This window comes from Bolinopsis microptera, chromosome 2 (assembly GCF_026151205.1).
Source record: "Bolinopsis microptera isolate Bmic1 chromosome 2, MBARI_Bmic_1.0, whole genome shotgun sequence".
In the NCBI taxonomy this organism is placed as follows: domain Eukaryota; kingdom Metazoa; phylum Ctenophora; class Tentaculata; order Lobata; family Bolinopsidae; genus Bolinopsis; species Bolinopsis microptera.
The window spans coordinates 11,083,189-11,153,723 of NC_087073.1; the positions used below are offsets into that span (position 1 = coordinate 11,083,189).

At 38.5% G+C, this 70,535-nt stretch overlaps 4 protein-coding genes across 8 annotated transcripts in view; 2 read left to right on the forward strand and 2 right to left on the reverse strand.

Moving 5' to 3' along the window:
- Window positions 1-1,844, reverse strand: part of LOC134811409 (uncharacterized) — a 5,398-nt gene extending 3,554 nt beyond the window's left edge. The window contains exons 1-4 of the mRNA XM_063818204.1: window positions 1,781-1,844; window positions 1,363-1,531; window positions 625-1,161; window positions 7-162 (exon numbers count right to left, since the gene is read on the reverse strand). Of these exons, the coding sequence (XP_063674274.1) occupies window positions 7-162; window positions 625-1,161; window positions 1,363-1,531; window positions 1,781-1,786 (868 nt within the window). The 5' untranslated portion in view covers window positions 1,787-1,844. The remainder of the gene's footprint in view (window positions 1-6; window positions 163-624; window positions 1,162-1,362; window positions 1,532-1,780) is intronic.
- A 27,629-nt stretch (window positions 1,845-29,473) lies between these two features.
- On the forward strand, window positions 29,474-40,819 carry LOC134811009 (uncharacterized). Its single transcript, XM_063817714.1, has 7 exons — window positions 29,474-29,801; window positions 30,131-30,209; window positions 35,882-36,049; window positions 36,884-37,025; window positions 37,979-38,077; window positions 38,678-38,904; window positions 39,559-40,819. Exons 1-7 carry the CDS (start codon window positions 29,480-29,482, stop codon window positions 39,662-39,664), a joined length of 1,143 nt encoding a protein of 380 aa, XP_063673784.1. The 5' UTR covers window positions 29,474-29,479; the 3' UTR covers window positions 39,665-40,819.
- A 2,102-nt stretch (window positions 40,820-42,921) lies between these two features.
- Window positions 42,922-48,596, forward strand: LOC134811008 (serpin B6-like). 3 transcript variants are annotated; one of them, XM_063817712.1, is made up of 3 exons: window positions 42,922-43,695; window positions 43,854-44,043; window positions 47,912-48,596. In XM_063817712.1, the coding sequence occupies exons 1-3, from the start codon at window positions 42,928-42,930 to the stop codon at window positions 48,148-48,150; spliced, it is 1,197 nt and encodes a 398-aa protein (XP_063673782.1). In that variant the 5' UTR covers window positions 42,922-42,927; the 3' UTR covers window positions 48,151-48,596. The 3 variants fall into 3 exon arrangements, with proteins under 3 accessions (XP_063673782.1, XP_063673783.1, XP_063673781.1); XM_063817713.1 differs by lacking the exon at window positions 47,912-48,596 and adding an exon at window positions 47,200-47,450; XM_063817711.1 differs by lacking the exon at window positions 47,912-48,596 and adding an exon at window positions 46,270-46,996.
- Window positions 48,597-51,130: 2,534 nt separating this feature from the next.
- Window positions 51,131-54,546, reverse strand: LOC134811447 (uncharacterized). 3 transcript variants are annotated; one of them, XM_063818277.1, is made up of 8 exons: window positions 54,478-54,546; window positions 54,278-54,349; window positions 54,054-54,136; window positions 53,752-53,856; window positions 52,407-53,070; window positions 52,151-52,222; window positions 51,928-52,010; window positions 51,131-51,807 (listed from the first exon to the last, which is right to left on the reverse strand). In XM_063818277.1, the coding sequence occupies exons 5-8, from the start codon at window positions 52,489-52,491 to the stop codon at window positions 51,745-51,747; spliced, it is 303 nt and encodes a 100-aa protein (XP_063674347.1). In that variant the 5' UTR covers window positions 52,492-53,070; window positions 53,752-53,856; window positions 54,054-54,136; window positions 54,278-54,349; window positions 54,478-54,546; the 3' UTR covers window positions 51,131-51,744. The 3 variants fall into 3 exon arrangements, with proteins under 3 accessions (XP_063674347.1, XP_063674348.1, XP_063674350.1); XM_063818278.1 differs by lacking the exons at window positions 54,054-54,136; window positions 54,278-54,349; window positions 54,478-54,546 and having other exon boundaries at window positions 53,752-53,898; XM_063818280.1 differs by lacking the exons at window positions 52,407-53,070; window positions 53,752-53,856; window positions 54,054-54,136; window positions 54,278-54,349 and having other exon boundaries at window positions 54,478-54,537.
- Window positions 54,547-70,535: the final 15,989 nt, after the last annotated feature.

A 70,535-nucleotide genomic window follows, 5' to 3' on the forward strand; every position in this document is an offset into this window, starting at 1 on the left:
ACTCACAGTTGGCTGTGTTTACGCATTCCGGGAATGAATAACCATTTATCATCACCGCAGCGCTACCGGGGTAGCTTTCCCGTTGCAGGATATAACCGAATCCAGCTTCTCCCATCACGACAATTTCGATGTCACTGGTTGTAATAGAGTCTCCGGGGATGGCTGGGAAGTTGTTTTGCTATCAGTTTCAATACTTTCAACATTACTATATAACAAATAATTTGAGATCATGAATACGATGTTGTTACATTGAAACTTAGAACATATCCTTATCCTGATGAGAGCCTTTTCTCTGTCGCAACAAACGGAAAAACTGCAAATTTTGCCCCAGAATCATATATCAATATATTATAGGTGTGAACTGTGAAAACGTTTGGGCTTATTACTCAGTTACTGATACGACTAGCTATAATCATTCATTCGAGAAAAACATCAAATCAATCGATGAGGATGTTCACTCAGGGGAAGTAAAGTGCTTGACAATTGTGCTTGACATCAGGGTCCCATTGCATTGATAAAGCGGATTTGGAGGAAAGGGGAAGGTACGGTTAATTGGGGTTTACTGTATTATGATAGGAAAATGTTTTGTTGGATGTACTTTGATCATTTTTCAGATTAGCTTACGGTATTGAAATGTGATTACGCCATCTGGATGATCCGGGCCCATAGACAACTCCAGGAACACTCCATCATAATTGTCCTCTAATTGCGTCTTCAAGAACATCCATGCGTTACTGGGAAATTTGTCAGTCGTCTTTAGTTTGCTATCTTCTGCCAGGAGACCATCTTTCCTGTCGCTCAGATAAACTTCCAACTGACCGTCCTCGTCGAAGGTGTACGTCACGTACCAATCGTTCATCGTGCCCTTAGCGTTGTCTCCGTCTACTGGATACGTATAAGACATTGTGGTGGTAGCTTCCGTCAGGACTTCCGGATCAAAAAAGATTATGTTCATCTGATACTCATGCGAATCCGTGAACATAGCTACCATGCGTACAGTTTTAACATCATATCCATTTTCAGTACTAAAAGTGGATACTTCGTGGCTAGTCTTGCCCTTCATACGTCCTTCTCCAATCTTGAGTGTCAGCGCCGCAACAGACAAGTCATATGCGATTTTGAATTTGTTGCCGAAAGCTGCAGATGAGTCATCCGTCATAACTGAAAAAAAAGCATAAATTGTATCTTCAAATGGAATATTCGGGGTATTAGACTGAACTGGAAACAAACAGATTTAAAATTATGCGCCGTGGCATTGATTGACGATATCAACTCATCAATTGGAGTCTAATATTTCGAATAGACCTTGTACGGGTATCCCCTGTTAACAAAAAAGAAAGATTTGTGATCAAATATACTTACCTGAGCTATCCGGAAGAGCAGCCACTTCCTTCATAATATCATACAAGCTGCTAGCATCCTTCGTAAAATGGTACTGAAATGATTCCTGTAAAAACGTAGTTGAAGTTTCAGGAAAGCAATACTGTTCCGCTAGAGTACCACCGAACACGAACAGAACCAAGATCAAGATCTGAAAGAGGACAACAAATTAAAAAATATTAACAAAGTGGTTTTCCGAATGTCAATAATATAAGTTAAAATCTTAAACTTTGTTCAAATTAATAAGAAATGGCCATAATTGCGCCGGATAGTTTGAGTTGGTAGGAGGACGTAGCTTTTCTGATTTTATTGAGAAATTACTAATCACGTGACGTGTTGAACTTGACAACCCCTGCTAAATGAAAATGGTGCTTTAGGAACACATCAGTCAATCACTCACCTTCATCTTTAATAAAAATAGATGTGCAGCACTATCGATAGTCGTTACACTTACTGTTTTGATTATTCCTACATTGCATTGAAAAATATTTAGAAAATTTCTTTTGAAATACATTAATTAATTATTATTGATCATTCACGTAACGAGAACGGCAAAACGTGCCTCATGATAATATTAATAATACAATGATTCACATGTATTATAGCAGTATATATGATAAATGAGGGAGGGAAAAATTTGCCCTGAAAACCTTTAACTAGGTACTGTAATAAAATAAAAATAGTATTATAAAATATTATGAAGTAATTGAAGCCCATGCTTAAGACAAAAGTCCGGAAATGATTTTCAGGGATCGATAGCTGGCAGTGGGATCGAATGAGAAACTGGCTTAGCCGACTGTATGATTCAATGAAAAAAGAAATGTAAGACTCATGTATAATTGGTGTGGGACAGCCCTTAAATAGACATTTTTCAATTTATGGAGGATTTCTGGAATGAGCGTGATCTTAATCAGGTAACCGGAAGTTAATTGTATCATGAAATTCAATTGTCCAGGAATTTGTTCACTGAGACTCACAAAGTTATACTCCAACAACAACAACAAATCTTTGCAAATCTGCAAGATAATTGTATTTGTAGTTGACAGACCCAAGACCTTGTGCGGGAACGCATACCACAAATAAGTCAATCGCTAATAAGAAGAATACGGTCGCACTCAATCACTCACTAAAGATAATGATCAGGGTAGCAGGAAAAATAAAGATTTCCAGGATAACTTTTAAAAGCTTTTGACTTAAACATTTTTCTGTTAGCACTTCGAGATGGCCAGGCCTACTCTCATGCTGTCTATATGTGATGATTAACTCTGAAAAAAACTAGGGACAACTGGGGAATGATCCCAGAACCTCGAGATTTCGCGTCTCTTGCTCTACCAATTGAGTTCTGGGATCATTCCCCAGTTGTCCCTAGTTTTTCAGAGTTAATCATCACATATAGACAGCATGAGAGTAGGCCTGGCCATCTCGAAGTGATAATAATAATTAAATGTTTCGCAGATTGGCAATTAATCGGTGTAGTTGGTGTTGTACACACTGCACTGATAACGATATCACGTTGTACGTGTAATGTAAATATAGTGTGGATAAATGCGAATATATATTCTAAATAACTGATAAATGATATTCCACACAAAGCATGAAATTGTGCTGTATATGAGTGGTGATTTCGCTCTGAGAATCAAGGGTCAGTAGCTCAATTGGTAGAGCAAGAGACGCGAAATCTCGAGGTTCTGGGATCATTCCCCAGTTGTCCCTAGTTTTTCAGAGTTAATCATCACATATAGACAGCATGAGAGTAGGCCTGGCCATCTCGAAGTGATAATAATAATTAAATGTTTCGCAGATTGGCAATTAATCGGTGTAGTTGGTGTTGTACACACTGCACTGATAACGATATCACGTTGTACGTGTAATGTAAATATAGTGTGGATAAATGCGAATATATATTCTAAATAACTGATTTTTCTGTTAGCGTCAAATGTCCGCTGATGTCCCAAAAAACACGTCCGTTTTCTCATAGAGTTCAAAAAGGAAACGGACATTGGCGGACATAAACCCACTCCCCCCTAATATAAGGCTAAAACCACAAATAATTTCATATGCAAATTTTAATGAGGGAGGAAAAAATTTGCCCTTAAAACCTTTCACTACTGTAATCAAATAAAAACATTATTGCGAAGCTTTTAAATTGGGCTTCATTCTGAAAAATAGGATTCAAGCGATTAAACAATATAAAGAAATTAGAAAGTCATAATGTCAATGAGACGCATACGATTATTGCGCTTTTAGAATTTTTTTCGACTTTGACTAGTGGCATTGCCATTGGCAGCGGCTGAAAGCACTACATTTAGTATCGATGAAAAGGAGAGTAGAGCGTTATGATATCATCCATATGTGGAAAATATTGCACAAACACTGCTCAAATGATCTGGGTATTCGTTTTCTACTCCATCAAGTCACTGAATCAAGGCCACTATTCCAAGTGTCGTGTCACCAAGACCAGTATACCTAATCGACGTCAACAGTCATTGTATGATGGTTCATTTGCCAAGTTTATGGAACTATATAAATTTCATCAGATCTTCACCTCATTGGAGACCCTGCCTCCACTGCTCTTCAAGGCAAAGCTGTCAGTATTTCTTAAATTGTATCCAAATAACAACATGTCAGTTAGCAACTATAACCTGGGGAGTGGCGACCTCCTTTTGCGTGAAATTTTAGCTTACCCAAGCTTTTAAAACTATCACTACTTGACTTCTCAGTGTCAGTTTCCTTTGCAGTCTTTATCATTCGAGAAGTAATCCTTTACACTACAGTTCAGACTTCAGTATAAACACGAAGTCCGAAATCACAACGAAAGAGAAAAATTTGGATTATTGGACTTGAAGCCTTCGGCTGCTTCAATTCCCCTGATTCTGAATGCGAGATGCAGGATGCGTCCGCTCGACTAAATTTTATTTTATCAGTTAGTGGAGAAAGAGAGCTTTTATAATATAGTAATACCTTCGCTTTTTTGGGCTCCGCATGATAATTCCCGACAGCTTGCTGGAGGGAATTTGCGGCCCGAAGAACCGAAGGTATTATTTGTTATAATACCTTCCGGGAATTATATCCACTAAAAGTCTCGGACACTGAGAGCTGATAATTTGCCGATATATCCCGCAAGGGAAGCCAAGGTATTATCAGCATAGACCTCAGACTGGCTGGCGGCAAGTTGTAAAAGAAATAACACTGGCGTTCTATATATTAGTCACTATATTGTATCATGCGCACGTATCGGATTACACCCCTTCCAATTCGGAACCGGAAAATATTATAATACATAATAGCTTGGCAATTTCGTGCCCGCGCGTTCCCTCCAGCAAGCTGTCGGGAATTATCGCGCTCAGCACTCATTAGCCAAGCTATTATCATATTATAATATTTTCCGGTTCCGATTGGAAGGGGTGTAATGTGATACGTGCGCATGATACAATATAGTGTGTAATATATAGAACGCCAGTGTTATTTGTTATAATACCTTCCGGGAATTATATCCACTAAAAGTCTCCGACACTGAGAGCTGATAATTTGCCGATATATCCCGCAAGGTATTATCAGCATAGACCTCAGACTGGCTGGCGGCAAGTTGTAAAACAAATAACACTGGCGTTCTATATATTAGACACTATATTGTATCATGCGCACGTATCGGATTACACCCCTTCCAATTAGGAACCGGAAAATATTATAATATAATAATAGCTTGGCTAATGAGTGCTGAGCGCGATAATTCCCGACAGCTTGCTGGAGGGAACGCGCGGGCACGAAATTGCCAAGCTATTATGTATTATAACACACATAACCCCGGCATGCGCAGGGATTATATTTCAATTTTTCCCGCGACGCGCGGGAAAAATTTATAATAATTTCGAGTGCGAAGCACGGGGGATTATTATGAAAATAACCCCGACGTGCTTTAGCACGAGGGGTTATTTTAATATAACTTAAGCGTGCCGGTGTTATGTGTTATAAACCCCTCCGGGTTAGTGCTAGGACCAACAAATTTGACATTTTACTCTTAATTCTAGCTATATGAGATCAGTATGGAAAATATGAAATGGAATTGGGGACTACCAAATAAATACAACTAAGGTACTATGACATTTGAAATTGGCGTTATATCTTGACGGATGTTACTCGTCTAAATTTCTTCGAAGTAGCGCGCGCCGCTTTCTTCTCGAAATGTTGACGGATGTTACTCGTCTAAATTTCTTCGAAGTAGCGCGCGCCGCTTTCTTCTCGAAATGTTAGACTGATGGCAAGAGCTACGAAGTAGCGCGCGCCGGGTCAGATCATTAACAATGGTCAACGTTATATCTAAACATTATTCGTCAGTCAGAACGTTGGTCGTTGAATGAATATGAATATCGATAAGGGGCGTCGAGTTAAGCCTGGCAAGCGATAAAAGGTGGAACTAATAATGATATCGTGTCATCAAGTTCATCAAAGTAGACGACTGTAATACATGGCTTATATCAAACACGACAAAATTAACCGCACAAAATCAAATGTAACCGTCGAGACAAGTTCTGGAACTGGTCCAATTAATGTAAGAGTTTAAGTAATGTAAGCAGTGTGCTGGAGTTTTGCCAGCGCCTGCAATTAGACCGATACGATCAAGTGTATTTATAGTTCTTACGTTAAGCCATAGGTCACGTGACATTTTTTACCAATGCGCGTCGTAGTAGTTAGTCACGTGATACACGTCATCAAAACACTTGACAGTGCGCGGTTGAAATTCTCATGGAATATCAAAACAAAACAAATCTTGTTGAGCCAAATTAGCGGGGCGGGATTATAGAAGCTCTGCTGGGGTTATTTATTCAGCGGGAAAAAACTAACAGCGGGAGCCGGGATTATCAGAATCTATTTAGCGGGAGCCGGGATTATTAGAATCTTATTCTAACCCGGAGGGGTTTATAATACCTTCCGGGAATTATATCCACTAAAACTCGGGGACACCGAGGGCTGATAATTTGCTCATTTTTCCCGCAAGAGAAGCGAGGGTATTATCAGCCCAGACTCAGACTGGCTGGCGGCAAGTTTCAAAACAAATAACACTGGCGTTCTATATATTAGACACTATATTGTATGATGCGCACGTATCGGATTACACCCCTTCTGCAATCGGAACCGGAACGTATTATAAAATATAATACCTCCGCAACTTCGTGCCCGCAAATTCCCTCCAGCAAGCTGTCGGGAATTATAGCGCGCAGCACTCAGTGGCGGAGGTATTATAGTATTATAATATTTTCCGGTTCCGAATTGGAAGGGGTGTAATCCGATACGTGCGCATGATACAATATAGTGACTAATATATAGAACGCCAGTGTTATTTGTTTTACAACTTGCCGCCAGCCAGTCTGAGGTCTATGCTGATAATACCTTGGCTTCCCTTGCGGGATATATCGGCAAATTATCAGCTCTCAGTGTCCGAGACTTTTAGTGGATATAATTCCCGGAAGGTATTATAAGAAATAATATCTTGGCTGCTTCGGGCCGCAAATTCCCTCCAGCAAGCTGTCGGGAATTATCACGAGCGGCCCGAAGCAGCCAAGGTATTATTGTATTTTAATACTTGCCGCCAGCCAGTCTGAGTCTATGCTGATAATATCTTCGCTTCCCTTGCGGGAAAAATCTGCAAATTATCAGCTCTCAGTGTCCGCGAGTTTTAGTGCATATAATTCCCGAAAATAGTTATAAAAGCTATACTTTTCTACATGTTTCGCTATCGCCTGAAGAGCTGTACACTTTAGTCTAAAGAAAAATTCAGAAAAAATTATATATTAATCCCTTACTCCTTCATAAATCTAATCAAGTATGGAATCGACCCTTTAAATAACGGCCTAAATTATGGGTTTTAAAGTAGCAGTACATCACCACAAAATTCTGAAACTAAGGAAAAGTTCAAAAGATTGTCAACAGACTGCAGTTTTTGAATTTTGTAATTTCGATATTCAGAAGTAAAGTTATGACCGGCCGTTGAAAAATATTGATTTCATCATAAAATACACATAATATTTCAACCACGCCAATAATTCTGATGCACTCTGATGTACAGCTGCCCTAATGGAAATTCTTTGCTGAACTGAGCTGGAGTATGAATGAGGCAGCAGCGATAAATTCGATAAAAGTTCAAAACGTTATACATAATTCGAGCGAAAATAGCATGTTTTTAAAAATGTTTCCTCAGACTCTTCAGCAAAATTTGATGGACGAAGAAAATTGAAGCCCATGCTTATTATATTAGGACACATGAAGTGGATCAAGAGCTGGCGGTGGGATCGAATGAGAAACTACCTTAAACATTTTGCAATTTATGGAGGATTTATGGAATATTACCGCGAATATCAATAAGCTGTGATCTTAATTTGCCTCACGTTTGCGCGGCTGTATACGTGACGTTGGGGGTCACGACGTGTTACAATTAAAAGTCTTAATCAGGTAACCAGAAGTGGTCAACCCAGCTGTAGAGGAATCTACGAATCTATTTCTTAGCCATTTCTGTCACATTTTTAGTGACTTATGTTACAGGTCTAAGGTTTTCAAGTCAGTTGGGATCTAATTTCAGTAAGAAATTTCAATTAATCATGTGATCTAGTTAATCAGGTTATGATCAAGATCAATGACTGAGGAGGCTCACTCTGCGTGTGCATTCAACGCTGCAATTAGGAGAAAGATATTTGTTAGACAGCCATATAGATTTTGGTGACTGTGTAGAATGCAGAAAACATAGAAACTAATATGATGAAGTATCTACAGACGTGATCGGAATAATTATAAACGTAAAGTAAAAATATCCACATTCCAGGAAAAAGGAAATGCGTAAAATAAAACGAAATAGCTCGAGGGATGGTAACATCATACCTGCTGCTAACCTAATACCCAGAATCCGTTGAGAGACGATCAACCGCGGAGGCCGGAGCTTCCTCTGAATCGCTATCAACCATAAATCAGAATGCAGTGTAATCAGTAATTAGTTGTATTTAAAAAACAAAACTCGAGATGGGTTATTAATCATTATCTTACTACCTTATCGATCGGTCATAATTGTCACTGACAAGTTTTTCACGGCCAAATTTTTCACGGACATAATTATTTACGGTCATGACCGCCCAAATAATTGTAAACATTTTTAGTAAACTCTAGAATGTCATGTGACTGAGGACTAAGGACTAGCCGTAGGGCCTGTTGTGATATCATGGGTCGCTTAGGTTCCATCAGGATCTGGTAGTCCTCATAATCCTACGGCCTCTATGTATCGTCATCTAGCACAACTCCTTAAGAATCTTATAAATTTGGCATGTGAAAATGTGCAGCCTTCCAGACATTACTGGGCCGCGCTCAGCCTGTCATTCCGCCTAATCTCTATTCTATTCATGTTAATGAATATGATAGCCTGAGGTCCCCAGGTAATCCAGACATTGATTGGGACAACGAGGTGTCGTACGTCACCTCAAGATCGGGTGACAGGGAGCTGACCTGATCATAACCCAGTTGATTGGGTCTGAGGTCACGTGATTATGAGCCTGAGGTCACGTGGCTATGACGTCACCAGAGCTTGTTCTCCGTTTCCCGCTCATTGGACCAGGTAGTTGCATGCTTGTGAATGTGAGTGTAAGTTCAGCTGTACTGTAGTATATATCTAATTACACCCCCCCCAAAGAAGTAAGAACTTATACTGAAAGAAAACTGAATGTTGGTGAACTGGAAGTGGAGCAGCTATACAAGGACAGCTGTGCTGATCATATTTGGTCTCAACATTCCTCCTTCTCAACATTCCTCTCCAACATTCCTCTCCAACATTCTTCTCCAACATTCCTCTTATCAAGATATATTTGTAGTCTCGTAGTTTAAGCGTAGTTAAACTGTGATGCACAGTTTAACTACGCACATAAAAAAACGAGGATTATTTAGTTCATTGTTCATATGATCTTGACATACGTTGCATGCCACTTTTCGGGCGCTAAGCGCGCGCCGCCGAAGGCGAAACATCAAACATGTATCAAATATGATCCAAATTGTTAAATTTAAATTTGTAATTAATGTTCAAGTAAAATAAAACAGTTCTAAATAAGAATTTCGTGTAGTTTGTTTGTATCAATATACCTTGATGGCTTGTATCAAGATATAACTTATAATATTGTCAATTGTAGTTGACGGATTAGATAAAAAATTCTAAATTTTATGGAAGTAAGAATTTCCAATGTGTCTTATCGAAAGTGAGTGAGAGCGAGAGAAACACTTCATATCACATTGTACTTGTGGCAATTTTATTAACTGATCCTCTTATTTGTAAAGCTACCCTCAATACTTAATTGACGATGTCAATTCATCGCAGCTCGGCGAGGCACAGTAGCTGTAGCGCATTTCGCTGATCTAGCTGTGAGAAGCATCAATGAGTGTGAGAAGCCTCATTGAGTGCGCGACACGGCACAGTAATGCATCGCGCTACAAGTAGAACATATAATAAGTTTACTGGGCCGCGCTCAGCCTGTCATTCCGCCAAATCTCTATATATATGTTTATGAACACTTACTCTTAATAAGGAAAATGAAGTAGATAGTGCCGCCAATGTATTAGATCTTGATATTTCGATAAATAGAGACTAGAGAGGGGAAGTTTTCTTGTAGAGTTTATGATAAAAGGGATAAGTTTGATTTTAAAGTGGTTAAGTTTCAACCTTTGATGAGTAATCAAGCTAGTAGTGTATTATATGGCACGTACTGTTCACAGGTTGTGAGATATTCTAGGATCTGTAATAACGTTGTTGCTTTTTCTGATAGGGTTTTGAAATTTACTGATGATTTAATTGAGTTGGGTTTTAGACGGGATCGTCTTAGTAAAATATACTTATCTGTGGTAAAGAGGCATGGGCTAAAGAATAAGTTTGGTATTGGGTGTGGAAATATATTAATGCCATAGCTTGACCTATTGGCATCTATTTCTATTGTTGCGCAATATTTGTTGCACGTGTTGAATTTAGTTTTATAATAACTTTGCAACGGCGCAAATCGGAGTTCTAGAATTGCGCGGGAGATTACGCGGGAGATCTATTAGTTTAATTATTGGGTCAGTTCGTGTTATGACGTGTCGACTACGTTTCGGTATACTTTATCCCTACCGTTTTATTACATTTTCTTTATTTACCTATTACTATACATATTTAATCTTAAATTGTCATTTTAGTGGAACTATGTAAAAGGGGATCGTTGCTAGCGTCGAGATTGTCTTAACCCTGCCTTAGTCAGTTGAAAGTCTGATAGCATATGTTCCGTTTGATTTGACCAAACTAATGCCTTTCATTGCTTTATAATAGCTAGTACAGTCAAATCCGTCCTTATTTAAGCCTTTGTCGGACAAAATTCGCAACAAAGCGATTTTAACGGGATATGGTCGGGACAGTTCCCAGGAATCATTCCAGAAAATTCCCAAAATTTCTGACTTGAGCAAAATCCACAATTACCACTTTTTTACCACCTTTTTACCACTTTAGTTTTCCACAAATAAGTCACGTTCTGAATATCCAAGAGGGTTCTAGTTTAAAGCAGTGTGTTAAGAAAACAAAGAAGAACAACTTTTCCTTTAACAACTTTTTCAAAAATAAATTATTTAATTAATTAATTAAATAATTAGTAAATTTTCAAATATTTTAAAAATATATTTTGATCAAAAATGTTCACAATTACATTACACGTACAATGAACTAATTTTTATAAAACTTTTGAAAATTTTCACTTTCAATATTTTGGACTTGTAAAATTTTCGAAATTTGACAAGAATACCCACTATTTACCACTTTTTACCACATTGGATCTCCGCTAATAAAACGACTTCTGAATGTCGTAGAAGGTTCTAGATTGAACCGATGTGTTCAAAACATAAGAGAGAACAACTTTTTATTCGCCAACCTTTGGATTAGATAAATAATCAATTAATTAATTAGATAATTAATTAATTCATAATGGACGGTGGTATGTTGCTTCATAAAACTACGTGGACTATTGGATTGACTTTTGCCGATATATGTGTCCAATATTTCGATGTTTTAAGGAAATTTGAAGATGTAACAGTTATTTTCGATGGGTACCAGTCCAGTACGAAGGATATGATGCATAAAAAGAGGAAAAAAGATGACTGCATTGATATTCACCCTGGACTTGATAAAAAACTTTCTGTCTCTAAGGTACAGTTTCTTAGCAACAATGGAAACAAGAGCAGATTCTTCTTTATGTTAGGAAATTTCCTAGTTGGCAAAATTATCACGGTTCTACACGCAGAAAAAGATGCAGATGTTTTGATTTGCAGAGAGGCAGTTGAATGGTCTAATCAAGTTGATGTTTCTGTAATTGGTGATGATACTGATCTGCTTGTCATTTTACTGCACATGACCAAACACTTTGCATTTGACCACCGACTGTTTCTCACCACCAAAAGCTACATCTATGACATCGAGAAAATCCGAAGTGTGCTTGGTAAGAGGCACGTAAACACGATACTGCTGTGCCACGCTTTCACTGGATCAGACACCACCAGTCGGGTCCACGGAGTTGGTAAGGATCGGCTATTCAGAATGATCGCATCTATTGATGAAAGTACAATAGATGCTTTTTATTCGGCAAATTCTACGCCAGCTACCATAAAGCATGTCGGAGAACTTTTGATGCTGCAGCTGATTTCATCAAAATCGAGATCACTAGATGAAGCCAGACTTTCTGTTCTTGAACAAAAGTCGCAATCTTCATCAGCAGACATCAAGTGCGAACAGCTCCCGCCAACATCTGGGGCAGCTGAACAACATTCTTATCGTGTGTACCATCAGCTGCAGGCGTGGGATGAGAATGACCTAGATCCGATAAGCTGGGGATGGAAGATGAACAATGGGGCGCATGTACCAGTGACCACTCTTATGAGTACAGCTCCGAAAAAGCTCATTCAAAACATCAGTTGCAACTGTTTAAAGTCAGGTTGTGGCAATGCTTGTTCATGCAGAAAAGCAGGAATACATTGTGGATCAACCTGCCTCAAATGTCAGGACAATTGCACCAATGTTCCAGCTGAGGACTCATAAGTATAGCTGTTTCGATTTCCCAATTAATTACATGAAAAGTTGTTAATTATTCGTGTTATGTAATTTTAAAATATTTTGATCGAAAATAATTTTTATAATTTTTGAATATTTGTTAAATAATTGATTAACTGATTAATTAATTATCTAATTCAAATGTTGGCAAATAAAAAGTTGTTCTCTCTTATGTTTTGAACACATCGGTTCAATCTAGAACCTTCTACGACTTTCAGGAGTCGTTTTATTAGCGGAGATCCAATGTGGTAAAAAGTGGTAAATAGTGGGTATTCTTGTCAAATTTCGAAAATTTTACAAGTCCAAAATATTGAAAGTGAAAATTTTCAAAAGTTTTATAAAAATTAGTTCATTGTACGTGTAATGTAATTGTGAACATTTTTGATCAAAATATATTTTTAAAATATTTGAAAATTTACTAATTATTTAATTAATTAATTAAATAATTTATTTTTGAAAAAGTTGTTAAAGGAAAAGTTGTTCTTTTTTGTTTTCTTAACACACTGCTTTAAACTAGAACCCTCTTGGATATTCAGAACGTGACTTATTTGTGGAAAACTAAAGTGGTAAAAAGGTGGTAAAAAAGTGGTAATTGTGGATTTTGCTCAAGTCAGAAATTTTGGGAATTTTCTGGAATGATTCCTGGGAACTGTCCCGACCATATCCCGTTAAAATCGCTTTGTTGCGAATTTTGTCCGACAAAAAGACGGATTTGACTGTACTAAGCCTGAGGTCCCAAGTAAATAATAAGTGTTTACGTACGCTGACCAAATTTCAACGTCTATGTAGCGCATGTAGTCTTGGCACTTCTCCCTCCAGTATGCAGTAACCACTTTTCAGGTTTCTATAGTGCATAGTGACAGTGTATAGGGGTTAATTAGGTATAAACTACAGTACATCTGTACTTACACCTACATTCACAAGCATGCAAGCTCACCTGGTCCAATGAGCGGGAAACGGAGGACAAGGTCTGGTGACGTCATAGTCACATGACCTCGAGGTCACGTGAATGTACATAGGCTCATAATCACGTGACCTCAGACCCAAACAATGATCAATTAGGTTCGGGCATGGTCAGCCCCCTGTCACCCGATCTTGAGGTGACGTACGGCACCTCGTTTACGCAACCAAAGGCTGAAAGGCTACACACGTCGCATATGAAGACAAAAGCGCGGGTAATTTTGGCACCACTGTGGTGCTTTTACCGCCGTGAGGCGGGCGCGCGCAACTGCAAGTGCAAGGGCTCTGGATAAAGCAAGACATATTCTTAATTCTATTTCCCTAAAAATTCGGCCGCGCAATCGTGCGCGGCGGGCCTACAAGTACAACGTGAGATTGTAGCGAGATGCGCTACTGGGCCGCGCCGTGCATCCAATAATGCTTCTTCCAACCACATAAATCGGCGAAATGCACCACTGGGCCTCGCCGAGCTGGGAAAGATTGACATGATCGTGAATCAAAACGTGAGACAACCCGAAAACCGTTGACGTGAGTTTGTCTGCAGCGCGCGTTTTGGTAGCCAGTAGTTGACGGATGTTACTCGTCTAAATTTCTTCGAAGTAGCGCGCGCCGCTTTCTTCTCGAAATGGCCCGACGGCAAGTGCTACGAAGTAGCGCGCGCCGGGCTAGATCATTAACAATGGTCAAGCCAGTAGCTGTACTGAATGTACTCTGTAAACATTAAACATACAAAATGTTGTAGGTTTATAACCTACCAGGACGCGTGCCGAGTTGGAACAGATATTTTACGAGTATCACCCGTTAAACAAAATGTTAATTACCGACGCCACGCGATGTTAATCCTTTACACGTCACAGCGTTTAGCTGCTCAATAATGCATCGCTACTAATTATTAATTAAATTGTTGCTCTATCCAGAGCCCTTGCGCTTGCAGTGGCGCGCCTCCCAACGGTAAACAAAGGCGCCCGCGCGCAGCGGCGCGAACAGCGAAAGCACATGGTTAGGTGAAATTTGTAGGTTTATAACCTACCAGGACGCGAGCCGTGTTGGACTCGTCGACGGTCACCCGTTAAGGTGAAATTAAATTGGCACCCGTTATTACCTGGGGACCCCAAGCTATTATGTTCATAAAAATAAAGATTCGGCGGAATGACAGGCTGAGCGCCGCCCAGTAACACCCGTTTGTTAAGGCGACATCAAATTGACAAGTTGCAATGAATCTTCACTGACGGTTGCGATAAACATTTTAATGCACTCAACGCGGCCCAATATAATAGTGATATAATTTTGACATAATGACATTTAGTCAAGTATTTTTTACTACTACAAAAGGTGTACAGCCATCTCTGAGGAACACTAGGATAGGATACAAGGATACAAGGATACAAGGAGCAACCCACATGTTATGTCAACCTCATTATCTGCTACTAAGGTGTGCCATATATGCAATGCTAAAGCAACAAGAGGATTTTCTTGTCTTGGGCCATGTAAACAGTGGTACCATGTTAAATGTGCTGGACTGAAGAAAAATATTTAATATCGTGTCGATCCATGATGAAATTTAAAAAATGGCGTAAACCTCTAAAAACATCTAAGGATACAAGGATACAAGGATACAAGGATGCAAAAGTGATAATTACTTTATTGAGTACACAATAGTTGTAATTCTGAAATAATTTAAGTTACAAAATTCTAATTATTTACATATGTGTAGGGATAATTTAGAAATGTTATGTAATGCTAAAGTAAAGTAAAATAAAGTAAAAATTATGACATAACATTATCACACATGTCTACAAAGTATCAAATCACTATATGGAAAAATATAAATATCTTACCACCAAAATTAATAAATTATTAACTACAACTTTATTAAAAAATTCCAGATAAATTCAAAAAGCATTTCCAAAAGATAACCTTATTCATACTTCCCAGTGGAATAAAGATTTATAAATCGCTTTTTTGCTACAAAAGGCTGGAAATAAAGATAATCGTTATGCTTCTCTTTATTACTAACATAGCTAGGTCCTTCAATTCTCCCTAATACTATATTTGAAACATTCTAAAAATGTGAATCATTAGAAATATCCTTAGAAATCATATCTTTCTTAAACCCTTCTAATTTAATCTTAAAACTTAAAACAGTCACAGAGTTCTTAACATCTGGAGGAAGTTTGTTCCAGTAAGGAATAACTCGCTCTGGAAGAAATGAACTTAGGAGATTCCTAATCTTTGCCATACTCTTACAACATCTGGAGACGAGACCGGCTAGGTCAGTGATGTTTTGGGGATGGAAATTGAATTGAGTAAAGCAAACAGTCAATTAATACGCGACTTTTGTCCTCAATAGGCTCGAGCCCTTTGCTGAAATTAAGCAGTTAGTGCCACGTTCTTCTCCTTGTACAAGGGGGTTTCGTATCTGCCCCTTTCGATGTAGAGGTTGTGGCAGCTGATACGAAACCTTGTCAGACTTTTTCGAACATCAGATATTTTGATAATTCGTAGATATGCCTCTGGACCTGGTTCGAAATCATGTTTAATTAAGTTATAGAATTCTAGTTTTGGCGAGGAGGCCTTGGCAGATTTCCAGGTATTCACGAATTTTTCCCTCATGTTAAATGACTGATTTGGGTGGAGAGCTTAGATTTTGAGGAAGATGAGAGGGTGAAGTTGTATTTGGTGAGAAGCTTTGAGATGTTGGTATACCAAGGAAGGCCCAGCATGATCTGCTCGTGAAATGCAGCAGAGAGTAGTTCGTTTTCAGTGTTTTCAAGGGGACTATAATAATATATTGCAAGTTTGCAGGCTTCAAAGAATAGAATCTAATATGTCCTATTTTAGGGAGGGGTGCCAAAAGGGGAGTGGTCCCTTTTTCAGCGGTGCTGCCAACACTTAACGTTACGCTACTGGCTCATGAGTAATTGTTTTGTGCGAGCAAATTTAAATTGCTCGCCATGAAAATTGAGTCTATAAATCTATCTTCTGAGTCTAAAAATCTATCTTCTGAGTCTAAAAATCTATCTTCTCCTACAGTTTTTAAGCAATCACCCTGAAACTTCCAGGGTATGCTCTAGGGACCATTTAGAAGAGATAACTAAGATGAACAAATTTTATTCGATTGTGAAAATTTTGGAATCTCAAAATTCTGTCTGAGTCATAATGATCCCTATACTAGAACAAATCCTCAAAGTTTCAGGCTGATAGCTCAAAAACTGGGCAGTATCTAGATAGCCCGACCACTGTCCGCGGACAACTGTCCACAGACAACTGTCCACGAACAATGAAACTAATAAATCAAACTAATAAATCAATGTTTTAGCTCATTTTACAAAGTCAAATATTTAAAACAATTAAAATTGTATAGTGCTCAATTTGTAAATGACTAGTTGATCTTTGCTATTGGAAGTTTGTCAAGGACTGGCAGCTAGCGGGGGCAAGGAATGCACGGGCTTAGGGGCTTTTGTGCACACCAGAACACTAGCTCGGTAGATTTTTGGAAACTAGAAGGACTGAAAACTAAAATTGTTTTTGATGGAGGCTGAGGCATGTTTTTGAGAGGGACGGTATAATAGCTTGTGGTAACAACTGGCCTTTACTTTAATAGGATGAAGTTTTAGTTTTAGGACAGGAAGAAGGCATTAAGAAGATTTGCTCTTTGTTTACAAGGCAGAATATAAGCAATGTTGGTTATAATATGTATCAATATCTAGATCTTCGTTTATCAATTTTCACTAAATGGGTTTAAAATTTTAGGGAGGGAAATTCATCAACTTTATTAAGTACCTATCAAAAATAAATCTTATATCAATGTAATATATTAAAAATCATAATCCTAAGTCTAATAATAAATCTGTTAAAAACACTTTCTCACTACACTGCGCTCACACACGTTAGTAAGACAAAGGAAAATGCACACCCAGCTAATTTTCAATTTCAAGATAATCATTTTGGATGTGTGGACCCTAGGGTAGACTTAATGTCAAAATTTAGATTAGAGCATTCGAAATCTTTGTTTGTCCAATCAAGATCAGCATGGTTATGCTGGTTGACGAGCAGTGATTGCTTCATCCTAGACTTCAGGCAGGCCACACTTAGACAGTAGTCACGTATACCAAGCTTAGGCACAATTACGTTCCAAATACGAGTCGTTCTGCTATTGAAGTTGTCAGGGGGGTCTGCTTGGCTTAGTATAAGGGTGGGTTTCCTACTTGAGCAGGTGAAATTTTCATGGAGGGAAATCGGAGCACGGAATTTCATGATTTTATAGAGCTCAAGGAAACAATGGTAAGTGTACAGGTTTTGGACGGCAAGTATTCCGTGTTCCTTGAACAAAGGTTTCGTGTGCTCTTTCAAGAAAAATTTTTTGTTCAGATTTTGGTTGCCAAACGGTCGAGCACGAGCACATGTCTTAAATTTATCTAGGTATGCCTCCCTGTCGCCAAACAGTACCCTGAGACAATATTTTTGTGCTTTGAATACAGAACTTATACGAGTTTTGGCTGCCCCACCCCAAACCGTGATACAATAGGAGAGGTGTGATTCAAATAGAGTGTAATACAACTGGCGGTGTAAGAAATCTGGGAGGGAGCAGCGTAGGCGGCAGAGAGTTGATGTTGCATGGCTGAGAGAACGCCTAAGTGATTTTATATGTTCTTCCCAGGTTAGCTTTTCATCGATGACGACTCCCAGAAACTTAGCAGATGCAACTTGTTTTATTGGAAAGTTATCAATGGTTAGAGTATATTCAGAATTATTGTCAGTCTGGGAGGACGATGCTGGTTTAAAGTGAATGAAACAGCATTTAGACAAGTTGACATGGAGTTTGTTTGCTCGCATGTAGGAATATAAACTAGCTAAAAGAGAATTACCACGCATATATGCCTCCTTTTTAGATTTCCCAGTCACAAATATATTGGTGTCATCAGCGAAGGTGACAAATGATCCCAAACTGGAGCTGTTGGCGATATCATTAATATATAGGAGAAATAAGAGAGGTCCAAGAATCGAACCCTGAGGGACTCCAAACTGTATTTTCAAGGCGTCAGATTTCTCACCAACAACTTCAGTATATTGTGATCTATTTGTTAAGTAACTTTTTATAAGATCATTTGCCACCCCACGTATCCCATAGCCCTGTAATTTGACAAGTAATGTACCATGATCTATTGTATCAAAAGCTTTGCTAAGGTCTATGAATATGCCTAAGACATGATGCTTAAGTTTTAGAGATTCAGTTATAAGGTTTACTGAGTGATTAACTGCATGTGAAGTAGAGTGTGACTGCCTGAAGCCAAATTGTGTTTTAGATATTATACCCTGTGAGCTAGCAAACGAATATATTCTTGAGTAAATGATCTTTTCAAAGATTTTACCAAATATAGAGAGAGTAGAGATTGGGCGGTAGTTTTCTATCTCTTCAGGGTTTCCCTTCTTAAATACAGGAGTTATTCTACCAGTCTTTAAAACGTCGGGGAACGTGCCATTAGACATTAAGATGTTGATGTATCGACTAAGGATCGGTGTAATTACGTGAGATGATCTTTTGATTACACTAACAGGAATATCACTTGCTTTTCCATTTTCAAATCCTTTTATTATTTCCGTTATCTCATAAGGTGTACAGTCTTCTAACATAATCGATTTTTCATTAGTCTTTCCAAGGAAATCATAGAATGTTTTTATAGGGAGAATTGGTAAACCAGAGGCCTCACTGCTACTAAGTGTTTCATTGAGCTTAGGGGCAATAGAAACAAAGTAAGAGTTGAATCCATTGGCTATGACTCTACGATTCATGATTCTTTCGTTGTTTATGATAAAGGGAGGCTTAGTTTGCTTCTTTTTCTTGCCCCTGAGCTCATTGATTATCTGCCACGTTTTTTTGCTGTTTTCTATATTTTTATGGATTTCATTGCAGTAGTACGATCGTTTGGCGACCTTGATAATACTTTTAAGCATTCTTCGGTAGTCACTGAAGACTTTATAGAGCAGTACATTACCCTCAGGGTTTCTATTTGTTACAGTGCTTGACCAGTCTCTACAGAGTTCATGTTTTCTTTCAACTGAGACAATGATTCCATCGGTAATCCACGGGTTGAGTTTGGGAGTCCTTTTGGTAACTTTTGGTACATCAAGCTTACAGTGTTTATCAAGTGTTTCATTGAAGCAGTCCAAGAACTCATTGAAGTTTACCGAGGGAGTTAAGTCATTCACCTTCACCTCGAGTTCATTAACAAAATTAGTGAGTTTGGAACTTGAATAATCATAGTAGCGAACATGTTTAAGTTTTTCAGTACTGTTTTCGGTAGGAATTGACGTGAAGGTGAATATAAAGGCATGGTCACCAATCCTATCATTCAATACACCGGAGAGAAGTACATGATCTATCTCTGATGTGAGGATATTGTCAATACATGAGTTTTTACAGTTAGGACGGAAGTGGGTAGCAAGTGATATAGTAGGATACATATTGTTACGAAGTAACGTGTCCTCAAATAACTGGCTGGAGGTTTGTACATTGAGCAGGTTAGAGTTAAAATCGCCAAGAATATGGAACTTTTTACCAGCCAATTGCTTAGATATATCCTCAAGAGTTTGACAAAAGGTCTCACTACAGCCATTTGGAGGACGATAAGCAACCCCATATGTCAGTTTATCACCCGAGCTAAGAGTAATTTCAACAAATAAGCACTCAATATCTTTTGTACAGTGAGATAGATTTTCGATTACTACAGCATTCAGGCGATCAGAGACATATAAGGATACTCCTGTTCCTTTTTTCTTATCAGGGAATGGTACTTGACAAAATGTTGTATAGGAGGGGATTTGGTATAAGCCTTGTTGGCTTGGATCGATGTTGGTCTCAGCCAATCCAATGACATCAAAATTACACGGGAGGGTCTTATGTTCTATTAAAAAGCTGTCAAAATTACTAGCAAACCCATCTATATTGCAAAACAGAGCGGGCAGATAAGCAGAATTTTTATTTTTCTCAGGAAAAAGTTTGCTGATTGAGTTTGCTAGTTCTTGTTTTGTGTAACGCTTACAGTCTTCAAGTATTGAAGAGAATTTAGCTATGGTGACATCTTCCTGGTTGTTTGTATCATAGAATTTATCTGAATCATCATATCTTTGGCTGCTTGGAAATGGGCAATACCTATCTTCTATTGTACTACAGCAATCACTACACATCCATAGACCGTTTTTGCTTGTAAATTTCGCGGATCTGAAGCACTTAGTATGAACAACTTTGCTGCAATTTTCACATTCTAAGAGTGGCTGGCCAATATTAATGTATTTACTACAGGGGTCACACACATCTTTAATAAGTTTCATAATCATGATAAACTAAGTGGGATAAACTCCCACTGGTCGGGTGGCCTTCCTTTGTCTTACTCTCTCCTGTCTCTCCCTCACATACACCCACTGTTTCAGACATCTCACAAATTTAGCAATACCAAGCTCTCCGAGATGGATTTCATCACCATTTCTCGTGAGTTTCATAGCAAGCAACCCTTTACCGTCTAAAAAGTGGCCAACACCAAGGTGCCATACATTCTGGTTAAAGCTAGAGTACAACATTTCATCAACCAAGCTGTTGAATGCCATAATGTTTTTATTCATCTTAGGGAGTCTAGACGGTAAAACTGCTGTGACAAACAACTTTGCCTTAGGGCACAGTTTCTGGATCTGCTGGATTTTCAGGTGGAGAATGTCTACCAGCTGGTGTATATCACCAGGTGACTGCACATTTTCAACTCGTAGATCGTTGGTCCCACAAACTAAGATGACGTTGCTATAACCAATGCAGAGCTTAGGGTCTATTGCACTGACCTTGTTGGCTTTAACACGTTCACCTGGGAAGGACTGTCCAAGGGTTCCAGTACCGACACCGAACTTGATGGGCTTGGTGTTAGAGTCGCCCATGATGATGCAGCTCCGGCTAAACTGTTTGCTCACAGTTCTCAGTGTGATGGAGAACCTTCCTGTCTGCACAGAAGGCTGAGTTTCAGCAGGACCTGTTTCATCAATACCGTGACGATACCAGGCTTGTGACGATCGTGTCATCACATACACTGAGTTAGATTCTGGACTCACACTATGAACATACTCAGTTGAGGCTTCGTTTCAGGTCTCATGGATGCACTTAAAGCACACCTTCCTGACGTCGCCTATGCTGATAGTAGCAATTTCTGAGTTAGCAATAATCTCAGACTCATCGTCAGAGTGAAAAGGGAGCTTGCTACTAGTGGTGGTATCAACTGAGGGAGGGTAGTAGTTTATTAGGATGGAGTTGGGCTTATGGGTCAGTCTGCACTTTGATGTAACTGCGTCTATGGCTGAGGCAAGGGGTGCTGGGATTGTGGGGGATAGGGGTGGGTCTGAATCACCAGTATAAGAGTAGTCTTCCCCAAACTTGAGGACCTGTCTTCCATTCTTCGGGATGAACTTATTACTAGCTTGGCTCTCCAGGAGAAACTCTGTAACTTCTTTGAGGATCTCAGCACTTAGCACATCGACCAGGTAATCACACACTGGAGGTTCTGTGCATTTAGGGAGGGGGATTTCTGTAGCAGGTGGTGCTTCAGATGGACTTCTGGACTGCTGAAATTCATGAATCTCTTGACTCAGCTTCTTCAGTCTTGTCTCCAGGGATACAATCTCCACAGTAGGCATACTGTTACCAACAGCATTAGAAATAGCATCTGATATAGCCTGTATGTTCTGGCTGTAGTCTACAGAGCTCTTTAGGTTGTTGTCCATCTTGGCTGACATGCTGGAGCCTGGTCTGGGGAATGATGTATCGAAACACCATGGACATAGCCATTCTGAGAGAATAATATTCAGAGAAGCTTCAAGAGGTGTATCGTGCTGAATGTTGTTAGCACCCTTGAGATTGCAACAGGAAGCATGCCAGTGCTGAAAACATCTGGTACACTTGAACTTCCATTCCTTACCATCTGATGTTGATCGGCAAGGACAATCACTCTTTGAAGCCCGTTGTTTTACTGTAGGTTTATCCTGGATTTCAAGTTCTTCAGCAGACTCTTCAGCACGGGAGAATGGAGGAAAGGACTTGTACAGAGGGCTCATTGGACTGCTGGGGCTCTCTCTGAGGTTCGATGATTCTAAAGCTGATATCAGGTTTGGGCTGATCTTTTCAATAACCAGATTACCTGGAGGTTTAAGAACAGATGTCTCTGGTTGTTCTTGGGGTGACTTTGATGGGCGTTTACCCAGCACAGCTTTCTGGGCCATTGCGCTAGGGCTGTTCCTGCGCAGGGCTTTGTTGTCTGCTAGAGGTTTCTTCTTTTGGGAGGTAGCTCCTCTGCCGGATGGTGACATGCTAGCTCTGGATCCTGGGTTGGTAGAGGGAGGAGTGTGTCTAGGGGAACGCCTTTGGGTACTAGCACTTGAGGTAGTAGCCATGATGATATGATATCAGAGATATGTCCGGAGTCCAGGGGGCCAGCTTGGACAGACCCCTGCACCTGAAAGGAGAAGAGCATCAGCCGGTTCATTGTGAGTGATATGAGGTGGGTTAAGTGGGAATATGATTGAATAGAATTTTTTCAAGAACTTTCAAAAGAGTGATTGAAGTATTCAAAAATATATAAATCATTCAAAGGTCAGACACACTAACAACAACAGGACAAACTGGGTTTGGATGGGGTGATTTGGTTTGAAATTGTTAAGTGTGTAGGTAAAATTGTTTGAGCAGAATTTTCAGAGTAAAAATAAATAAACAAAAAATTTGTTGAGACAGGTATTCAGAGAATGCCTATCTTGGAATACTTCAACACTACTATATATTTTTTTGGACTAGCAATGGTTTTTTATTAGGTGTAGTGACTAGTGGTATGTGAACACATGACGAACCGAACTGACAACTCAACTCATTTTCTAGGAGCAGTGATCCATCCTCCCTGAGCCCCCCATCGTCCAAACAAGGTCTCTAGTTCATTGTTAACATAACCATTGCTAGTCCTCAAATTATTTGTTATATAGTAGTGTTGAAAGTATTAAAACAACTGTCCACGAACACCTGTCTACCAGATCATATTACTGCAACAAACAGGTGTTTGTTGATTGGTTACCAGATCATATGAATTAATGAATGGTATGTATGGTATCTTGGATGCAATTAGTTACGACTAGCATAATTAATTGTAGCGTAGTAAATTACTGGATCAAACTATTGATTACGATTCTCGGATATAATTAGTTACGAATAATATTGATTGCTCAATGAAATAAATGATTACGATTTAAATGTGGTATATATGTCGTTCGTTTTTGGTGAAACTATTCCAATTCCTGACATGGAAGATATTCATGCACACTCGAATCGCTGATTGGCTGCTTGCAAACCCTTGTCCTCTTGGTGGTCCTGGAGTTATTGTCGAATTAGACGAAGCTAAGTTCGGAAAGAGAAAATACAACAAAGGTAGATACAGAGAGGGGGTGTGGGTACTTGGTGGAGTTGACCGAAACACAGGACAATGCTTCCTCCTCCCTTGTCCGAACAACAAACGTGGAGCAACTACTCTCCTCCCTCTCATCCAGCGGTGGATTCTTCCTGGGTCTATCATCTACACAGACGAGTTGATGATAGAAATGATTGATGCAGTCTGATAATAGTTATTCTTTATATATTGCATGATGTGAACTGATCTCGTAAGGTTGCTTAATCGTTTAATAAGCCTTGACACCACCGCTGATTGAAATTCGCATGCGATGATGTGAACCCTGCTTGATTCAGGGGATACTGTTATTATGCAGTAATATGATCTGGTAGACAGGTGTTCGTGGACAGTTGTTCTTGGACAGTTGTCCGCGCACAGTGGTCGGGCTATCTAGATACTGCCAAAAACTGTAGAAGATAGACTCAATTTTCAGGGCAGGCTATTACAATTTGCCCGTGCAATACAATTACACATGGGTGCTAACATTTTTTAAATTTGCAGATTTAAGTTACAACAAGCCTAGGCAACATAGATCAGACATTTATTGCGCACAATTGTGTTGCGCAGCATTATTACCTACTTGCAATCACCTGGATCAGACAATTGAATCGAATATAAATTCCGTGACAACATCTCGTAAGGACTTCATATCCAGGTGCTTGAATTTACTCGAATTTCTCGGATTCTCAGCGTGGCAATACAATGTTTTGCCAACCATGTAGGAGTCTCTTACATGTTTCCATCAAAAGTTAGCAAAATTGGGTCAGTGCTTGGCTAAAATCAGTTTTTGACCAATAACTGGAAATTAGATTTTTCTGGCATATCATGTTGCTTCATAAGTTGTAGATAAATGTTGCTATAGCGTTAATTTGAGCCTACTCAAAAGTCTCTACAATATTCAGAAGCTTAGATAAATATATGATATGAATATAACACAAATGGGTGTGGCAAAAAGTGTGATTTTGCCTTCTAATATGAAATGCAGGTAAATCTTACTATACATAAAGCGAGGGGTTCCGAGGGGTTCTGTTCAGTGTTCAGGCCCTTCACACTTTGTTTCTGTCTAGTTCTAAAGTTCTAATGTACCGTCACAATAGTGACTTTAATATATATATATATTGTGTTTATATATCCAAACCGTTTTACTGACACCACGACATCAACTTTAACATGACTTTCCACAAAAACCGTAAATTATGATATACAACTTAAACTTTTTTGACTTGTTCAAATGCTTTAATGGCTTTCAAATCAGCATGAAACAAAAATTTGCCAAAGAATAAGAATTTTAGTGCCCAAAATGTGGACCCCCAAGTGCATGGAGTCAAAAAAGTCAAGCACCTGGATATGAAGTCCTTACGAGATGTTGTCACGGAATTTATATTCGATTCAATTGTCTGATCCAGGTGATTGCAAGTAGGTAATAATGCTGCGCAACACAATTGTGCGCAATAAATGTCTGATCTATGTTGCCTAGGCTTTTTGCGTAACTTAAATCTGCAAATTTAAAAAATGTTAGCACCCATGTGTAATTGTATTGCACGGGCAAATTGTAATAGCCTGCCCTGAAAATTGAGTCTATCTTCTACAGTTTTTGGCAGTATCTAGATAGCCCGACCACTTATATCCGAGAATCGTAATCAATAGTTTGATCGTCTGTGTAGATGATAGACCCAGGAAGAATCCACCGCTGGATGAGAGGGAGGAGAGTAGTTGCTCCACGTTTGTTGTTCGGACAAGGGAGGAGGAAGCATTGTCCTGTGTTTCGGTCAACTCCACCAAGTAAACACACCCCCTCTCTGTATCTACCTTTGTTGTATTTTCTCTTTCCGAACTTAGCTTCGCGTCTAATTCGACAATAACTCCAGGACCACCAAGAGGACAAGGGTTTGCAAGCAGCCAATCAGCGATTCGAGTGTGGATGAATATCTTCCATGTCAGGAATTGGAATAGTTTCACCAAAAACGAACGACATATATACCACATTTAAATCGTAATCATTTATTTCATTGAGCAATCAATATTATTCGTAACTAATTATATCCGAGAATCGTAATCAATAGTTTGATCAATAGTTTGATCCAGAATAAGAATTTTAGTGCCCAAAATGTGGACCCCCAAGTGCATGGAGTCAAAAACGCGAATTAAATAGATAATAATTATTTTGGTCTCTTGAGTCTTGACACCACTATAGGGTTAGACGGGTTCCTGCTAGTGTGTATAAATTATAAGACTATAATAACGATATCATAATTGTGATCGAAATAATAATTCAGGTCAAACAGTGCCAGTGATATCAACTAATTTTGGGCAGGTTTAACCTACTTCTTTTTAAAGGTTTGTAACAACAGGCAATTACATTGATATAATACACAAATACAATTAATATAATATGAGTTATGAACAAAGTATTATGAAATTTCGTTTCTTTGAACATTTTGTCTTCCAACAAGGTTTACATGAATTGATAAAAGCACTTACTATAAAATAGTCTAAGCTAGCAATAAACATCTCTAAGGGGTCGTTCACATATTGCGTAATCATTTTTTGGAACATTTTTACGACCCCCCGCCCCCTGCCCCCCGCCCCTCCGTAATCAGTTTTACACAGTCATAGCTATTACATGTCAAAATTACACTAGCGTAATCATTAGGAAACCCTCCCCCCCCCTCAGCTGATTACGTAATATGTGAACGACTCCTAACACAAAATATCAGTCCAATCTTTTATACAAATAAACTGTGCTTCCCTCAATAATTCCAACACAGTCGTTGTTAAATACAACAAGTATACAATCTCGTATCTCATCAGGGGATCTCCCCTCCAGATATCCCCTCAGCATGATCTGGTATGTGGTGGGGGGTTGAACCCCCGGGATAAACAAAAACCCTAATTCCTGGTTAAATGGCTTGTTGGAGAACCTTCTTCTAAATCTCCACTCTACACACATCCGCATGGAATCATTTGCAAACGCAATACCTGTGTCAGTTTTCATCAGTTTTATAGCATCAGAGTAGTCTGCTATGATTGAGTCATGTTTGGTGAGCACACGCCTGTAACCATCCACCACCATGTTAGTGTGAGCGCTGTGCAGCACTATACCGCTCGCAGTGCACTGCAAGTAGTACAATGCTAGCACCGTACTGTGCAGGCCCAGTCCCACAAAGTACCCACCACACACCACGCCTGCAGTTACTGCGGGAAGGTGGAGAGGTAGCGCGTGGTAAAACCTAGAGATGGTGTTACCAGAGTGACTGGTGTGTCTGATACTGATGGTGGTCAGGTGGGATCTGTTCGGGATGAAGGTTAATGTGTAGTAGCTCTGGATGAGATTCAGTGTCACGTGATGATGATTAGTTCTCCTCAGAATGTCGGGACTATGACACTGTTCAGATAAACAACAAACTGTACCTTTACCTTCACTGGTAAGGGATATAGAGGCAATGTCACGTGTTGAGTTAGGTTGGAAGAAGTGGGAGAGAGCGGGCAGTCCACGCTTGACTATAGTTAGGGACTCAGTCCGCTTATTGAACTGACACTTCAGATATATCAGTCTCTGATCACTGCCATCCCAGATAAGGGGTATAAAATATCTGCCTAACATATCCCCGTACCTTAGAAGCACCTCCCTGTAGAAAGTTCTAGCATTTCTCCTCACCACAGCACACCCAAACTGAACTAAACAAACATTCTGCCAGATCCTTCCACTACTGGCTACTCCATGTAAGTAACTGCAAGTCAGTGATACTTCTCTCAAGTTGAGAACTGTTGCGAGTTTTACTGAGTTTCTATCTGATAGTATCTGGGAAACTAGGCTGGATAATATCCGTTCTATCAGCTCAGGGGGCAAATCCAGGATTCCTGACATATTTTATACAAATATTATCATGTGTTGTGAGTGTGATAACGTTGCAAGCGGACAGGTGAACGTAAACAAACAGGTTATTTTAAACAACTTGGTGAAGTGATGACGATTGTCTAAATATGGGTTGGTGTATAATTTGTGTCTAGTACACTGTTAGCTGTGTACAATAGTCTTCAACCGATATTATGTACTTGTATACCTGTGTACCGTATTATGTACTGTGTGTTATATTTAATGTTTAGAGTTCAAAATATCTGATAATTCAGTACATGTAACCAACGGAAACTGCTCTTCTCTGGACAAACTGTGTATCTAATATTAAGATATTATTATATCATATAATATACAAAAATATCATCCTGTCCAAACCTGTCTAAACCCAGGATGCACGACATAAAGAATTTGTTTTAACTTGTTTGTATGAAAAGCATCAATATAGTATATATAAAACATTCAGGTTATGTTATACAACTATTATTGAATTAGGCGTCATGATAAATTGGCTTTTTGTCAGACAAGCAAGCAAGTACGTACAAGAAGTTAACGAGTTATCACTGTTTGCCATTTTCTCATCTCACGACACAACGCATGTCATGTGTCTGGAGGGGGTTGTTAAAAACACATATTTATAAGAGATACGAAATGTTTATTAAGCAGGAGCTTAAGTTATCATGTGTAAATCGTCTTCAGCTGATTGTCATGTAACACTTAATACAAATTATTATCGATTCTCTGTTTTCGTGTAAACATTTGTGGGACATACTACACAGTGTGTAAAGTATAGTACATTTATAATACATTTGTGGGACATACTAGCAGCACACAGTGTGTGGAGTATAGTACATTTATAATACATTTGTGGGACATACTAGCAGCACACAGTGTGTAAAGTATAGTACATTTATAATACATTTTCATACCGTTGTAGAAATACATAGTTCTATAATATCATCAGCGTAGTTTAGTACATGATTCGTGTCTCATGCACATTGCACATGTACAGTATGCTCATATTATTGAAGCCGAGAAAATGTTTTTAAACGTCACCAATCAAATACTTCTGAAATGTCAGAATAATCTCATTCCTAGATATTAGGCTATAACTAAGAAACCAATTTTTGCCCCTTATTTTTTGCATCCGACTCATTCTAATTTAATACATTTGGGGGACACGGATTAAATTTGGTAAAAACAATAAAATACGGCAAAAAAACTTACATTTTAAATATTAAAACTTACTAAACTTGTTCTTTGATATTTGTTCACTGATTATCATTCAAAATAATTATAATTCATTAATTATAATTATGTTAAATAAATTAACACTAAGTTATAAGGCATCATGTAGCCGGTGGGCCCGACATGATACGACATATCTTGACACGTCGGGGTTTGTCGGGATTTGTCAGGGTTTGTCGGGGTTTGTCGGGGTTTGTCAGGGTTTGACGGGGTTTGACGGGGTTTCCGGTTTGTCGAGCCTGGAGGCTTTTTTTTTTTTTTTTTTTTTGAGTCTCAGAACAAAAAGCCGAGACGGAGTCATCAAGCTTTACGTGGAAAAACACTATACAAGAAGGCCTCATGTAGCCGGCGGGCCCGAGGCAAAACCCCTCGACAAACCCCGACAAACCCTGTTTGTCGGGATATGTCGGGGTTTGTCGGGGTTTGTCGAGCCTGGAGACTACATGATGCCTGTTATAATATTCACAAATCCCCAGATTAGGAGTAATGTCCATGGTGCATGTTTCAAGAATAACGCTGCTTCTAACCCTGTCCAACCTGTTCTTACACGGAGAATGCGCTTGCGAAGAGAAGATAGTACCGTACCCCAACAAGAACATTCTGGCAAGTGAAGATGGGAACATCCTTTCCAACACAACAGTGAGCACTCAGGACGAGTGCAGGGACGTGTGCTGTTCCACACTCCTGTGTGAGATGGCCGTGTTTACTGGGAGTGTGGAGGACGAGAACTGTGTTCTCTACCACTGTGCTGTTAACTGTGATGAAGGGGTCAATACTGAGACTGTCCTGCTGGTGAAGAAGGCTAAGGGTAAGTGGCTGTGTTGTTGATTTGTAATATCTTTGTACCGTTTGAGCGACTTGTATACTGAAATGGTCTACTGTAATGTCAAACTTGCTTATTTATTTATTTATTTGTTGAAAATGTACGGTATACAATATATTGTGGATATTGTTTAACAGCATGGCATATGCTATGCTATTATTAACCATAATTTAAGTGGTCATTTTCCTGACTACATAATATTATCTGTACATATTATAATAATAATTAACCAATATCAGTTGTTGCGCAAATGATCATTTATCATAATTTTTCCCTAATAATGTCATTTTTCGTAACCTTATTTAAAACTTCAGAAGCAGTGGAAGATTTGGAGCCAAAAGTAGAAATAGAAACAGCAATTCAGGTCAAGGAAGAGGAGACTGCCTCTAAAAGGTAATATTTATGTACTTTAGTTTTGCATGACATATGCTTACTGGACTGACCGGTAATTACAACACTAAGTTTATTATACAATATACACATGTACTGAGTGTATTAGCGACCATCATGGCAAATAAGTTAGCTACATAAGAGCTTTGTCTAATTTCTTAATGAAAAGCTCCAATAGTTATTAGTGGGGCCGATACTCCAATAGGTACAATGCCAATAGGTGGCATTGTACCTATTGGCACTCGTGTTCATGATAATACTCAATAAATGTATTTTGTACTGTTGCAATTAGTTTATGTTCTTGATTAATTTGATATAAAGTTTTAATTAAAACCATTTCTACTGCTGGCTGCTGCCTGTAAAACGTAACATGTATAAACTTTTCAGTGCATTACACTTATCAAAAGCAACAGCCATAACCTTGCTGGTAGTTGGAGTGCTAGCCTTCGTTACCGTGGTGGGTGTGTTCACTTTCAAATGTGTGGAGTGGTCGCCAAGGAGGAGGTACAACCGGATAGACTTTCTCATGAATGATGTTGATGATTGAAAGGATTATTGCAAAGTTTTGAACATAAAATGGAATGTTGACAATTGAGATGCGAGGTGTGGTTGTTTTGGAAAAGACAGTGTTATTTATTGAAATATCCTGGTGTACAAGGAACAATATTTATTGTTTAATGATAACTTATATAATCCAGACGATTCAGAAGAAAATATTGTTGCAAGTATCAATGCACAGTTAATTAACAGTTAAAGTTGTAATTTCAAATTTGAGTAAAAGCTGATAATATATATATTATGAAAATTGTGACTAATAATAATATATTTTACATTTCTGTTTTTATGTATTTATTTATTGAATAAAATTATTTAAAGATTAATTATGAAAATGTAATAGAATATATTACAGTAATTGGTAACGTTATGAATGAAATTTTACAGTAATTGGCCTAGTGATTCTTTTTTTCCTGATAGTCGTTAATAACTTAATTGTTCTCATTTAAACTGTATTCAGATTTCACATTGAATTCTTAAAGTATGTTGTACAGTGAAAACAGTGAAAACGGCGAAAACAAGTTTAAATACTTTATTTTTGCTTACAATTGATATTTTATTTGGATCTATTAAAGTTATCTTTGATTTTGATGAACGTGGTATTTATTCATCGACTTTAGAATGGCGAGATATGGCTTTATTGCAAGGATTTTTACTATTTATACTGTTACGTAAAACAGAAGTGTTACCAAGTTCAATAAATACAAATAGAGCCCCAATTTACCGATTGACCTTGGGCCCCTTGGTCACTGGTCAACGACTACATATAATGGCATGGTATAAGATACGTTTCTGAATCCAGTCTTACACGTTATAAATCTACAAATATTTGCAAAACTTTGGGCACGAAGGTTTGGGTCTGGGGATTCTTGGACCTTGGTCTAACAAATAGATGGACTCAGCAATCGCCTTCTCAACAACAACAAATTTCGAGATTATTTGGCCCAAAGTTTTACAAGCCGTAGCCATGACAACGGTGCATTGTCTTTGTGGGTCCATTAAGTGTTCAGGCCTTTTCACTGTTTTGTCGCCTCAAAACTGAGAGGGTATTTATTTACCATAGCATGTAAATTGTTTCAGCGAATGAAAATGTGGTTGTTTTGTCCATGATTTGTTTAACTTTAATTGTTGTCTTTTAATTGTTTCTGTAACTTGAACCTTTATTTAATTATTTTATGCACTACTTTTGGACTGGAAAGAGCCCACAGTTCAAACAAAAATTGGGGAAAAAATCTTGCCAGGATCTGCAATATATTCGGCAATTGTACGGATGATCAATCTGTAAATTTATCTATGATTAATAATATATCCTTGCAGATACAGTGTGCTATTAGAACCAAGCTAAATTTTAGAAATATGAGGACATGTAAACTGTAAAGTATGCGTAGAGTTCTTTTTATAATTTAGAGTCTCAAAACGTAAGACGGTGGAAAGGCCCCGCAGTTCAATCCAAGAAAGTATGGAAGACCTCTTTAAACTATACGGTAACCTGTCTTTCATATTCGTACTTACTCCTTGAACTTTCTAGAAATGGTTTCCGAAATGTTCAGTCAAGGACAGAATTGGTGTTGTTTCCAACCTAATTCTGGCTTTAGACATAATTTGGGATGGTTTCCAACCTATAACACCTATAACGATGATGTCAACTCTAGTCCTGGTATGCAACACTATAATGCCGTGCTAATCACATGACTCACCTAGTCACGTGGCCCATCTGATCACGTGACAGCCAGCATAGGCTGCCTTAAAGTCACCATACTGTGCAGCTGTTGAGTTTCATACCCCCACTTCCTAACACGTCATCACAGGTGACAACAAACTTGCTGTGTGCTGAATGTTATCCTTTTTGCAGACCTATTTATGTCACCACTCTTTCCATGAACCTTACTCCGAGGAACGAAAACTGAACAGCTATTAATAGATTTTGTTTCGCACTGGCCCCGACCCTGAAGTTGGGAAAGTGACGAAGGTTAGCTGCCAATCATTCAGAAGGCTCCGAAACATAGTGTCACCTGCCTCTAGTCGTGTCCTGTAGCCTAGGTTATAAATGAGCTGTCCGCGTTGTAGTTCCTGTCAGCACCTAATAGTTTTATAGTTCTATATCTCAGAGAGCAGACCGGCCCTGTGTGAAGTGATGCTGCCTTACTGTTGACATTTCCTTCCGCAGCATTATGAGAACAGTTCAACGAGTTGCTATTAATTCTTAATTTGATAAATTTTTCTCTGCTACCTGCAACCGCGCCTGACTCTTCACCTTGGGAATTCGCCAGAAGCTGATCAGAACTGCGACTAGTAGTAACCTAGCAACAGTAACATAGCAACAGTAACCTAGACAACCAAGAGAAGATGGCTTTCCCCCTGGATTATGATTACTTTTTGGTGTGCGCTTTTGAGTTCACTTGTGACAAACGTTCTCAAGAGCCACAGGAAATCATCGAACTGTGCATCCTCAAATACTGCGTCAAGTCTCAGAATGTCCTTGATAAGTTAGTAACTTGTTTGCTTTTTTCCCTGCTTGTTTCCATTAAAATGTCCGGTAATCGTGATGAGGTGACGCATGTTTTTACACGTAATAGTGATTATCAAATTAGCTTGCAGGCTCGACCAATCAGATCCGGAATTACTGTCACTTGTTTTATATAAACCTTCGCCACACCTGAATATCGTAATATATCAGCATCTATCAACCACTTGATACCAATGAACAATTTACTCACGCTCGCGCTCTTAGTTGTGATATAAATAATACACACGAATTGTAAGCCCCGAATTGTAATCCGGCAATTTGACGGTTTATTGTACTTGGTTAAGGCGTTAGTAAATAAGCATGCTTCTCTCCCACCATGATAATTTAGTCAGGTATTTTACAGATGGTGGACTGGGCGGGGTTGCTGGGATTGTTAAGGACTAATAGCTGTAATAAATCTGACATGTGTAGATTACTGATGATCATGACACTCGTCGGATGTTTTAATTAACACTGTGTACTAGCAGTATAATACAGCTAAAATAATATCTCTTTTTCCTTGATGTAATAATGGGAAATATATATATATAATTTAATATTATATTGCATTGTTCCTTCTTTAACGTCTTGTTGAGCTGTTGATACAAAGGAATTTTCCATGTTTCTGGTGAATATAAAATCGCATGTCATGTGCAGCAGTTTCAAGTAAACAGTTAGTTTTATAAAGGAGCATGTCGTTCTGCGTATGTCTGTGTGACAGCTATATTTAGAGCAAACAGTAAATTATCTCCCAACCGAAACTACAACTTCATGGTTACTCAAGCTGTCCAACTTAGCATGAACTATACTTACTCCGCTGTTACTACTAGGAAAAATTGCCCTCATCAGTCATCATTTACGCCGATTATAAAATAAATAAAGAACATTCTTTTCTTTAAAAAAAGGCTTTTCAACACTATCTTGCTCGAGCGAAGGGTGTCTTTGGACCGAGAAGCTGTGCAAATCTCTGTCTGCCTTCTCCCGGTCACCGGTCAGCTTGGCCAACATTTTATTACATTCAGGAAGCCTAATTAGTAAAATTACATAATAGGATTATAATTACTTAATGATACTCACAGACTTACACGGAGGATATTTCATACATCCGGCAGGCGTTTTCAGGCGTTAGCAGGCGTTTGCAGACGTTAGCAGGCGTTAGCTTTCAGGTGATCTGTTAAATGAGCAACATTAATCTTACCTCACACACGCGTGTTTATGTGTACAGTACAGTTAGACTTGCTTAAATACTATCTAATTGGTTGAGTCTAAACGATAATCGACCGCAGAAGAAAATATAGAATGTATTTTAGGAATATGACCTTGTAGCTTCCACAGAAGGAAAGATATAGAGAAAATGACCTTCTAGCTTCTATAAACACGTGATCACTGTCTAGAGTATGTTCAAAGCAAAACAGTTAGTTTTTTGAAAGAACACGTTGTTGAGGCACGCCAGTGTTATATATTATGCCTGGAGGGTGATAATGCTTCGTGGTATTTTTCAGTCGGGTTTTTTGTTTCGCAATGATACCATTTATAATACATGGACTGTAATTCTATTTTGAATATATTCAATATTGTTTTTGTAAACCTAACATGATCTTGGTGACCTTAACATTGATTTGGCGACAGACTGCCCAAAAGCCTTTAAGAAGCCTCTTTTATAAAATTAAACCAAATATCAAGTATGCATTACTATTCTATGGAATAGAACCCATAGATCAAAGCAAAACAGTTAGTATTATAAAGGAGCATATTGTTGAGGCGCGCTAGTGTTATTATATAAAGCCTGGAGGGTGATTATGCTTCGTACCTACATCCTACATGGAATTTATTTGGCGACTAGCTTCCCTAAAGCCTATAAGAAGCCACCTTTACAGTATTAACCAAATATCAAGGAGGTATAACTATAATTATTATATAAAATCGAACCCATAGATCAATAAAGATTTAGCGCTGTTACAATACTGTAACATTGTAAAACTAGTGTGAACTTGTTATATTATGTCAGATAAAGATAAGAAGCATAATAAGAGTAGTTGTCACATTGTTAAATACTTGTTAACTACTTGTGAACTCATACTACACTTAACTACTGTAAATAGATCTGCACAAAACACACAGCTTCATAAATGTAATAACTATCTTCATATTATCACAAACTGTTATACTATAGAATAAATTACATTTCTATGGCGGACAAAATTGAGCGTATTAAAAAAGAACTCGAGATTCATGGACCAAGAAACCAATTTCATACGAGAATAATGCAACCTGAAGTAACCTGTTTACAGTGTTGCTCACAAACCCCCTCTCCCAGGTTCTACTCTCATATCTCCCTCGTAACTCCTCTTATCTCCCAGGTTCTACTCTCATATCTCCCTCGTATCTCCTCTTATCTCCTCTTATCTCCTAGGTTCTACTCTCATATCTCCCTCGTATCTCCTCTTATCTCCTCTTATCTCCCAGGTTCTACTCTCATATCTCCCTCGTATCTCCTCTTATCTCCCAGGTTCTACTCTCATATCTCCCTCGTATCTCCTCTTATCTCCTCTTATCTCCCAGGATCTACTCTCATATCTCCTCTTATCTCCTCTTATCTCCTCTTATCTCCCAGGTTCTACTCTCTGGTGAAGCCACAACACCCAATAAACAGTCAACTGAGCACGTTCTGTAAGATGTTGACTTGTATTAGTGACCGGAAGCTGGAGAAGTGTCCCAGCCTACAGGACATCCTCGTGGACTTCGACCGGTGGATATGGAAACAGGGACTTAATCAGTCAAGGTTTGTGAAACACGTGTTAGACACGTGGATAAACACGTGGTTAAACACGTGGTTAAACACGTGTTAAAAGGTAACGTCATACCGTAAAACCCCGATTTACTGCGAGTTTTCCCTTTCCCCAAGGGCTGCAGTAATCGGGATTTTACTGTAGTTATTTTGAGAGCCTGTACTGACGTACTTTTTAATAAATCGGTTTTCACTTTTATATATCTCCATTTCCCAGCAGCTAACTGCAATGACTTCAAGCACACATTTGTCTATCAGTTATTGGAACTTGTACTACATTTAGAAGATGCTAACCTTGGTATTGATTAACAGCTGGTGTGCCTGAGAGTGAGACCCAATTATTCCATATATGGGCATATAACACGCACGTGTAAATAACTTTGATCGAACCCACGCAATGGTTCTTGCCAAGGGAGGGATGTCGGCGTTACTTGGTTTATTTTCAGAGAGTTACTGTCTAGTTTGTACCGTCTAGTCAGTGACGTAATAATTGGTTAACAATTAGCTAGAACGTAATACGTAACATCTAGATAGGCTTTAAGGTACCCTGTTTCATGAACTTTGTTCACTTTTGTGGGTGCATAGTTAGTAATAGGAAGGAAACAGCTAGGTCCTAAGAAACTTTTGTGGGTGCCGAGTGGTAAAGTAAGGAAATTGTCGATCTAGGGTTTGGATTAGAGCTGTAGAGGGGTTAAATATATGGGACGAGAAATGTTGGAGTTAGACGAGGGGAACCATGGGAACCATAGTTTGTTCACAATACCAAGAGGCTAGCTCTCCACCCTAAACAGCACATTTTATCACTAATTAATTAACTAATTAATTCAGATTCATCTTCGTACCGCACACCTACTTTGACCTACAGCACATGTTACCACAACAGTGCAAATCTCTGGGATACCATCTCCCTGCTTACTTCTTCTCTTGGATCAACTTGGAGGAGCTCTCCATACAGTTTGAAAAGAGACAGGTCAGTGTTTAGCAGGGGTTTCTAGAATTATTATTATCCCTGTCTTTAACTCTTTAACAACTTCGTCTGAGATGCGGTATTTTACCTGCTAGGCCAAGGTACATACCTTTTTAATATTTACATACTAGGGTACTTACATATCCTTTAATACTTATATTAAAGTATTAACACCCATTCCTGACCTATTTATTACGCCTGTTGATGAGAAGTCTGCGCTGATATTATTAACATTAATTGGTATTGCCGCGGGTGCTTTCAAATCTGAGCCTCTATTGTAGTTTTGGCTCCTACTGAGTGGGCCCCACACAAAATAGACGGTCTTTTGCCGTTAATATCACACTTGGGACTAAAACCAAATTGTGAACAAACTCAGCAAATATCGTTACACTGTTGCATACTGGAGGAGTAAATTTGCAATTTTTTTGGCCAAAACTTTGTAACTTAATTATGTCTGGTTTCATGCGTGTGCAGACCTCGACCCGGTAAATTGCAGTGAAGTTAGATCACCAGGTTGTGTTAAATCACACCAGAACTGAGAACAGCAGAGAGTGCACCACACTGAGACGGGTAACATAGCAACCTAGTAACACTGAGACTGGTAACATAGCAACCTAGTAACACTGAGACTGGTAACATAGCAACCTAGTAACACTGAGACTGGTAACATAGCAACCTAGTAACACTGAGACTGGTAACATAGCAACCTAGTAACACTGAGACTGGTAACATAGCAACCTAGTAACACTGAGACTGGTAACATAGCAACCTAGTAACACTGAGACTGGTAACATAGCAACCTAGTAACACTGAGACTGGTGCCTTGTGTTACGGTGACTTAATCGCCAGTGCGGTTGAGAATTTCCTAAATGTGATAGGATGTGAGATACGTTAAATTGGATTGTGTTAACTTTCTTTTGAAGTGATGTCTAATATTTACCATAATATTTTTTCAGGTTTCCAATAAACCGGCAAAAAAGCAGCTGACCAGGAGAAATTCTAAAAGTGTGCTAAATGCCTTCGGAGTACAACAGACGGGCAGACAACATTCGGCTGTGAGTTTTCAGCATTTTTAAGTATTTTCGACTTTTTGTCGGAAAATTTCTTCGAGTTTATGTGTCACCACGTTTTGGTGTTCACAATTGGCCGGAAAAAAGCGAGATCATAGTTGGGTGAATTCTCAGTATTTTAACAGTCAACAGTCTTTGTTCTTTGCCGTGCCTTCAAACAAGGAATTGCATCACAGCTCTTGTTCATCAGCAGATAAAACCCATTACCGACTAAGCTCACTCCAAATATACACAACTAGTGCCAATTACCAAAGTGGCACGAGGAATTCCGGGCTGACCAGTATTTTAAACTACCTGAACCTTGTCCGTCCTCGGGACCCAGTTTAAGAACTGTTAAACACAAAGCAGGCTTTGTTAACTCACTGTACTGGGTATACTAGTTAACTAGAGCTGACTTAGAGCAGGGTTGTAAAGTCCTGGGCTTAGTCATTAATTGGTATATAACTAACAGAGAAAAAAGGCGATAATATCCGGAACTGGTACGATGAAAGACCGTGCACGTATTTCTCCTTTTAGGTATCGGTCGATTATCAGGAGGCCGTGATGACAACACTTACTCAAGTTCTAAAGCTAGCTAATCCTCAGGTAGACAACTGCAATAACACAGTGAGCCTGATAATCAGTATGTCAGATAAGGGGGTGGACTTTAACGCTAAAGTGTGGCACTACAGAGAGTCAGGAGACAAGGACTCTAATGAGGACACTGAACCGCTCGACCCTGAACTGGATCTGGACGCGGTGGAGGAGGATAAGTTTACTGCATTGTTTAGTCGCGCCAGCAGTCGTGCTAGCAGCAGAGTCGGCTTCTCCAGGTACAGTTTACCTAGTAATCTAGTAACCTAGTAACCTAGTAACCTAGTAACCTAGTAATCTAGTAACCTAGTAACCTAGTAACCTAGTAACCTAGTAACCTAGTAACCTAGTAACCTAGTAAACTCGTAACCTAGTAAACTCGTAACCTAGTAACCTAGTAACCTAGTAACCTAGTAATCTAGTAACCTAGTAACCTAGTAACCTAGTAACCTAGTAACCTATTAAACTCGTAACCTAGTAACCTAGTAACATAGTAACCTTGTAACCTAGTAACCTAGTTACCTAGTAACCTAACTTAACCTAGTAACCTAGTAACCTAGTAACCTAGTAACCTAGTAACCTAGCAACCTAGTAACCTAGTAACCTCGTAACCTCGTAACCTAGTAACCTAGTAACCTAGTAACCTAGTAACATAGTAACCTAGTAACCTAGTAACCTAGTTCCAGCAGTCGTGCTAGCAGCAGAGTCGGCTTCTCCAGGCGTAAACCTTCTCTAAGATGATTTTTGTTTTCCATATTGAAACAAAGTTGACAAACCTCAAATTTGTTTTCTCGTGATATATTCCGCCACGCGAAGTATGTTCTCGGTATGTTTATCAAGTATGTTCTCGGTATGTTTATAAAGTATGTTTATAACAAGTTTACTAATTCCAGGAGTACTAGCACGAACAGCGGACGCTGCACTCCGAGCAGAAGTGGGCGCAACTCTCCCACCAAACTATTCTCTGGTCGTACTACCCCACTCATGCCCATCATGTGAAGAGATCAAGGATTCGGACTACTTCAAAGAACGTGATTTATCTGACTCACTTTGTGGAATGTGAATACTTTCACTTTCACTTTGTGGAATGTGAATAGTTTCACTTTCACTTTTACTTTGTGGAATGGGAATGCTGTGGGCCTGCATTTTGGAATAAGAGCTGATTGATATGAAAATTAAATTTTGAACACAGTTAATGATTGGAACTCGAGAGATGGCGAAAGTTTGTTTCGGCAAGTTAGAATGATTTTAACTAATCAGCTTGCAGTAAATCCCAGTATAGCTGTCACGTGCAAAGCTGTCACGTGCAAAGCTGTCATGCGCAAAGCTGTCACGTGCATAGCTGTCACGTGCATAGCTCTCATGTGCCCAAACATACTTTTACCATTTCCCTAGTCTTTACCATTACTTCGTCTATTATTGGACAGTTTAAACTGCTGGACTGATTGACGGAAACACGGTGATTATAGTACCTTGGTGTGTTTTAAAGAACTAACATTTCTATTTTTATCTAAATATAGTTGTATTCTGGGTCGGCCAGAATTTATAGACAATAGAGAGTTTATTTAACTCTGTTAAAATATTATGTAGCCGGAAAGGTACCCTTATCACAGATAGTAAATAGTTAGATACTGCTAATTCTGGCCCGCCCTCTATTTTAGTCTAGGTTTGAGTGATTTTATTTATCTTTGAATCTGAAATTTTGGGCAAAAACTGCAATCCATCTTATCAGTTATTATATATCTCATTATGCTCGAACAATCAAATCTTCAAATTGATGCTGGATTCTACATCCGTCACCTATTCGAAAGTAACGCGGAAAATTCTTTCGTATTGTGTGAATGATATTGTGTGACAACATATTTGTAGACACTTAAAGACTGAGCAGACTGCAGGAATGCAGGATGATCTAACGACCACCTCCAGAAAACCATTTCACTTTTCATTTCTGTTAGTCTGCTGTTTAGAAGGGACAAGTTGGCCAAGCCATCGGCCTTGAGGGTTGATAAGATTTTACTTTATTAAATCAACATTTATGTTAGATAGTTGAAAATGGTAACTATAGTTACGTGATTTAAACAATCGTTTGAACTATCGAAAGACGATTTACCAAAAAATATCATATTATGATGCCTTTTTTAGTCCGAAAACAAACATTCGTCTTATTTATGTACCATTAATTTTGTTATCAATCCTATGGGAGCGTTCACATATATATGACGTCAGCAAGACTTTTGCCAATTTACCCCCTCCCCCTGTCAATAACTGTCAGCACTGCTCGACCCCCCCCCCACCTTTTTACTCCATCGACCCCCTTACTTAATACTTACCCCCCTGCCGTCAGCCAGCGAGGGTGTTCTGAAATAAAAATGTGTAGACAGAGAAAATCGATGTCTGACTTATTTGAACAGTTGGTCAACCTAGTTCAGTTCACCGAAGTACTAATATTTAGGAAATTAGCGAAGTTTTATTGTTAATAAAATTGATTCAGCAAAGCTCAAACCCCCTCCCCTGTCAGCAACCGTCAGCATTTCCAAACCCCCCTGGCCTCGGCTGCTGACGTCATAATATGTGAACGCTCCCCTATTGACTGTGATGGTATTATAACGATTATATCTCTGAACATTATTCCAACAATAGTGGCTAGTGCCTCAATTATACCAAACTCTGAGTTGCATTACCTGAGATTATGATATTGTGTTCCTACTATGAGTTCAAGAGAGAAAAGCTAATCTCATTTCTGCAACTTGATACAGGCTCCTACTTGATACTACTCTCATACTCTCTCTTTCTACCATCTGTAACCGTGTTACTCTCCCTTTCAGAACTCGTATTGTACTCTGTTGGTTACGTGTTTCTGGGGCAACATTTGTAGTGTTCCTGTTTATTTCGACAAGGAAAAGGCTCTTATCAGGATAAGGAACTGCTCTACGTTTCAATGTAACAACATCGTATTCGTGATATCAAATTATTTGTTATATAATAGTACTGTTGAAAATATTAGTTACGTCTTGACGCACTGCTCGCTTAGTTGACATGTTGCAATCTGTAGCTGCATTCTTTGTTAGTGCACTGTGCTTATTTGCCGTGCGATAATAGGCCCTAAATTATTAACATTTCGTCACCTACGAAGCACGAAGCATCTGTAATATATTGTCATTTAGAGATAATATTAAGATGTTGGGTAGTCTCAGTTTTTCAGCTGAAGGATCGTGAGAAATATTGAACAGATATAAAAGACTTCTAAGATACAATTTGTTATTTGTCGGCTTGAAATAAAGCTGTTTCCGTTAAGGTATGTGTCACTTTTAACTAATGAAACCTTCCATTAACACACGTGTTCAACACACGTTATCATAATTTCATAATATTCTTTTGGGTTCCCATCAGTAGAAACGTGAATTATTCCATGATCCATAAATGCCTGTGTCATAGTCACCCATGAATGATTCACGTATCTTTTATTATTCTGGTCAGTCATGCACATTACTCAATGCATAACTGCATTTCATAGTAGAGATCTGAAATGATTTTGGGGCCTCTATGGCCTATAGAACCGAAAATGTTTTGGAGCCTAAAAATTCCAGCTGGAAAACGCTAGATCTGACCACGCTCATTTCTTTTCATATTCCAATATTCTAATATTATATCCTTAAATCGGCTCTTGAACAATGAACATCGTACAGACGTTTGAATCGGCACCCAATTAGTGACCGAATTACCCAACTTGATATTATACAAATTATGATACTTTAATGTATGAATCTAAACTAACTGTGATGGACACATTTATACAATATACATGCATAAATACATACTTGCCCCAAAACTCTAAAATGCTTATTGTATTGAAATACAAATTTTGGACGATGTAGAAACGGGGAAGCAGGAGTCCTAGAACTTAGAAGCTTTCAGACGACTCCACAGATATTTTCATGTATTTTATGTATCTGCACATTTTTTTTACTGTCACACTTTCGCTCACGCCACTCAAGACAGGCACTCTGACATAGTTTACCACATTCCTAGTGTTAGTTGGTTAATCATAATATAATGAGCGGGATATAAATACCAAATTTAATTTAATTTTCATACTCTCCTTGTGTCTCAGGCTGAAGTCCTGTTGCTTTTAGGCTGGATGTCCTTTGTTGCAGCCTGACAAAAATTCCAAATCTGTTCGACCCTTCCTTACATAATAATATGACGTTATAGTACAATATACTTTATAATAATCTAATATCAGATAATGCTACTTCTAGGCAATGACTTCCCAGGGGCAGTTTCTAAACCAAGACAAGAGCACAGTGAGGAAGCGATGTGCGGAGAGCATCTGCGACTTCAGTGCCAAGTTGTACGGGCATCTCTGTAATAAATCCGACAAAAACATCTTCTTCTCGCCTTTAAGCATAGCAGCGTGCCTCCAGATGGTACACCATGGCGCTAAGGGTAACACTAAACGACAAACCAGCGATGTAATGGGTATTCTTGGTATTGAAGATGCTGACATTTTGTCGTTTTACCACGACACCATAGCTTCCCTAAACTCAGAGGAGGATAAGTTTACTTCACTTGACGTTGCTAATAGAGTCTGGATTAAAGACAACTTTGCGGTGTTGGATGCATACAAGCAGATGCTACAGGGGCAGTTACATGCAGATATTATAAGGAATCCTTTTACCGACCCTGATGGAGTGTCTAACGAGGTGAACGAATGGGTCTCCAAATCAACCAAAGGAATGATAAAAGAGCTTATTACTCCAGCAATGATAAACGGTCTCACAAGGCTTATCCTCTGCAATGCTATCTACTTCAAGGGTCTCTGGACTCACGCTTTTGACACCTCTGATGAAGAAGACTTCCACTTGAGCGCCAAGGAGACTAAGAAGGTACAGATGATGAGACATTACAAGGCAGAGAAGATGATGTACGGTGAAAACGGAGTTGCTCGATATGTTATAATACCGTATAAGGGGCGGAAAGGAATCAGTATGATGGTTATCCTGCCTCAAGTGCCCTACCAGCTACAAGAGGTGATTTATTGAAAGCTCCTCGTAAGAGGTGTGTCTCTAAAAACCCCGACACTCCTGAAAAATATAACTTCTAGGAAAAAAATAAATGAAAAATGAAGTCAAATTGTGATAAATCGTAACAAATGTAATCAATGGTATATTAATATTAATTAAAAAAGGTGGAGAAGAAGATGACAGAACGCCCTGGAGTGGTTAACGAGTGGTTTAAGTCCGCTTCCAGCCGGAATGTCCGGCTGAAGCTACCCAAGTTCAAGTTTGAGGAGAAGTACGATCTGAAGCAGTTGCTGGAGGAACTTGGTGTCACTGATATGTTCACAGTGGGTGTCGCAGACTTTTCAGGGATAAACGGTAAGTTTTACCAACAAATTAACTTGTTGATACTTGATTAATGTTAGTGCTATCGTTTGAATTGATTTGATCTTGATTGGAATTATTTGGCATGTTGACATACTTGATTGCTGGTGATTGAAAGACGAAAGTTAATCGCACGATCAATAAACTAATAAGAGCTTGAATAATTAAACGTCGTGTTATTTCAACTTCAAATAATAATTCCGGGACTTTTCTACGCGATCAAAACACTTTTTACAGTTCAAGTCTAACTAATTATAATAATTACTAACTAACTAATAGAATCTAATAATACAATATAATGATATAATCTAATAGAAATAGAACAATCATTCCCAAACCTCAATCATCCCAATCATGCAGAGAAATTTGGAACTTCTAGTCACACTCAGTAGGTATGGTGCGGTTATGCGGTAGTTAATATTAGTTCTAGTAATTAATGTTTTCAAGAGATTTGATGAAAATAATTACAATTCGTTTTATGTTTTCTTCAACCTGATCCACTCATCGTTAGGTTGCGAATATCTTGTTATCATTGGATATCATTGGAGCTTTTTAAAACATTAAAATTGTTTTATTAGTAATGATACGAGTAATAACACGGTTGAAAGCCTTACAAAGTTTAAACTCCTTGAAAGTAAGACTTCCAACAAAAGTTAGAATTAAGTTTAAAGTAAGAGCTGGCAAGTTATGAGAAGACTTATGTCCATCATGAAATCTTACATCGAACTTTCGGGCAAGTTTATGTCTTGCTAGTATTGCCTGATAAATTGCCAGAAATAAGCTTCCTTTATTTCTAGACAGCATGAACGCGTGACTACTATTTTGAACAAGTATCACATAATATATTATAATATAATAAATATTATATATACTAGCAGGGACCCGTCAAGGACCCGTCTAACCCTAAAGTGGTGTCAAGACTCAAGAGACTAAAATAAATATTACCTATTTAGTTCGCGTTTTTGAGGGGTCCAAATTTTGGGCACTAAAATTCTTATTCCTTTGCCAAATTTGTATTTTTTCATGCTGATTTGGGGGCCATTAAAGCATTTGAACCAGTCAAAAAAGTTTAAGTTGTATATTTTTTACGGTTTTATTTGCGGAAAGTCGTGTTAAAGTTGATGCCGTGGTGTCAGTAAAATGGTACGGATATATAAATAAATATATATATATAATATATATTATATATATATCGTCTCGCTTTATATATAGTAAAATAGAGATAGGTATCTTTTGGTCTAGTTATTCGGACAGGGTGAAAGTGAAACCATACACAAAACTTTAATATTCGCACGGGAATTTGTCGGTCAACGAAATAGTAGAACATAATTTAACTGTATTACAGAGCTGTATTTATTAAAGATGGGCCCGCTTTTTTATAAAACAATTCTCTTGTTATGGTCTAAGAGTTTAGAGAGTTTGGAAAGTTGTTAGTTAGAGTTCCTTGTAACCTAGTAACCATCTAGTTACCACCTAGTAACCAGCCAGTTACCAGACAGTTACCAGTTAGAGTTCATTGTAAGAAACCATGAAGTGATGTGATGGTGAGTAGTCGGGGACATGTGTAGTAGTTGGGTGGAAACTGACCAAGAAACATTCTCATTATCTTTTTAAGATTGTAAGTACAACTGTGTTTCATGAAATGAAATGAAATGAGGTATTTATATCCCACTCATATGATTAACCAATAACACAAGGAAGGTGGTTAGCCATGTCAGAGCGGCTGACTGTGAGTGATGTGAGCAAATGTGTTAAAATTAACAAGAGTATAACTCCGTATAAGGCTAAGAAAAAATAAAACATCTTTTATTGTAAACCACACTAAACTAAAAAGAAGCAGAGACCATACAGTACATTGAAACAGAGGGTAAGAGACTAAGAGACAAAAGTGTGACAGTGTTAAGATTATTTTCCTTCCATCTGACTGGTAAGCTGGTAGCTACTAAACTTTATACACCTTTTATTCACTACTTAAAACCCGTTATATTTTTGTTGAACCCTTTCAGTTTTTTATCGTATCTAAAGTATTAGACAAATATTGGCTATTAATTTGCACGTGCATGGCTAAAACCCGATAATATTGCTCTGCACGCTTTTCCAGCGAAGTTGCTGACTAACGGCACATGACTCACGTGATCTCTTCCTTAACTCGCGACTTCATTTTGCATGGCACGTGCTGAGTCACGTGATCTCTTCCTCAACTCGCTACTTCATTTTCAGGGCTGTACATTCCAGAACTTAGTCGGTACCCGCTATATCTATCAGAATCATGTCATATCAGTAAAATTGACCTCGAAGTTCCGTTCAAGAAATTCCCCAACTTACGGTCCGTTAACTTGAAGCCAGTCAAACAGAGGGAGGTGAAAAGTACAGCTATGGACTTTGTCGCGGATGAGCCGTTTTTGATAAAGATTTATCTTAAGGACGTGGTTTTATTTTCTGGCAGATGCAAAAATCCTCTGTACTGATCTTTTCCTATGTTGGTATTAGTCTGTAAATATAAATTTTGTATGATATATTTATATGTGTATAACTATGCCCTGTATATTGTATATATTCAATTGTAATACTGTATCAGATTTATGTAATCCTGTTTGTTAAGGTCCTTAATTTGGTTTATGATTTTACAGAGTATTTAAATATACACAATGTTATGTTACTCAGATAAGATAATAACAATAATTTGATTACAAGTTGAATAGTTGCGCTTAGTATTTGGTAAACACCAGTTACATTGGTGCTCATCTTGCTTCATATTTTAAATGCTGGATCGAGGAAATTAGTAGATTTTATCAGTTCAGGCTGTTTTATACATTTGGGACGCTGAACTCATCATTTGATTGGCATGATAAGATCCTCTCTAGAAAATCATTAAACATTTTGTATGATTCAAACGTCATTCCGTCATAATGTCTACCAGATTTAACTTAATCTTATGAAATCAATGTAGTTTACTTGTTTTTCATTGCATTTATTGAGAGCAGAAGTTAAGCCCGGTAAACAGAAGTGCTTATTTACCAACTAGGTTCAACGGCTGGCAACTCAGGTTAACCTCAACAAATATATTACAATATAAGCATGGTAACAACACTGTTACTATGGTTACTATACAGTATACACCGTACAATGTACATATTGGTCCTTCACCAGGTGACAGGGGCCTGTACATCACACAAGCCCTGCACAAAGCTGTGATAGAGCTGAGTGAGGAAGGGACGGAAGCAGCCGCCACCACTGCCATGGTGGCTAACATGTACTGTATGATGCCGGAGGAGGAGGTGGTGGAGTTTTGTGCTGATCAGCCGTTTGTCATGGTCGTGGGTGGAGAGAGTGAGGAGTCTGAGTGGGAAACTGTCCCCTTATTTCTGGGCAGGTTCTCCGGAAAATGAACTGTGTTTTAACAGATGGTGGAGGGGTGGGGGCTGCACTGGTTGTGGGGCCTTTTGTGTGTTCGTGTGTAGTGAATCGTGTTAGCGTGTTGGATGGAGGACGGTTTATATTTCATTTTGATCGGCTTGTCATGTGGAATGGCATGTGGATCGGCTTGTCATGTGGAACTATTTTTAGTTCAACATTATAAAGAATTATAATATGGACTGGAAATTTATCAGAGTTTTAATGTATAATTGGAGAAAACTGGCTTTGAAAGATCTTTGTTCAGTAACTCAGTCTTTTACAGTGAAATTAATATTGGTAAAGTGGTAATTATAGAAAAACTACAAATTCAAAAAATCCACAAATTTTACCATTTCACCCAGTATAAAGTTAAAAATAGATAGGTATTATAATCAATTGAAGAAAATTGAATATTTGAAGGAACCTGCATGCCTACCTGCTGTCATTATCAAGTTTGAAATTGCAGGTATCCCAGACGATCTGTTTGTGTCGGGTGCAGTGCACAAAGCAGTAATATCAGTGGACGAGAAGGGAACTGAAGCTGCTGCTGCTACTGGCATGATGATGATGACACGCTGTATGCCTATGAGGCCTCCACTACCACCTGTTGAGTTTCATGTGGACCAACCTTGCTGTTTCTTTATCTTCTCTAGAGGACAAAATCCCTTGTTTACGGGCAGATTAGCTGATCCTTTAGCTGATTAGGAAGTTAAAAGCTTGTTTTAGTAGATAAGATTGTTGTTTGGGGTTATTAGTTTAAGTTTTGAAATATTTACGTTTTGATGGTAATTGTTAAGGGCTCCGACTCAGACTGAAGAAGATTCATTACGTCATTTTGATAAGTTTTGAATCTTCTTGATTGTTGTTAATATATCTTTATGCACATAGTCGAGATTTAGTAACTTTTTTAGTATTTTCACGAGTGTGTATTGTGTAAATTGTTATTGAGATGTTTTGTACTTTGTAGTATTAAATTTTAGCTGCCATATTATTCCCTTGATTTAAATTGACGTCTTAATTTTGTAGTGGTTCCTAACATTAAAGTTTAAAATTTACTAACTCTGGTGATTTGATTTGATTTGAAACTTTTACAAAATAGCAAATATACAAATGTTCAGCAAATCGAACAAACATATAAAATGGGCCGAAATGTATAAATGCTATAAAGCGTGGGTAAGTGAAACAAGTACAGAGGACAACTTTTAAAACACGAGGTTTATGTCCGCCCAAAGTCTCAATAACGTCACCTCCACCTAGTAATAAAATTATGAAATATGAAGTGTGAAACAAATTATGAAATATGAAGTGTGAAACAATCAAGAAATAGCTCGTATATAAATTATAAAATTGTCTCTCAAATACAGATAACGTCCGAAAACTATTAAGATACACAATACTCATTTAAGTACTGATCAGTGTCCGAGAGACATGAATTGCTTCATGTTGGTTTCTTATCACGGCTACAGACTTTCCCGTACCGGATATAGTGGTCGAGATGAGTCTGTTCAGCCCTCTTCTTCTTCAGGTCGGTAACCAGATGTTTTCCTCGTTGCTCGTTCTTCGCTAGATCTATCTGGACAGATCCATACATTTTTGTGGGTCTCAACTAGCCTCAGTCTTCCTGTTTTCATCAGAATCTGTTAAACCGCTGTTAAGCTTGGGACAGTGATCTTTACTGGTCGGATAGTCGTACTACCTGGCCTCTTCCTGCCGACTCTAGTCGCTTCGAAGTGAGGTTTCTCCCCAATCTCCTCCAGAACTGCGGTTACTAGCGCTGGAAGCTGTTCTCCCTCTTCTTCTTTCAACCCAAACACAATCAGGTTCTTGCTCCTGTCCTCCTCTGCAGCCACCTTCTTCAGGATGTTACTGTTGCAGACCGTACCACTTGCACTGTTCTGTTGTACAGCTGCACTGTAGCTCTTAATCCCTGACCTCTGACTCCACCGTAGTTTGCACTGTCTCCTTAACCGACGTCTTAAACAACTGTAGTTCTTTGTCCTTCTGCACAAGCAGCTGGCCCTGCAGCCTGATCAACTTATCCTTGTCTTCTAACGCTTCTGTCTTCAAGAAATATATATGATCTCCTCCATTTCAGCCATCTGGCATTCATGCCGTTGAACGAGGTCTATTGCTTCCACAAGCCGAAGTGCCAGATGCTTTTTATAGACAGTTGGAGCCATAAATAGTGTAGGTAGGTAGTGGTTGTATCGGAACTAAATCGAGGATGTCAACATCATGAAATATGAATATTAACAAAATGGTTCGACCAACTCTAACTTTTAAACTTTTGCTCTAAGATATTCATTCCAAAACTCTAGCAGTCCAACAACTTCTCTACGTCTGAATTAAATTAACCTCAAGTACGATTTAATCATCTACTGTAAAACTAGAAAACTTAGTCTGCGCACACAATATTCACGGAAAACAGCCTTATTATGAAGCTGATGTTATTTCTCAGTAGCATCAAGCATTGCTCAGTATCAAGTATTTGTATTATTCGTATACCCTATAATTGTACATGATTACACCCATGTATAAAAAAGAATTATCGGTGTGCCGCGTGACTGCTCGTTGATCATTGATGCAGACTTCATGAGGTCTGAAAATATGCCAGTCACTTAGGCCCAATTTCCTTGAAGATATTTTATCAAAAGAGGGTCTTTGAAAAGCTGTAATTTGTAAGACTTTGTGCGCGCTAAAGATAATTAGCGCGCGCATCGTGGGAAACTTTTGTCACTAGACTGGCATGTGAAAGGGGATTGCCCGGTGGATACAATTATTTTTAACAAATTATTGGACATACTTGCACTTGATTTGTAGAAAAGCTACTAAAAGTATCTATTCCAGTGTAGATTCTAATAAAAGGACGAGATAACATAAGAAGCGGATGTTTTAATTCTTCAGTGATCACCAAGAATTAAACCAACCCTTCTTATATTGGCAGTTCAAGAGGAACGATTACCCGTTGCATTATCGGAAATAAACGAACAAATTGCGTTGATTCGTGTATCTTAAACAATTAACATTTAGAGGCCGCTTTGGAAACTCTTTTGGAATTCCTATTAACAGTTTGTGAGGATACACGGCCTCCCAACAACCGTGCAATTACTACTACTGTTTTAAAAAACCATCATGCTCTTTTATTTATCCAAATCGATTGTAAAATATGAATATAATGTATAAATTCATCGGTTTAAACTGTCATTATTTTTAATGCAATTGCGGTTGAATTAAGTATGATGGCTGGTTGCATGGTATTTCCAATATCAAATTATGTTGGTGGAGGGGGTAACAGAACCAGTAACTTCCCATTCTTGACATGTCAAAGAATTGTTGGTGCCAACATCTTCAAGTTGTTTCGATATGTCTAGAAAAATAAATCCAATATTATTGACATCTCAGACATATCCGACCGGTGTGCGCATATGGTATCTGTATGTGAACAGTGTGAATTTTAGGTTCCATATAAAGTATTGAGTTATTCAGATGATATAGCATAAGATGATGTTAAGTGATTGAATGTGACAGTCGACCTTCAGCTGCTGCTGTAAAATAAATTGGAACGGTATTTGCGGAGCTTTGGTTTAAGATACAGACCTCAGCGTCGCCACATTTCATTATTGTACACCTCTAATTATGTAATGCGACTTCAGAACCGAGTTTAGTGTATAGTGTGTAGTGAAAGAAAAATACTGCACTTGAAAAATGAATTGTATTGCAACAGATATCATAAGTTTACCAATCATCATTTAAACTTCTTAATGGAATTGAAAATTTCAGCGTGAAACGAACAGAATTAAAATTGAAAATTTAAATGTTTGTTTAATTAACAACGCTTTGATATCAAGAACATCAATTTTGAAAATCTTAAACTTTAACAATCCCAAAAGTTGTCGAAAAAACTGTAGAATTGTTCTTGTCTGACCAAAAATAAACTTTTATAAAAAGTACGGTTTCAAGTCCATAGATGTCTAGAACGTTCGGTTTTCCAAAGCGTTCCAAAGCGAGAAATATCAGTGAGGGGGGGGGGGGGGACCTGAAAAAAGTGCTAGATTTAGTTTTTTAAACCTTGAAACAATAATTTCATTTCTCATTTAACCTCTATACAAGAGCTAAGATCAATCTAAAAATATGCATACTTAAAATAATTCTTCTTATCGAGCAGGATTCGAAACCAATAGTGACAGCATCTATTACAATCAAAAACCTTAGCAATCGAATTACTAATTTACTACTCGTAAAATATTATAACTAACTTGTTTTGGGGGATGTGGAGCATGGTGAGAAGAGTTACCATGGTTACCAGACGCAGGAGAAACCGCCTCCCCACACATTGCAGTTCATTCCATTTCTGTTACACCTCTGTGGAAAAATAATCGTGAATTTTAATAAAATAATGAATACTTTTTACTGTCACGCAATTTATATTTTAAACTTTTAATTCAGCTACGTTATGTTTAATAAAATGTGGCTTTTAACTACCTTCTGGGCTCTTTCACTACAACTTGCTGCTCTTTTGACTGGTCCATTTTCAGAAACATCAGATAGCTTGTAATATATCGCCTCTGAAACGGATCATGTGTTCACTCACGGCATACTCAACTATTCATGCATTAAAAAAAAGACTGCGCGACTGAACTACTAAGTGAATTTATAAAGAAATGGTGGATGAAATCGAAAAATTAAGAATCTTCGATTAGCTTACCAATATTATCATCCATTTCATCTGCCTCTAGATCTCTTTCCACCAGCTTGCCGCAACTCACCTCCATCACAGCTGAAAATATATATATATATACCACATAACATATCTTTGTTGTTTTACCACTTTGTTTTTAAGGAAAATCAGTTCAGTTGCCACTTAAACTCAAACATACAAATGATTTTACATCAACTTAAGAAGTTATAGAAGAATAAAAACGGCCACAGTTATACATGGCCAAACAAAAATATGCTCTTACCAAAAGTGACCAGTAGAAGAATTGAGAACTTCATCATATCTTTTATTGAGGAACTTGATGAACCTTGATCTAAATTACATGTCATTTACGTTCCTTCTAAATTTAAAACCTTGGCCGTTGCTACATTTTGGAATGTATAAGAATTGGGTAAAACGGTAAAACTGACAGTTCAACAATTAAATGAATGCCAAACTTAACTTAAAATCTTCAGTTTTGTTTTACAAATAGATTGATATTGTTGAGATGTAGGGAAAGAAATAATACTAATTGAGAAAAGTTATGGAGTTTCGTAGCACTTGTAGATCAGCACGAAAAAAGCATGAAAAAAGTTTTCCAGATTTCTACGTTACTAAAACGTTAACAATAAGATGTAAGCCCTAAATTCAACTAATCAGCTAAACGTTTAAACATTTAAATTTGGTATGATTTTTAAAAATTTGCACCCAATAAATTAATTCAGCAAACTCAATCCCAAACCAGCTAAAACTGAACGAAACTGTATCCTTTTGTCCAAAATCATAATCTGCTCGAAGTACGCGGATAGTAAAATAGTTCGGATATCAAAAGCTGCTCTTCCAAACTCCGTAGTCCGGAAGTGTGCAGGTAGTTGTGTGCTGGTGTGCTGGTAGTATATAGGGGAGTGCACGGGCGGGGGAGGTGTTACCTGAAGATTTAACTTGGTTAAGAAATGCAATATTATAATCTCTTATCTGTAGACTGTAACTGAGCTATGTGAGGTAGTGAAGTAAATAGTTACGGTTATGATCTTGCTACAACTGCTTGATGTTAGGACCACAATCATGGCCCCTGAGTCACAGTACCGTTATGTCATCTTGGGCAGAGTCTACTAAAGACTGAATAACTGTAGCAGACAATATCATAGTGTGTGGAGGACATTTTTTTCGTCCACTCTTCTAAACCAAGGTTGTCAAACCGAGCGTGCTAAATCCCTCTACACTCGACTAAATCCCTCTACACTCGACTAAATCCATCTCCACTCGACTAAATCCCTCTACACTCGACTGATTAATCACGATCCTCGTCAAACTGTCTTAAAGGTGGCCATACGGCGGAGAACTGTCAGCTTGATGGCGCTGAAGACAGCGGAGATGGTACAGGTGGGACTGTCAGTATGATGGTGCTGGAGGACCGTCTGACAACCTGTCAAATGGCAGGTGGGCAGATCTGACCATCTTATAACCTCGCCACCTGTTATTGGATTGATCCTTTACCACTTATCCTAAGTAAAGTGCAAACTGCACATTAGATTCTACTTAAATCTCCAAGAGCATGATGAGGGTACCATAAATCCACAACATATTCCGCGTAAAAATAACCCTCTTACCTTTATACGGGATGTGAAGCATGGTGAGAAGAGTTACCATGGTTACCAGACGCAGGAGAAACCGCCTCCCCACACATTACAGTTCATCCCTCTCCTGGTACACCTCTGCGGGTTACATTACTAGCGTCAATGCTTGTGCTTTAATTCAATCAAAATAGTTAATAGAAAGTGATTTAAAATATTCTCACTGAATTTTATAATGTTGAGCTGAGACCAAAAATGACAAAATAGCTATTAAACCTTGAAGTTGATAAAACTGCGATATATAAACCACGTTTGTATGATATACTGTTAGAAATTACCTTTTTAAAACTTTCGCTGCAACTAGAGGCTCGTTTATGTATAATGCTATCGTCACTGCCAGACATTTTATAGTATATCGCCTCTGAAATTGATAAACTAGTCACTCACTCAAACTTTCTAATAAATAATTGATGAGCTGTATTTTGCAGAATAGACCGATATGAAATGATGATAAATAAATTACGAAATACTTTATTTAAGACTTTTTAATCTACGCACTTACCAATGTTGTCCTCTATACCATCAGTCTCCAGATCTCTTTCCACCAGCTTGTCGCAACTCACCTCCATCACAGCTGAAAATATATATTGTTCAATTAAAAGTGATACAATTTACCTGTCAAAATCGTCAATTTGAAAACCTAGAAAAAGTATTCAGTATTATTTTTGGACAAGTTTGATAATAAAATAATAGTTTATTTACCGAACATTACTAGTAGAAGAATTGAGAACTTCATCATCGTTACTTTTTGTTGATGAGCCTTGTTCTAAATTGAATTGTTTATCAGAATATAAGCAGAAAAATTTATTAACAGACAAATGTTAACCATCACAACACACTATCAATCAGTCAAAGATAGCTTATTTATAATTATAGCTTTTAGATCAATTATTGCAATAAAAATCAATAATAACAACGCGTTACCCTGAACTTGTATAACCAGCCAAACATCTAACAATTGTTCAACAAAACTTGAAACAGAAAATAGCTTTTGTGAAAAAACAAGCACAAAACAGAAACAGAATTGAATCATGTGTGTTCTTGAAAAGTTGTAGTTTGACCAAAAAAGCGCATTTATCTTCACAAAAATGGGCTCAAGTCCTTGTGTGTTTAAGATGTCCAACATCACGTGATACCCATATAAGGAGACTTCAAGAATTTGCAGGGATCAGAGGAAGGGTGAACCTGGAAATGAAATATAAATTAAAACACACTTTGTCACCTCTTGAAGGCGATCTACACATGTATTTTGAAACCATCCATCTTTACTCTTAGGACAATCGACCATTATTAATTTCTAATCTGAGATCAAAGAATAACAAAAGATGTAAGGGATAGTTGGGACCTGATCCCGGCTCCCCTCTACAGTCTACACTCGACTATGGCCTGATTTAACAAGTTCTCTAGGTAACCCTGAGAGTGACTATTCAAAATCTAACCCTCTACTCTGACGGGTCTGACCCTGACCCTAACCCTAACTAGAGCAAATGCTAAAACACTATCCGTACGAATTGAGCACGCTCGCTCTGTTTTACCTTTAAACATAGCTTTTCTGTATAAACTAAACAAGTGTAAGCATTTCCAAACTCATTTTCTCTCCCGTTATATGCAGTCCCCCGGATCTCGACTCAGCATCATAAATGCAAAACCATAATGGTTGGTTCATTAACAGATAATCTAATTGAAACAATACAATATAACATGTCACCCAACGGTTTAAAAAACCTAACAACTAACTTGTTTTGGGGGATGTGAAGCTGGAGACAGTTACCATGGTTACCAGACGCAGGAGAAACCGCCTCCCCACACATTGCAGTTCATCCCATTTCTGTTACACCTCTGTGGTTAAAGTATTTGTGAGTGGTTCAATTCTTATGAAAATATTCAATCCAGGGCCAATATATTGTCTTATATTTTCAACAGTCACAGAAATATGCAACATATTGATTCCGACTCGGATTGGTAATAAAATTTTATTTTAAAACGTTGAGCGTATGAGCTGTAGAAAAATCACACCAAAAATAAGATTTACTACGAGTAAAAAATAAGATTTACTAGAGTGCTAGCAGCAAAAATAAACCTTTGTCATTCTTTCGCTGCAACTGGCGGCTCTTTTAGCTAGAGCAGTATCGTCACTATCAAACATCTTGTAGTATATCGCCTCTGGAAAGATTATTGTGTTTTAGGCAAGCAGTCATAGAAATTAACACCAAATGCAACAGTATGCTGATGGTACCACAAACAATACCAACTGTAGTTGGTTACACAAAAAATGTGCAATCGGTACAATGCCGACCGGCTATTAGCCGGCTGATACGGTAACAGCCGGCTAACAGCCGGCTAGTAGCCCTAACAAAACACATGTAAGCGTCGGCTATTATATAGCCATGTCACTTCATTGGATTCATTAATAAATTTGTCAGTCAGCACTTATTAATTGTGAATTTTCACCCATGGTAATCATCCAAATGGCAGTTTTATAATGACCTTTCACCTTCTCTAATGAGAAAAATAAATTCATGACAAATTCGGCATTTTGTAGATAATCGTTTACATATATTATGGTTTTTTAGTTTTTGAATAAATCGATAGGAAACTCGCCTTACTTGAGTTTGTTAAAGAAAAAAAAGAGATGCATCGTTAGGCAACCTCTAACCTCCGTACTTACCAATGTTCTCTTCAAGTTCATCTGCCTCCAGATCTCTTTCTACCAGCTTGCCGCAGCTCACTGCTGAAAATATTAAACTTCATAAAATTCATATTAGTGGATTTAATAGTGTTGAGATTTATTGGAATTGAAAGTCTCAAAATGTAAGGCAAAGAAAGAAATTTAACATTAACACATTTACTAATTCTATTACCAGCGATAACGAGCAGAAGAATTGAGAACTTCATCATGATGAACTTGATGAACTTTGATCTAGATAAAATGATTTAATAAAAGAGCTCGAAGACTCATATAGATTCTTTTATCAATTGAATTGATAAAAGATATCTTAGATAATATATATATATATATCATATATATATCGGTACAAAGCAAACTATGCAATTGTCAAACTATAAGTTTCATGTTTGAAAAGCAATCTTCAGTGACATAATTAACATAAGAATGGCAAACATAATACAACACAGTGCTCCTTTATCAAATTTTATAATTAACAATTAACAATTACTCAATACTACTAAACCTATATAAATAACTACAAATCCTAATAACTAATAAATACTAACTAAATATGTCTAACTAAGAATTTCCTAGAGTGCCTACATTTAGAAATAATTTCTGATCTTTTATTAATAATGCCTGGGGTTTTAAGTATGTATAGTTTCTCGTCTAAGCAGAGGCCACAATGCCCCGCTCCAGCCTTATATTTCTTCGATTTAGTAATAATCTTCCAGTCTATGCTATATTCAATCATCTTCTCCTTGAGGTCCCATATCAATTTTGATAACTCGGTACTCAGTCTGTGCTTAGAATTCTTAAAACTTTGTCGATGATTGTACCACCGTGTCTTAAAACTGTTTTCAGTCAATCCAATATAGGCCGTTTCCTTGTTGGATGCCGTTTTAACGGTTGCTTGGTATACTATGCATTTGGCCAGACATTGTCCTTTGAGGGGGCACTTCGAGGCATAGTATACCAAGCAACCGTTAAAACGTTAGAACGGCATCCAACAAGGAAACGGCCTATATTGGATTGACTGAAAACAGTTTTAAGACACGGTGGTACAATCATCGACAAAGTTTTAAGAATTCTAAGCACAGACTGAGTACCGAGTTATCAAAATTGATATGGGACCTCAAGGAGAAGATGATTGAATATAGCATAGACTGGAAGATTATTACTAAATCGAAGAAATATAAGGCTGGAGCGGGGCATTGTGGCCTCTGCTTAGACGAGAAACTATACATACTTAAAACCCCAGGCATTATTAATAAAAGATCAGAAATTATTTCTAAATGTAGGCACTCTAGGAAATTCTTAGTTAGACATATTTAGTTAGTATTTATTAGTTATTAGGATTTGTAGTTATTTATATAGGTTTAGTAGTATTGAGTAATTGTTAATTGTTAATTATAAAATTTGATAAAGGAGCACTGTGTTGTATTATGTTTGCCATTCTTATGTTAATTATGTCACTGAAGATTGCTTTTCAAACATGAAACTTATAGTTTGACAATTGCATAGTTTGCTTTGTACCGATATTTCATGCTCCTAGCTACAGCTAGTAGAGCCCTTTTTCTATAAGAGAAGAAAACCAGTTGTATCATATATATATATATTTTATCGGACCTTATTTGAACGGACATTATGTGAGCGGACATAATGTTGAACGGACAGTAAAATAAACGCCCGAAGGAGTTCAAAACCAATAAAAATCCGAATTTATTCATCTTTTTTCCAATTTTAACAGATAATCTTTAAATCCATTTTTCATACAGCAAGTAAGAAAAGCAGTTGTTAGGCATTAAATATGTTAAATGCTGTGCAGATGAAGTATGCCATATCTCCCTCGGAAGATATCCCGGTTTCGAATTCTATATTATCGAGATGGTCGGTATGGTAGAAGGTATTGTCGTTGACATGAAACACCGAAGGTAACCTATGCCAAGTGGGGGGCTAGCGATAAAGCTCACGTTGTACTTCAGGCATTCCAGTATCCCTGTTAGAGCAGTTGATATCGTTCATTACCCGGTACAACTACGAGTTAGATAAACAACCAGTTGTAAGAGATCTAGAACTAGAAGATGTGGAGGTAGATTAATAGTAACTCCGAAGAAATGAACGAGGGACCGTAGATCAAGAAAGTGCAGAAGTGCCATAATGTGATATTTATAATATGTAAATTTTATAATAACTTGTTTTTCATTGATCCAATGATACAGTTTAGTCCGATGATAGAAATTGAAATTAACTGAAATTAAAAAGTTGTCATATCCTGGACAATAAGTCCGCAGTGGAATAATTTTTGAAAAAAATGCAACGGACTTTAATTTGGACGGACCGTAAAGGGACCGACATTATTTGAACGGACATTAAGATGAACGCTAGGGCCTCCAGCGTTTAATTAATGTCCGTTCAAATAAGGTCCGATAAGGTATATCTATATTATATGACATTCTTTAATTAATATGACCGATATGATCGATCATCGAATGTAGTAGTAGTGGTCCTAATAGTAGAAAATGCGTATTATATATATGTATGTCAATCTGCAGACTACAAAAACTGCGTCAATGGAAAGCGGGACCTAAAAAATATGAACAATATTACAAATATTAGCGGACAACAGTGTTGGCTGATGAGATAGTGTGCGATAGGCTTTAAAATGCGTGATATAATGCGTGATATAAGAGGTTGGGAAGAGATGTACCGTCGTGTAAACAACAGAGGTGACATAATTATACTAGTAAAGGGCAGCGCACATTTTACTGTTCCTCAACGGGGGGATTGCTTATATTTTGACGAAGAAAAGGAGGCAACCTTACAGTCCAGGGGTATTTTAATACCCATTAAACGAATCTCGTTACTACGAAAAAGTGGTGTAAGATATTTAGGTTAAATTAAGCGTACCATAAAAATATTTTTGATGAACTTGGTGGAATTTTCTAGACTCTTCGTGGAAACCTGTGTCTGGTTGAAAAAGAATATCGTCACCATTACTATTGTTCAAAGACCATTGACCGATTGACAATTATACATGCATTGTGTACAGGGGTCGAGCTCTGATTGTGTAGAAGCTGAAGAGCTTGCAACACGAACAAAATAAGTAATAACTACAACTCCGGCCACTACACCGTGAACAAAAGAATTCCGTCAAGAATCCGTCATCTCAGCTATTCAACTGTAGCTCTTGACGACTGTAGCTCTTAACAGCTGACACAAACCGAAGGAACAGAGGAACTGACCAGACCGGTGGAATGACTGACAGGACTCCTCCTCACCCTGCTATATATCTGCTGTCCAGACATGCAGGCGCTGGGAGGGGTCACTTGTGACGCGGAAAGCGGGCCCTAGTTACCATGGTTACGGCCCTGAGACCAATGTAATGAGGGGGCAGGGAAGGAGGGACCAATCACACCTCCTGACAGGTCGTTACAAAACCTGCAATCTAAGGGGGCCGTGTGCAGAGAGCAGTTTGACGATCTTAATAGGTAAATAGGCACCTGGATGTTCTGTAATCACCGCAAGGTAGTCTGAACTTCTCATTACCAACAACCCCAGATGTTTCCATTTTCGTTACTGTGTCACATGGCTCAGACGACATTGTATACGTTTAAACTGCAAACTCCCTGTTTTAGAAGTTCTTGACAGCAGTACCCAATATTCATTAGCTGGACAGATACTATCCGTCACCTCTGTTTGTGAGACTGTCATGCGGACTGATTGGGAAAAACGGAGCTAAGATTTACTTGTAACTTTCATTGGAACAGTAAAACTAAGATTAAGCGCAACAATGTAGCAAGTTAGACTTAGACGTGACGCTAGAACCTCATCAGTGCCGGCCAGATGGCCGATTAATATGTCGGGCTCAAAACAAAATAACGCCCTTAGGTTAATGATGATAAGGATACATGCCAGCTGTAAACGGTGTAAAGCACGTTAAGGGAGACAATCAAACTGTCTGCCAGAGCCTGACAGCTAGCTGCCGCACGCACAGTATCGGGACCATTTTGAATATACTTCAGTCTACACTGACGATGATTTATTCGAGCTCTGCTCTTCCAATATCTTGGAACAGTTGCCACTGAATAACGATGGTTTGATTATAAGCGGTTATACGGCGGTTATACGGTTCTCAATAGAAATAAATTCCTGAGACAAAAACCACATGAGCATTTTTATTCAATCTGGTGCGAAAGAAAGGCTCCGATTAATTTTCTTTGGTCAAGGAGCGGGTGGCGCATGAGAGGGGCAGTCCACGAAGTTGCAATTACAATATTAATTGTAATTCAGTGTGGTAGTGGTACCTAATCAGTGAACAGGATGCTTACATTTGCCAACTCAGGGTTACAATTCAAGGTTCAATAGCAAATTGCACACGATATATTATAGGGAAATGATAAGATTTGGGTAATGGAGTAAAAGTTAACTGGGCTGAAGACGATTAACACAATTTATTGCTTTCAAAACAGACAACACGACCTTTCACAATAATACTGAGAGTGTTACCATAGTTACTGATAATAATGACATATCTCCAGAACTCCCTCCAGTTGAAGTAAGATACCCATATTAATATATGTATCTCGAAACAGTGCGGAATTATCTACACAACCTTTAAACTACACGTGTTTAAGATCAGAATTAGGAAGTATCTTATCAAACAGGCTCAGTTTGTCACACAGTACCAAACGAATGCAGACCACAACCATGTCAGCTATAACCACAAACCACAAAATCAGTATAAATCTACACCCAGGCGACCCAGTCAACTTCAAAATTGCAAATCAAGAGATTGAAACAGTTGCCATTAAGTCTAGCCGCGGATTAATCATTGTTCAGAATCTGAAGAGGGGAAAAAGAATCCTTGTTTATAACGGCAATCTTATGCAAGGAATTATGATATGCCTCTAATTTGCAGGAAAATTGGCATATACCTTATCGGACTCTATTTAAACGGACATTAATTGGACGCTGGAAGCCCTTATAGCGTTTATTTTAATGTCCGTTCGCAACATTATGTCCGTTCACATAATGTCCGTCCAAATAAGGTCCGATAAGGTATACCTTATCGGACTCTATTTAAACGGACATTAATTGGACGCTGGAAGCCCTTATAGCGTTCATGTTAAACGTTAATGTCCGTTCAAGTAAAGTCCGACAAGGTAATTATATTGAATACATTAAATGAATGCCTTCAAGTGTTAATTTTAATGTCCGTTCAAAATTATGTCCGTTCACGCAATGTCCATTCAAATAACGTCCGATAAGGTAAATATTACTTTTGATAGTACGTGAATCTACGAATATAAAATGAGCTTTTCCGCGAAATGGTTTTCCATGATCGTTCTTAAATACCAACATTCAACAATGCCACCATTTATTTTTATAAGATGTGCCGTTTTATCGCACGCTGAATTTTACCTCCAAACGATTAATAACATACGTTAACGTATGCCATTGTCAGTATCACTTTTATAAACTTTGTAGAAATTGAGTTAAACGGTTGCGATAACGTTACATTTCCCAGGGTTAGTTACAAAGCTCGCCCTGTTTAAAATATTATTAAATGCCGGCCAAAATAAACCAATCAATCGGTGATCAAGTTTGACGTTATTGATTAAAACAATTGTCGGATTTCGGAAGAAGTTCATTAACTAAATAGTTTAGCTTCAATTTCTTCAATAATGAATTTCTTCAATGAAGTGAAAGTGTACTGATGAATATAACAACTGTGCTACTGTTAAGTGTTAACAACCAGGTGTAAAATTCCTGGCCCCTCCCACTTTTCTTTAGCTTTATTGACAATCTGATATTTTAAACACAGTCATGAGGTTCAAATTTCATTAAACAATATAGTCTGCAATTTAATTTTACAACTCATCGAAGCTGAAAAATAAATATGTTAAGTGATTAACGCGCAATCGCAGATTTTTTAAACCGATGACGGCTTATTACGTTACAGTTTCCCAAAATTATTCCACTAAAAACTTATCACAAGGTATTATCATATGATAACTTTTAAATTTCGGTAAATTTCAATTTCTATCGGACTTAATTTTATTGGGTCAATAGTTGTTATAAAAAATGGTGAATAGGTAACAAGTTTTGTCTAAGTGTTAGCAGACCTTCAGTGTCAACTTTAGGAAGACTGTGGAACTTTAGTTTGCAGCAGACCAAGATGTAGACTTCAAAGTCAAACAAGATTTTTCATGCCCGAATGACTTGTAACCACAGTTAAAATTGGACAACTTTAAAAAAAGTCGAGACGGGCAAAAATTATTTAATAATCGCAGCTGTTCCAGTGGTAGGAGGAGATGTGCATCATTGCAAAAGACCAGGGACAAAAGGATTTCGCGGCATGTACGAAATCGCGAAATTTCCCATTCTCCGCGACAAATTTTATGTATAGTTTAATGTATAGCCTGTTAAATTTCGCGGTATCGCGAAATTTGGCCAAAATAATCGCGAAATCCTTTTGTCCCAGCAAAAGACTAATGAGTTGGACGTGTCAGGACCTGAGGACCTCGAAATTGAAAACTTAAATCATTCCTGAAACTTAGAAACCTGTAAAAAGGGCTTTTTCAAGGTAAAAAAGTGCACAAATAACTTCATCGTTTAAATTTGCGGGATTTGCTTCAATGTCCTGTTAATGACCAATGAGCCGTTTCACAAAGTAATAGGTACGTTCAGCTCATTTTCTGTCGCCATAGTAATGATAATGGAGTTTAGTGGAAAGGAGGTAAGACACGGCTGCGTTAACCATTCTTTACCGTTAGATAAAAATATAATGAGAATTGGAATCATTGATCTTGAGAATCACGACGACATAATCCAGAAGATTTAGACTACGCAAGATTAATCTGTCTTATCAAATACTGTGACCTACCTTATGTGACCAATATTGAATAAGAGTTTCGTCAAGACTAATTGACAGGGCCATCACATCTTCTAACCACCCTGCAGCGATGTAAAGTCTCGCCCCTTGCGCCCTAGCACAGCAGCGTTCGTATTTGGAGGAGTATATCCCCTGATTGGTGACTTATCAGGGAAAGATAACACGAACTACGTGCTGCTTCGAATCTTTGAAGATAACTGCACTAAATCCCTGAGCTAATGTACTGGCTCAAGTGCAGTGTCATTGGCAACTAAATATTGCTGAATATTACGAGAATGTTCAGCCAGATTTAAAAAATTCAAAATCTGAATTGTTGGTAAGAGAACCCAGCACGTCGAGTAAGGCAGCTCCGACCGGATCAAAATCCGTACTGCTCACTTGAAATGAAGTCATTGATCTCTAGATATTTTGCCAGCTTTTTTTCTTATCGCCCTCTCGTATGCTTTCATTACATGGGATGTAAGCGATAAAGGTAGATTTGTAACTAGCTGGTTTGGCTCGACTATCCTTCTTGCAGAGAGGAAATGCATGCGAGAACCAATAATAACTTGGGACCTTCCTTCGTAATTCTTGAGAAGGGTGACTGGAATTTCGCCAGGACCCGATGCAGCATTAGGTTCGATGTCTTCAGGAATCAGGAATCAGGAATCAGTAACCTTAATGATGTCGTCCACTGAGAAATTCAACATATCGTCAGTAAAAGGATGCTCGATTTGAGGGGGACTAAAAGAAACAGAGTCTGATAGTTCATATGAGTTTTCGAAGGATCACTGAATACTGACAAAAATTTCTGCGAGAGGATAGCTATGTCTTCTGGATTCGATTTGATGGTACCGTTTCCATCAAAAAGCATGCTGATATGTTGCTTTTCTTTTTTGTTTTTTGAAAATTTCTTAGCACAGCTTAGTTATTAACAAAAAATATTTCCGAATCGACATTATGCGTAAATGAAACAGTTAGTTATTAACAAAAAATATTTCCGAATCGACCTTATGCGTAAAAATGAAATCAAATGTACCGACAATTTTGTTACAATGAAGCCTTAACCTGTAAGAGCACTTTTTTCATTCGGTTTTTGTAATTCTAAATCTCTGGTTGTGGCTGTAATTTCTCTTCCATTTTCTATGAGGTCATAAGTTCCTGCTGTCGTAGTTCTACAGACTTATTGTATCCTTAGTGAGATATTTTCCGTCCAATAGACCTTTATTTATAGTCACTATTGAGTATTAGTTCACAACGAAATGTACAAATCGAGCGCAGTGTTCTCAAATTCAATCTCAGACTTAAAAGAAGGTTGACATCGGTATAAACTTAAAAGTTGTAATGAAATCGTAGCTTAAAAATCTTATCTTCAAGAAGCCTGACTCGGTGATTAAAAGGTCAGAGCTGTACTATAACCAAAGTGCAGTTATTGGTAGTTAAATTGATTTGTCGTTAGTAAAATAAACAGAAAACATGTTTACAAAGTAGTATAATCCTTTATTATGTCTGCGAGGATCGTTATGATGATGAAATAATAAGTAAAATAATTTATAGGATGGCATTAATTGAACAAATAAATAAGCAGCAATTCTGGATCTACACTACAATGGCCCATTTAGGTTTACCATACAGAATAGCCACATAGAGCGACGCTTTAAAAAACGTTCAAATTATTACACAGATGTTACATAATTTTATTACAAAGAGAATTCGCCGAAAGACTCAAAGACCCGTATATGGCGTGAGTGTAGACAAAAGTACTTCTTACTTGTACTTGAAAAGGTATCCTCCTAATGATTATCGTTGGAGTGGCCTGCACCACACAGTAACTCCTTATTCCGATCTATGAGACCTCTCAAATGTACCCTGGCTTTTGCTTGTTGCTCTGTGAAAATAGCCGCATCCTCTAAGACACAGTTCTTGTGAGGCAAACCTTTTGCCAAGCTTTGGGATCCAGCGCAGAAAATAGTATTCTCTCTTCTGGCATCCTCACCACAAAAATATCAACAGGGGCTATGTCAGCCCGCTTGATCGAGGTTTGCATTTGGAACTCCCTGTGATTCCAATTATTGTTTGTAGGTACCATGTACAATTAAACATCTAACGTAAATGATGTTGCTGTAAACTGTTAACTATTGCTACTACAATTATAAAAGAAACAACCAAGAAGTTAACAAAAATGAATGAAAATCAGAGACTGAATGGATTAGGATATCAGGCGAAGTTAAGATATTTAAGGTAAAGGCAACGTTTTAGCAGACACATTTGGGAGAGTTCAGTTTGAATTTAATTGCAACAATATTTAAATGGTTAAAAACCCTTTCATAAACTTGAGTGGACTTGCTAGGACTGATTAAATTGGTAAAGCCACCCTGGAACGGTAAAATAAAACCAAGTGGTGCAAATAATAATGCCGATTTATCTGATCCCCTGTGTAGTACCAATTAATCTATCGTCATTTATTTAATAGCCAGAGCTTCTAAAGCTCTAAAAGTAAATCCGAAATTGTTGTGATATAATTTTCAGGACACCTTTAATCCTTCAGCAACTTCATTTCCGTTTAAAGTCTTTTTCTTGCTGAGGAGCCGTTTTACCTAAATTCTACCCCTGCCTTACCTAAATTAACTAATCAAAATAGTAACTAGAAGAAATCAGCGTAGGATGATGAAGTGATAGGAGTGGTCAGTTCTGAGTAATAACAACCTAGACAAAGGAAAAATGTAAAGCTTGTTGAATTCAAACTCGTCCGGTGCTGCTGCAATAAATGTTCTGCGTGACTCTCTTTCAGATTATAACTATCTTAGGATCATAAGTTCATCAATATTTACTAAAAATTAAATCTCTACTGAATAGGTTGCTTTGACGACTGGCTCTCATTGAAAAATCATTGGTAATAGCAATTAAAATGCAGGTTTGTATTTATCCGACCCTAGCATATATGACGATTGACGAAACGTAGTCCATTTAAGTTTATTGACTGAACATTTAATTATTTTATTAGGATATAATCACTTTTAATATTAAGATACCAAGCTTTTGCATAAATGCCATAACCAAGTTGTGCAAATTTTATCATGATCATTGAAGACGCTCCAGATTCGCTGGTCATTGCACGCGTGCCCCTGAACAGGTTATATCCTCGAGGAAGGAGCCACTTAAATTCTTAAATAATTTAGTTAAAGATGCCGTTAGACTTAAACGATCTCCGTTCATCCAAGTGCGATCGAGAAGTTTGGAGGAAGATAATGAACGGGATTTTGATTGAGGATCGCCCAATAATACATACAGTAAAAGTAAGTAATATTAGTCTGGTCCCCTGTGTAGTATAACCAGTAATATTAGTCTGAGCGATGCACTCTACGACAATAGCAGTTTGGCTGCTCCCCTAGTAAATCTGGAACATATTAATATTATATTCACAGAAAACACTTACGTTCAGCGTTTTGAACATTTCATGTTTTTCAAGGAAGAAGACTCTCTCTTTAACTCTCTGTTAAAGTGAAAGTAAACAATTTAAATACTAAGCATCTAGACATTTTCCAATACGAGATTGGGGACGGGTTTTATATAAACAATCAAACAGACAGACAGACGTTGAGTCAGCATGACGAGAGCATGAGGATCATGGAGAATTGGAGAATTATAGGCTCACGAGGTGGTTTTTATTAGTAATAGGAGTCTAGCGGAGATGAATGCAAACGTAGCCCAACAAATATATTTGTCAAATTGTAGTACTATATATATACTATCCTTATAGTTATATCCATTTCCACTTAACTGTGATATCATCGGCCGTTGAGTTCAGGCATACCGCTTTGATGATATGGAGACATATTATCATTCTATTGGTGGGCTGCTCAGTTGAGTGGGCCACTCAACCCCACTGCATTGTCCTTTAAATGGAATTGTGTGGATTTAATTTTTACTGCAGTCGATGTCACTAGTTTTGTTTATTATGCTCTTAATTTAATTTAAACTTTTGTGGTTTGTAGTTGTACAGCTGACTATAATTATAAATAATCGATTTGAGTCTGCGGTACCAGGAAGATATTGTCCATGATATTTCCCAGCGTACAGGTTCAATTTTCATGGTAAAATGCATGAAATCATGTACAGCCAGAGGGTTCTAGTAATGTACTTGTTAAAGAGGTGGTCTCTTCATAAGATGGCCGGCATTAGTATGCCACGAACTTTATAAGCACTGTGAAACGAACAAGTTGTCTAAGCGAGTTAAAAAATTTAAATGGACTATGTTTGGTCATAAGATTTGATTGACGATTTCAACCCTTCCAGATCGTTGCTCTGCGAATTAGCAGAGCAACGATCTCGTCAGGGATAAGATCAACGATATCGTAACTTCGATGCGAAGTAAGAATGATAGTTTGCGTGGCGCGTCGAAGCGGTGAAGTCCTCCAATCATAAGATAGGATCCGATGAACCCCTACATTGTGGTCCACAAGGTTTACTTAATTAAGTAGTGATTCTAAAATTAAGAAAGTTCGATGTCAGAGTTATGTTTTTAACTTATCAATATTTGACCTTAATTCTAAAAATTTAAACTTTAAAAGTTTTTAATAACTTTTTAAACTAACAGTTTTGCTATAAAAAGAAAAAAATGTCGAGCACTTACTGTTATATTTAAATTAACTTATTTGTTTAGCAGTCGTGGGCACTTTGATATCAACGACCAACAGCTGGGGACCCTCAAAAGAACTATTAGCCGCGGTTACAATTGAAATTTTCATTTTCTTTTGATTGAGATCCTATCGAGAATACAAATATCATAAGCAATCAAAATAATTGACCCGTCTTTATCGCACAAGATGACAATAGCTATTAGCTAAGGCATAATCGAAGTGCAGTATGGCGTGCAAACCTTTTCCACTGGAAGTGATCATGATCCTGCAACTTCACTATTAAATGTTATATTGAAGGTCAATGAACCGAGGGCGAGAAAATGCAGAAAACTCGCAGTATAAATAAGAAATCTGATCTGGTCTACAAACTTTATGTCGCAACCGATCAAACGCCAAGAACCATTTCGGTAGGTTCAGTTAGTATAGGTTAGTAGTATAGGTTAGGTTAGTTAAAGAAATGAATGAAATTGGAGTCACGTGACGTCACGTGACGTTGTTTGGCGACAAATGCTGAATTAATGGGCCTATTTCATCAGCTGTTGTGACCAAACTTTAAGCTTTAAACCAGCTTTAAACGTCGATCAGTTAAGACCGACGTGTACAGGTACTGTGATGTACCGCGAAACTGTCCATTTTAAACGGTAATTATTTCGATTATCGTGCATGTCCTATATCAATATGCCTAAATTGATGATATGGAGATTTTTACCTGTTAAAAATTGATGAAAAAAATGAGCGTGGCAGGTAGCGGTGGTTCCGGTTGGAGTTGTAGCTCCAAAATTTGTTTAGTAGTTATTTGGCCTTAGAAACAACAGATAAGCCTATAATAATTTTAATTTGGGGGGGGGGGGGGGGGGGGGGGGGGGTGTCATGTCCGTCTATGTCCGCCTATGTCCTGTCCTTTTTGGATTCTATGAGACAACGGACGTGTTTTTTGGGACATGGGCGGACACTGACGGACATTGGCGGACTCGGACGGACATAGGCGGACCCGGACGGACATAGGCGGACTCGGACGGACATTGGTGGACATTAGCGGACATTGGTGGACATAAGCGGACAAACATTTTGAGAATTTTTCGCAACTTGTATTATAATCTTGTACAAAACAAACGACTTATTAATCACACTAAAGCTATTAATAGCTTTAACTTATTATATCAAATTATATAATATATAGGGACCCAGGAAAAGGCCCCAGGAGGAGGAGGAGGATGACTGGGGAGGAGGAGGACTGTTGAGGACTGATGAGGAGGACTGAGGACGATGAGTAGGAGGAGGAAGAGAACTGGGGAGGATCAGGAAGACCCAGGAGGAGGACCCAGGATGAGGACCCAGGAGGAGGAGGATCAGGAGGAGGACTGAGGAGGATGACTCAGGAGGAGGAGGACTCAGGAGGAGGACTGAGGACAAGGAGTAGGAGGAGGACTGAGGAGGGGAGGAAGAAGAGAACTGGGGCGGATTAGGAAGACCCAGGAGGAGGACCCAGGAGGAGGACCCAGGAGGAGGACTAAGGAGGATGACTTAGGAGGAGGAGGACTCAGGAGGAGGACTGAGGAGGACTGAGAAGGAGGAGGACTGAAGAGTACTGAAGAGTACTGAGGAGGATGGCTGAGGAGGATGGCTGAGGAGGATGGCTGAGGAGGATGGCTGAGGAGGATGGCTGAGGAGGATGACTGAGGAGGATGACTGAGAGGGAGGAGGAGGATCAGGAAGACCCAGGAGGAGGAAGACCCAGAAGGAGGACCTAGGAGGAGGAGGAGAACTGAGGAGGATGACTCAGGAGGAGGAGGACTCAGGAGGAGGACTCAGGAGGAATGAGAAGGAGGAGGACTGAGGAAGATGGCTTAGGAGGATGACTGAGAGGGAGGAGGAGGAAGAGGAGGAAGAGGACTGAGGAGGAGGAGGAGAAGGACCTGAGGAGGAGAAGGAGGACCCAGGAGGAGGAGGACCCAGGAGGAGAAGGACCCAGGAGGAGGACCCAGGAAAAGGCCCCAGGAGGAGGAGGAGGACTGGGGAGGAGGACTGTTGAGGACTGATGAGGAGAACTGAGGACGAGGAGGAGGAGTAGGAGGAGGACTGAGGAGGGGAGGAGGAAGAGGACTGGGGAGGATCAGGAAGACCCAGGAGGAGGACCCAGGAGGAGGAGGAGGAGGAGGTCCCAGGAGGAGGAGGAGAAGGACCCAGGAGGACTGAGGAAGAGGACTGAGGAGGATGACTGAGGAGGATGGCTGAGGAGGATGGCTGAGGAGGATGACTGCACTGAGGAGGATGACTGAGAGGGAGGAGGAGGACTCAGGAGGAGGACTCAGGAGGAAGAGGACCCAGGAGGAGGACCCAGGAGGAGGACTAAGGAGGATGACTCAGGAGGAGGAGGACTCAGGAGGAGGACTGAGGAGGACTGAGAAGGAGGAGGACTGAAGAGTACTGAAGAGTACTGAGGAGGATGGCTGAGGAGGATGGCTGAGGAGGATGGCTGAGGAGGATGGCTGAGGAGGATGGCTGAGGAGGATGACTGAGGAGGATGACTGAGAGGGAGGAGGAGGATCAGGAAGACCCAGGAGGAGGAGGACCC

What these genes read in the sequence shown, in the direction of transcription:
- LOC134811447 (XM_063818277.1), bottom strand. Translation starts at nt 52,491, where the DNA reads ATGACATGTAATTTAGATCAAGGTTCATCAAGTTCCTCAATAAAAGAT. An exon ending in TCTTCTACTGGTCACTTTTG is followed by an intron (nt 52,223 to 52,406) that starts GTAAGAGCATAT and finishes ATATATTTTCAG; the next exon opens with CTGTGATGGAGGTGAGTTGC. An exon ending in TGAAATGGATGATAATATTG is followed by an intron (nt 52,011 to 52,150) that starts GTAAGCTAATCG and finishes GATCCGTTTCAG; the next exon opens with AGGCGATATATTACAAGCTA.
- LOC134811009 (XM_063817714.1), top strand. Translation starts at nt 29,480, where the DNA reads ATGTCCATGGTGCATGTTTCAAGAATAACGCTGCTTCTAACCCTGTCC. An exon ending in CAGGGACTTAATCAGTCAAG is followed by an intron (nt 36,050 to 36,883) that starts GTTTGTGAAACA and finishes TAATTAATTCAG; the next exon opens with ATTCATCTTCGTACCGCACA. An exon ending in AGCAGAGTCGGCTTCTCCAG is followed by an intron (nt 38,905 to 39,558) that starts GTACAGTTTACC and finishes TACTAATTCCAG; the next exon opens with GAGTACTAGCACGAACAGCG.
- LOC134811008 (XM_063817711.1), top strand. Translation starts at nt 42,928, where the DNA reads ATGACTTCCCAGGGGCAGTTTCTAAACCAAGACAAGAGCACAGTGAGG. An exon ending in TGCCCTACCAGCTACAAGAG is followed by an intron (nt 43,696 to 43,853) that starts GTGATTTATTGA and finishes TAATTAAAAAAG; the next exon opens with GTGGAGAAGAAGATGACAGA. An exon ending in AGACTTTTCAGGGATAAACG is followed by an intron (nt 44,044 to 46,269) that starts GTAAGTTTTACC and finishes CTTCATTTTCAG; the next exon opens with GGCTGTACATTCCAGAACTT.